A 67,652-nucleotide genomic window follows, 5' to 3' on the forward strand; every position below is an offset into this window, starting at 1 on the left:
TTAGCCTCATAAGGGTAGGATGTCTCAGTGTCAATTCCTCCATTGGCTTGGATGTACTGAAAGGCCCGCTTCACTGATCCTCCTTTGCAGCCATTGTTGCCAAAGCTGTGAGAGCAGTCCATTAACTGCTGCTCACTCAGAGACACCAGCTTTCCTGTCTTCCTGAAGTGCTGACTCTCCAGTACACCAGTCTTCAGTAAGGACGAGTCGATTTCAAACCAGGCAACAGTTTTTGTTTCCCAAAGTTGCCCAAACAACACAAAATTTTATGTACTCACTGTACTGAAGGCCCAGCAGGAGCCACATATCTTCTGATCCTTGACTTCAGTGACATATCCCTTATCCCTCCAGTCAACAGTGTCGGGCAGATCAGTACCTTCAGGCAGGCGAAAGAAGCTAGAGCCACGCTGAGGCAGAGAAGCATTAAAGGAGCCAAGGTAGCTTTGGGAAATCAGCTGTTTGTACTCTTCATGTTCCTGATAAAGAGGGAAGACATTCATGGGGGTTTTATCAAACAAAGTTGTTGTTTGGTTTTTTGTATCCTCACATGCTAATTGCATCAAAAAAGACAGATAACAACTGAATTGGTGAAGGGTAAAATCTGAATGATCTCTTTTTTGTACACATACCATGTCAGCAAAGTGGGTCATCCCAAGGTGGTAGGATTTCAAACCCTGGTCTGCCAAGATGTTGTGCACTAGCACATGTTTGCGGTTGTTGAGCCAGATCTGCTTCCGGTGAGCCTCCTCTGACTCAGAGTCATATGACTTTTCTGCAAGTTGGAAAAGGAAATTATGAGAAACAGAACAATTTTTTGATTCGCTAACATATTTCCTTTGATTTGAATCTTATAAACTTTTACATAACTGGATGAGGCAAGTTTGAGGTTTGGACAGTGTCTTAAAGAACACAAAACATGATCAGAAGCTTCTGAAAAAACACAAAAACAAAAGAGGAGAGAAAGTGTCTGCTGTCTCACCAAACTTGAGTTTCCAGGCGCGAAACTCCAGATCTTCCAGAGAGATGCTGGCACAGCTGGCTACAGCCAGAACAGCAGAAACAACAAGCAGCAACTTCATCTTGACTGAACACAAAGAAACGGATCCTTTGTGACTTGTAGGAAACCACATCAGTTTTAAAATGCTTTCTGTCACTTTAAATGGATGTTGGATGTCACTTCCAAAGTACGACAGTAACATCTCTCTCTTTTGCAAATTAATAATTCTTTGTTTTTCTTTGTTTTTTTTCATCATTATATTACTGAAAAGTGCATTTACACACTCGCCTATGTGTCTAATTACGTGCTGTAGCTACTTACCTGTCTCAGTGTCCGTGGTTGATATAGGTCTGCGTCAGAGAGAACGTCTTATATAGCAGACCACTAGTATGACTGCAGTATTCCAGTCAGGTCAGGACAGGAGTAAAGTAAAGAAAGCGAAAGAATGTTAAGTACTGAAATAGAAAAAGGTGGAGGTGTCAGGGTCCCTCAGTCCTCCTTGGCTTCTCCCCTATGATTGGGTCTTCTGTCTGTCTTTTCCCATTTTTTCCTCTGTCTGTGTTCGTTTGTGTGTCTCTGTGTTTGGAAACTAAATCCAGGATATCACTTACAAAACAAAACCCACCTCACTCACTCTGTTGGATAACCCCACCAAAGCTATCAGTTTCTATGATTTGAAGCCCCCATCACCCTGTTGGTCCATGGTCACCCTTGGTTACGACCCAACAATCCGCACATCAACTGAGAAACAAACTGAGTCTGGATGGAGGCTGTCTTTCCATAAGAACTGTTTAAAATCCACTCTCCCTTCAGATTCTACAGCCCCTGAACCAAACCCACCTGAAAACGCAGGTGGGTTTGGTTCAGGGTTCCAAACTGTTTATCATGATTTGGCTGAAGTTTTCAGAAAGGATCTCACTCTGTCTCTTCCTCCACATCTGTCTGTCACTTGATGAGAATTAGGCAGGGGGTTAGTGGAAGATGGCCTTCAATACCCATCACAGACACTTCAAACACCTGGTAATGCCCTTTGGACTAACTAACACACCTGCTGTTTTTCAGGCCCTAGTTAATGACGTTGTCTGGCATTTCATAAATTGTTTCATGTTTGTCTACCTGGATAACATCTTATTTTTCTCACGATCTCTCTCAGAACATAAAATCACTTAAGGTTTGTCCTGCAGCAGCTGCACAAGAAGTTGTTTCTAAAAGGCAAATTTTATGTTGACAGTGTATCTTTGCTGGGCTACAGGAAAGATACATTGTTGGGCTACCAAAGGGACATCTCAAACCAGGCCCAGCAAAGGTGCAAGCAGTCATGGACTGGCCATTGCCTGAGAACTGCAGATGTTGCAACGTTTCCTTGGTTTTGCTAACTTTACTGGGACTTCAGTAAAGTTGCCATGCCTCTAACCCAACTTGCCAAATCACAGTTCCAGTGAACCCCAGCAGCTCAGTCGTCCTTCGACTTTCTCAAACAACACTTCACTTCTGCTCCCATCCTTTCTCAACCAAACCTCTCACAACAGTGGATGTGGATGCATTAGATTCTGGAGTGGGAGCCATCTTTTTCTCTTGTCGTCTATTCCCTGCGGAGCAAAATTATGACGTTAGATCTGGATCTGAAACTCTTGCATACCTTGAAACGGCGAATGGGCTTTGTTTTTTACCCTCTTGAATTTTCCTGCAACGTACAGGCCAAGCTCTTTAAACAAGCTAGTCCACTGTGTAAACCTGAATTCTGTGTGTAGAGACCAGTTTTCCTTTTTTTAAAACTGGTATCTATTTGCTGATTTGGTCATAATTTTATTATTTTTTTAAATGTAGTATTGTAGTCTCAAATGGTTTATTGTTTTTTATTAAATAATATGCAAAAATACAGATTACACATATTTGACTTGATGGTGGAAACTGGATTGGCAGTCTGTCCAACAAAAAAAACACATAAATGCAAATTTATGATTGAAACAAAAATGTCATCCATGACAGGTCTACAGGGAAAATGGGGACCCTTCAGCTTTATTCTTTTGGGAACACAAAAGTCTGCAGAAAACTATAAATGTATCCCACACACGCTTAACATTTCTCTGTTGATACTGGATGATACTGACCATAGTTTCTAATGCTAAAAACCACTTCATGGGTAATAAGCTACACACTACCAACACAACGTAACAAACACAATTACAATTTTTACATCTTAGTATAAAGCATTCTTTTTATTTATTTAACATGCATTTGATGTCTTTATGACGTTATTCCGTTAAGCACCAATGCAGGAAAAGAGTGCTTCTTGACACCATAAATCAAATGATGTTTGGTTACATAACTTGGTTAAAAACATTCATATACATTTTGGTCAAAGCAGAAGGAAGCAATGAAGATGAGTTTCTTCTGAAATCTTCAGACCAAAGATATTGGAATTACTTTGGAATTAGCAATTCCACACTGGTTGGTTGTTCCTGCTTATCTTAATGTTTCCTTTCTCTCCCCATTCAAGGCCCCAACTACAGACTTGGTTTGATAAGTGAGACACTCTGGAAAATATGTTCTTACTCCAGGACGTATCTCAGAAACTAAGAAACTTTTACACCACACAAATTATATTTTTTCATCTCTGTTCACAAGTTTCTGGATTTCTTTTTTGTAAGACTAAGACTGAACTTTTTTTTTTCTTTTTTTGCATTTCTGGAAAAGTTCACATTCTCTGTGTCTCAGTGTCAGTTAGCACTATTCCTTCAGTCAATACTGTTGGTTAGATCAGTACCTTCAGGTAGGCAAAGATAGGTCGAGCCTCAGCGAGGCAGAGAAGCATTGAAGGAGACGCGCAACCCAGGGAAACCAGCTGTTTGCACTCTTCATGTTCCTGGTAAACAGGGAAAAATTATGGGGATTTTATCCAAAAGTTGGACCCTGGTCTGCCAAGATGTTTTGCTCTAGTGCAAACTTGCGGTTGTTGAGCCAGACCTGTTTCTAGTGAACCTCCTCTGACCTAGATCATAGTCATATGACTTTTCTACCAATTGGAAAAGGAGATTATGAGAAAAACAGAAAAAAGAAATTAATCTTTTTTTTTTATCTGCTAACATGTTTCCTTTTATTTTAGTCTTAGAAACTTTTACACAAGTAAACACATGGGTGAGCATTTCTTTGTTTGAGTTTGAGGCTTGGACAGCATCTTTAAGAACATAAAACATGATCAGAAGCGTCTGACAAAAATCGAAAATAAAAGAGAAGAAAGAGAGTCTGCTGTCTCACCAAACTTGAGTTTCCAAGCGTGAAGCTCCAGATCTTTCAGAGAGATGCTGGCACAGCAGGTTACAGCAGAACAGCAGAAAAAACAAGCAGCAACTTCATATTGACTGAGAAGAAGCAGAAAAAGACAGAGGCATAGCCAGCTTCTCTACACTTTCATGGCAGGATTTGACAATATTCAAAAGAGGTAGTCACAGAATGTTTGGCTTTTCCACCTCCCACGGGGGGCTAGATGGTCAGGTGCAGAAAAGTTCATGACAGTCAGTCAGACAGATAATTTTCTTTGGTTTCAAGTAATTTTTGCAAATCTCAGTTCCATAAAATCCTTATCTTCAGTTTAGTTTAATCTAAGCAGCATATTTATTTAGTATTTAAAATCAAATCTGCATTATGTCTGGGACAACACTGGATACATTTACACATGGAGACATATTTCACTACCAGGCCTGCAGGTCTGCAGAGAGGCTGGGGGTACTGCTCCAGCTATAGTAGCCATCTGTCCCTAAGACCTCCAGGCTGGTTGAAACCCCTGAGGATGTGTTGATGCTCCTGTCAGGAGACAGACACACGCTCTACTTTTAAGATTAGGCTTTTGCTGCTACAACTACACATGTTTCTTTTCCAAATATTTATTTATAAGTGACTTATGTATGTATGTATGTATGTATATATATGTATATATTGTACTATTCTTAGTTAGCGTATTGTCTGTCTTGTCTTAATGTTGGTTTAAAATGGAGCACTGTAACAAAAAATAATTTCCCCCAGGGATCAATAAAGTATTCTGATTCTGATTCTGATTAAACATTCATTTTTGAGAAACCATATAGTTATGGCTCGATCAGGTGACCCTGAATCCTCCCTTAGTTATGCTGCAATAGGCATAGGCTGCTGGGGGACTCCCATGATGCATTGAGTTTTTCCTTTTCAGTCACCTTTCTCACTCACTATGTGTTGATAGACCTCTCTGCATTGAATTGTGCTTGTTATTAATCTCTGTCTCTCTTCCACAGCATGTCTTTTATCCTGTCTTCCTTCTCTCACCCCAACTGGTGGCAGCAGATGGCCCCGCCCCTCCCTGAGCCTGGCTCTGCCGGAGGTTTCTTCCTGTTAAAAGGGAGTTTTTCCTTCCCACTGTCGCCAAAGTGCTTGCTCATAGGGGTCATATGATTGGTGGGTTTTTTCTCTGTATCTATTATTGTAGGGTCTGCCTTACAATATAAAGAACATTGAGGCAACTGTTTCCAATTGAATTGGACTGAATTGATTTGAATGACTTTTAATGACCATGGTACCTGTTGAGGATTATAGTTCTCGTTAATTCTCATTAATTGTGCAAATGCTCAGAAAATAAAACAAGATTGGCACATTAATGCACTTTCAAACCCTTTTAAAAGTACCCATCTTGCTTCAGGTGGGGCATCCTCTGCCATTCTAGAATCAGCAGTTAGAAAGCGTTCAGTGAAGCTTCCTGCTTTCAGGATGACAGCTGCTCCAAGTTTGTCAGCCAGCTGGTGCAGGTGTTGAGCCATGCTTTTCCTCACTGTGGCACAGTGATGACTGAGAAAGGACAATATTAGACACACAACTCTGGGTACTGTATCGCTAGTTAAACAGAGTTAATCAGAATCCAAACATGGATGCAGTTTTCCACCTTGGCTAAAAGCGCCAGATTGATCTCCTCATGAATAAAGTCACAGGAAGTCTGCGCAAGCTTCAGCAGTAGAGTTTGGCCTGTTTGAAAATATTCAGTGTTGAAAATTATATATACAGATTGCATGTATATAAATAATATTTTCTGTTATTACAAAAATACCAGAAATGTCAAAATTAAAGGTAGCTTATTATCCGTAACTATGATTTTTAATAAACAAATTCCATCATAATTAATACACACGGTGAATTTCATAAGTATAGAAGACCTCCTGTGACGTTTGTTATTTTTCAAGAAAGGTCATAATCATTGTGTTATAAACCTGTTCTAACTATCATTTGCTTTATTTTGGGTTTTGATTAGCTTAAAAAAGTGTTTGGTTACACTATCTATGAAGTTTTGAGGTCACCAAAGAATTTATTCTGTTTGTCTCCATCAGCTGAAGAAACTGGAAAAATGTGATGTTTGTCACACAAATTTTAAGCTAGCTAAATGCTGAGAGATATTCTTACCTTAAAATAATTGTTATTTTAATAATGGAGTGGAGATCAGTATGTATGTCTCAATAATAACCATACAAATTCTGTAAGTAATGCGATATCAAATGTCTCAACAAACTGAACCTGGGAAACATTGGCTTTATTCATTGGAGAACACAAAAGTCTCCAGAAAACTAGAAACGCATCCCATGGGTGCTGAACGTTTCTGCCTGGATGATGGATTGATCGACAGAGCACAGTTTCATAGCTTATTTATTTATTTATTTTTACATGTATTTGCTGTAGTTATACATTTATTCCATCAAACACCTTTGCAGGCAAAGAGAGCTTCTTAACACCACAAATAAAATTATGTTTAGTTAAAAACAACTTGCTTAAAAACACTGAAATAAATTCTGGGCAAACCAGATTTTCTGTAAAATCAGAAGGAAAAACTGAGGATGGGTTTCTTCCGATCTTCAGACCAGAGGGTAGCTTGCTTGAGAAGCAATCCCACACTGGTTGGATTTGTTCCTGCTCATCTTAATGTATCCCTTGTCTCCCCATCTGTGACCCCAGCTGTAGAAAAAAAAGAAATTACACAGTTTAACAACATTTAGCAGCTAAAAATTAATAGTGTTCACACTAACAGTCCAAAAGCATGTGGAGAAATAATGATCTGCATAAATAAGATGCCTTTACATATTTTTGTATCAGCACTCAGTGAATGTTAGAAGTAGTGAAGTGCATGAATTAAAATATGAGCATCACATGGGAGTAAATACCTGTTCTTGATCAGCCAGTAGTCATGTCCATTTTCTGTACCATAACCCACAGCCAGCACACCATGGTCCAACACTGTCTTGCTGCAGTCGGGGTCATTGTACACTCCTGCAAATACATGTCAATCAGACTGAACAAAAGAACAAATGAAGCATTTCACATTTCTTTTCCAATTTAAAAATGTTTCTCTGCACTTTGCAAATATTTTTTCAATGTCTGCACCTGATTGGTAGAATTGGAATGAATGACGAGAAGCATCAATGCCAACAGATATCGGTCCGATAGTGGCCACAGCTTTCTTCAGGGTTTCTTCATTACTGGGTTTGACATGAACATAGCCAGTGCATTTGGCACCAATACCATCAGGCTTGTAACGGCATCGTTGACCCTAATACAGAGAACATATGCTATTATAAGTTTTTACTGTTGTGACACATTTATATAGCAAACAGAGAGTTTGCCAAAATACTGTGATGTTAAAAATAGATTTTGAAAGAAGTTAATAAAGTAGCTCATGCTGTGAGTTTTACAGGGCTTGGAGCTACCATATGTTTTGGCAGTACTGTACAGCCTTTCATGCATGGCCATTATTAACACCACTGTCTGAATGAGCTGATTTGCATTTATAATTCTGATATTTATGATGTGATGATATTCAGGTGATAAAGACCTGACTGCATATATTCAAGGTTCGTGATTTAAATCACAGAAGAAACAGGTGCGTGTGTGTGTGTGTTTGATATATTGCTATTTATTTACCTTAGCCTTATAGGGGTAGGATGTCTCAGTGTCAATTCCTCCATTGGATTGGATGTACTGAAGGGCCCGCTTCACTGATCCTCCTTTGCAGCCATTGTTGCCAAAGCTGTGAGAGCAGTCCATTAACTGCTGCTCACTCAGAGACTCCAGCTTTCCTGTCTTCCTGAAGTGCTGACCCTCCAGTACACCAGTCTGCAGTAAGGATGATTCAGCTTCAAACCAGACAACAGTTTTTGTTTCCCAAAGAACACAAAATCAAAATTTTATGTACTCACTGTACTGAAGGCCCAGCAGGAGCCACACTGCTTCTGATCCTTGACTTCAGTGACATATCCCTTATCCCTCCAGTCAACAGTGTCGGGCAGATCAGTACCTTCAGGCAGGCCAAGAAAGGTAGAGCCACGCTGAGGCAGAGAAGCATTGAAGGTGTGAAGGCAACCCTGGGAAACCAGCTGTTTGTACTCTTCATGTTCCTGGTAAAAAGCAGCAAAGTTCATGGTTTTTATGCAAAAATATGGGGGGTTTTTTTGCATCCTCACATACTGATTATATTGAAAAATATTGATGACAACTTAAATGGTTAATTGATCAAATCTAAATGATATGTCTTTTTCTGCACATACCATATCGGCAAAGTGTGTCATCCCAAGACGGTAGGATTTCAAACCCTGGTCTGCCAAGATGTTGTGCATTAGCACAAATTTGCGGTTGTTGAGCCAGACTTGCTTCCTTTGAGCCTCATCTAACTCAGAGTCATATGACTTTTCTACCAATTGGAAAAGGAAATCATGGGGGGGGAAAAAACAAAAGAAAGTTAATAATTTTGTATTTTAAACCCGCTAACATATTTCCTTTATTTCCAGTTTTATAATCTTTAGCACAAGTAAAAACACAGGTGAGCTCATCTTTCTTTCTAAATTTGAGGTTTGTACAGTATCTTAAAAAACATAAAACTTGATCAGAAGCTTCTGACAAAAAGAAAAAATGAAAGAGGAGAGAAAGAGTCTGCTGTCTCACCAAATTTCAGTTTCCAAGCGTGAAACTCCAGATCTTCCAGAGAGATGCTGGCACAGCTGGATACAGCCAGAACAGCAGAAACAACAAGCAGCAACTTCATCTTGACTGAACACAAACAGAAAAGAAAGAAATCCTTTGTGACTTACAGGAAACTTATGTTTCTGATGAAAACGGATTTTTTTTTTTATTCTTTCTTGGTAATACATGTTTTAAAATGCTTTCGTCATAATATTACATGCCACTTTCATTTGACAATATCCACTTTGTCCCATTTTATTTGGGAGTTTCTATGTTACCTCCTCCAGAAATGTTTTTCTGAAATTAATATTTTTTTTTCATCATAATAACTGAAAAGTGTATTTACACTTTTACAACTAAACTACATGTTTAGTTATCTGTGTTGTAGTTACTTACCTGTCTCAGTGTCCGTATCTGTTGTGCAGAGTGTACTATAATCACCTGTGGTTGATATAGGTCTGCGTCAGAGAGGAGTTCTTATATAGTGGGCTACTAGCATGACTGCAGTATTCCAGGTCAGCACAGGTATTTGTAAAGAAAGTGAAACAACATGAAGCGGTGGAACAGAAAAAGGTGGAGCTGTACATTAACAGTCTGTTACAGTCTCAGTCTACATTAACTCGGGCATCCAGGACACTGTAGTTTAAAATGAAGGCAACAACTTTTTGGCTAACAAAACCAAACAAAAGAACCAAACATAAAGCAAAAAGAAATGCAATTGCCTTCATTTCAAGAGTTTACAGAAGATCACATGACATCACTCACTTAAGGAAACATTTTATTTATGCTCACTCAGCAATAACAAGGAGCGCAACAGTCATGAATGATCTCTTCTGTAATTTGTTACAGATATTGACAAGTTTCAAAAGAGGTTGTCAAAGAATTTTTGGCTTTTCCACCTCTCACCATTGTTGAATGGAAGTTAGATGATAAGGTGGAGGAGCCTTCATGACAGTCAGCATTCATTATTCTTCTTTGCTCTCAAGTAGTTTTTGCAAATCTCAGTCCCAGACTCTAAAGTATTAATTCGTATTTGAGAGAAAGATCAACTAAGTTTATTTGACATTTACAAGCCAGAAGCCATAGAAACAATTATTATCTGAGACCCCGTGTCAAGAACAATTTGTTTTGAATTATTTAGCCAGCTGGAAGTATTTTATGTCAGACAAAATATAAATTACATGTGACATATTGCCACAGGTCTCATGTTATCTATAAAAGCTCAGCTTGTCTTTAAACCATATTCTCAGCCAACTTGATGTGTCTGAAAAACTACGAGTAAAATAAAGCAAGTTATTCATAACATTACAACACCTTTCACATATTTTGAGGAGATTACAATTTATTGTCAAACACAACGGGATGGGAAGTTAATCTAGTTCATTAAACACAATTAATCTGAAACCTCGAATACTTCTATGACCTCCTTAATCCCACTGGCACGTCTTCCGTGGAGGAAGCAGAGTCAGGGGACGAGGGAGACGATTCATCTATCTCTGGGGGTGAGGTCACTGAGGTAGTTAAACAATTCCTTGTTGGCAGAGCCCCTGGGGTGGATGAGGTTTGGCCTGAGTTCCTGACCGCTCTGGATGTTGTAGGGCTGTCTTGATTGACACGCTTCAACAATGCTGCGTGGAGATTAGGGGCAGTACCTCTGCCCCTGGTGGTTCCCATCTTTAAGAAAAGGGACCGGAGGGTGTGTTCCAACTATAGGGGGATCACGCTCCTCAGCCTCCCTGGGAAAGTCTATGCCAGTGTGCTGAAAATGAGAATCTGTCTGTTAGCAAAACAATACAGTTTTCATCCTGGTCATGGAACACCAGACCAGTTCTTTATCCTCTCGAGGATACTTGAGGGTGCATGGGAGTTTGCCCAACCAGTCTACATGTGCTTTGTGGACTTGGAGAAGGCATTCGACCATGTTTCTCAGAGTGTCCTGTGGGAGGTGCTTCAGGAGTATGGGCCATTCGATCCTTATAAAACCGTTGCAGGAGCTTGGTCTGCATAGCCAGCAATAAGTCAGACTTGTTTCCAATAGGTGCCCTTTGTCACCGATCCTGTTTGTAATTTTTATGGATATAATTTCTATGCGTAGCCAAGTGGCGGAAGGCTTTCACATGGGTGGTCTCCAAATCTCATCTCTGCTTTTTGCAGATGATGTGGATCTGTTGGGTTCAACAGGTATTTTGGGGTCTTGTTCATGAGTGACAGGAGAAGGGAGCGGGAGATTGACAGACATATTGGTGCTGTGGCTGCAGTGATGCGGACGCTGTACCAGTCTGTTGTGGTGAAGAGACAGCCGAGTGTAAAAGCAAACTTTTTTCACCAGTCGAATTACGTCCCTTACCTCACCTATGGTCACAAGCTGTGGGTAGTGACCGAAAGAATGAAATCATGGATACAAGCGGCAGAAATGGGCTTCCTCCGAAGGGTGGCTGGCTACTCCCTTAGAGATAGTGGAGTTTGGTGAAATCTCCCAACATTAACCTTCCCATGGAGGCTGAGGAGAGTGATGGAAAGATAGATGTAGCACATCCTCAGGCACCACTGCTTCCCACTTAGAAGCATGCCAAGCCAACTCTACAACATCCTGAGTCTTTAGCAATTCTTTCCCCTACTCATTCGCTTAACAATTTTCCAGAGTCACTTTGAGACTATCGCTCGAGTCACGTTCCACTTGGCAGCTGCCTCCATTCAGACTCAGTTTATCCATTCTCCCTCAGAATGCTGTTGAAGATTTGCTGGGGGTGGGAGTTGAAGATCTATCAGACCAGGGCTTCTTCCAGACACTCCCAGGGCACCCAAAAGGTCCAGCATCCTCCCACGCCATCTGATCCAGCTCATAACCAAGTAACGATTAGTTGGCAGCACACCACCTCTCTTCTCCTGAGTGTCCAGAACATAAGGTGTATCTGATAATACAATTACAAAGCTGATCAACCTGTGGTTGTCTTGGTGTCACTTGTGGGCATCTGAATGTGGTGTTTGTTATGGAAAACTGTCATAGGCACTGAAATCTAATAAACAGACTGCTATTCGGGTTTACATCAGGTAGGCTGATCCATAACCATAGAAGGGCCTACCTTTAATGGCTTGTTTTAATTAAGTAGGAGCGTCATTATGGTATTTTATAATGCTATTTCCTCAGGCAGAATAACATTTCCCAAAATGCATAACTAACCTCACCTGGTCCAACAATAACAGATAGAGTTACTTAGTGAGAGTTGTTAAGCTTTGAACTGAAAGTGGAATAACTCTTAGTTGACAATAATATGAGCTTCTGTCACATAATTTAGGGAGAGTGTTGCTGCTGTTTCGCTCTCTCCGGCTTTTTTTCTGAATGATGCAAACAAAAAAAAACTTTCATTTCACAGTTGCCAGGGCCCCTCTTAGGTGGTGACTTCCACTTCCCCCACTACAACCACTGATAACAAATGTGAGAAACAGCTTCTTCTCTGAAACTGTCAGACTTAAACTCTGCCAAACTTTTCCTCGAACAAATACAGACATGCCAGGGACTCACTATGTGCAATAACAATTTCCTGGTAACAAACCCTTGTTGTGTGCAATAAAGATCTATATCAGTACACAGGTTTTTGCACACCAACAACCATTGCACTTCAAATTGTTCATGTGTTATTTATATCTTTTTTCCTTATCTCGCTACAGTTAGGTGGGGATATGTGTCTTCTCTTGTGTTGCGTTTTGTTTTGATTTTTACATTTTTATTTTATTTTATTTATGATTTTGTTCTCAATATGTTGATAATATATAATATATATTATAATAATTATAATCTAGTATAATATATAATAATAATTTTACCTATAAAGTAAATTAAGGAATTACAAAAAAGCTTTCCATTTCCATTTTATGAAATGTCACTTATCAGTTATAAGATTAGATTATTTAAAAAAAAAAAAACTCATCAAATCTCCATCACATTTCTTTTTGCGCTTTGAAAAATAAAGCAACACGTTTGATGAACAACCTCTAGCGCCCTCTTGTGACGCGCCCTTGTATTGCCATTAAGATTGCACTATAAACTGCAGAATGTGACCATTTTGTTATTTGTTTCTAAGGCTATTTCACCACAGTGGCAAGTTCGCATTATTCAGCTATAACTGAGCCAAGCCAAATCTTCATGCTGCTTACAACTGCATGTGTCTTCTCTCTTTTCCATTTTTTTCTGGGATAATTCAGTGTTCTCTCTCTGACTTTGATGCATTTTCTCTCCCTGACTTATTCTCTGGCGAATATTTGAATTTAATCACTTTTAAACATGTAGATAAATCTCTTTACCTTCAGAGTTTTATATGACATTTCAAGTGGAAGCAGGATTGTTCAACAGGAGAAGTCCATCTGCTTTACGACAAACTATTCCACTGTGTAAAACTGAATTGTGTGTGCAGCTGAACTACATGGTGTGCAGACCACAAACTGCAGTTTGTGCTTTTTTGCTTTTTGTTTTTGTTTTTGGGTTGTTGTTGTTTTTTTTCTTTGGGGGGGGGGGGGGGGGGGGGGTGTTCCATGACAGCCCTACTAACCAACACTGACCTGTCCAGGATTTTCATCAAAATTTTGAAAAACACAAAATTGTTCCACTTCACTTTATTTAAAAGGCTTTTTACAATTTGAAAAACATAAATTCTGCAACCAGTCATAAGATTATTGGGTATAAAAAGAGCATTTTAGAAAGACAGAGTTTCTCAGAGGTAACAATAGACAAAATCTGTAAATGGTCTGGCACCTGTTTATTTGTCTGACTTGTTGAAACCCCACGTCCCCACTCGTTCCCTTCAGTCAGCTGAGCAGTTGCTGTTTTCGGTCCCAAAGTCACGGCTGAAACTTAGAGGAGACCGAGCGTTCTCTGTTGCCGCGCCGATGCTTTGGAATAACCTTCCTCTCCATATTAGACAGGCTACATCAGTGCCAGTTTTTAAGTCTTTATTAAAAACCTATTTTTATTCCCTGGCTTTTAACTCTGTAGGTAACTGATATTTTTTATTGTTTTTTAATTTTATTGCTATGTCTGGTTTTATTACTATGTGCATATTAGTATTGTACAGCACTTTGGTCTACCAGGTGTGTTTTTAAAGTGCTATATAAATAAATAAATGATGATGATGATGAAAGGTTGATCAATATGCAAAAATGTACAATTTGTGGAAAATTACAGAAAATTGTAAAGACTCATCATCAAAAGATCTGGAATCTGGAGAAATATTTTAGAAGTGTTTTAGAATCTGATCAAGTAAAATAAAATCTGAGATGTCAACTCCTGATTTATTCTTTCAGATTACAGAAAATAAAACTAAATTGAATTGAATCAACTTTTAAATTTGTCAGGGTGACCCAGTGTTTTGAGTTTTGTACTCTTATCCTACAACGCTGCTGCAGGATTGCTCTCCCCCCGCTTCAGGACACCTACACCAGGAGATGCCGGACTAGAGCAGCGCAGATACTGAAGGACCCGTCCCATCCTGGCAACAAACTGTTCCAACTTCTGCAATCTGGTAGAAGGTTCCGCATCTTCCGGGCAAGGACAGAGAGACTCAAGAGGAGCTTCTATCCCCAAGCCATCCGGGCCCTAAACACACACACCCGCCCTCTCACATCATCTATAATTGACTGAGACAGGACTCTCTTCCAGACACTAAACCAAGGCACAATGTACATTCCAAATTCCTTTAATTTTAAATATGTTTATATTGTCTATCCTGTAAAATAGTCAGATGTCTATTCATATTAATGTACAGAATTCACCTGCTTGCTGCTACTACTGCACATCCACCCAATGTATATACTATATATATATATATAGTGTTCTTCCTCTACCCCCCCCCCCCCCCCCCCCCCAGAATTCACCTGCTTGCTGCTATTACTGCACATTCACCCAATGTATATACTATATATATATATATAATGTTCTTCCTCTACCCCCCCCCCCCCAATTTTTGCACATGTCGAGGAGCGTGTCAGGCTACATTGACAAATAAAGAACCTTGAACCTTGAACCTTATTGAGCTTCGATGTCATCATGGTTGACTGCTAGTGTTTTGGTTTCTGTTCTCTACTTCTCGCTTTCTAGTTCCTTTTTGTCTTGTGATTGCTAGTTCTTAGGTTTTGGTTCCTGTGCCCGTCATGTTTAGTGTAGGTTAGCAGTTTCTTACTCTTGTCCCTGTGCTCTGTGTTCCCTCTGTTCACTGTGTAGTCCTTGCTGCTGTGCCTGTCATGTGCTTCCTGTTTTATTTTGATAGTGTAACTGTGTTTTAACCTGTTCCCCTCCCTCTCATTGTCCTGCTTGCATTTTATGCCCTGTGTTTGTCTCTGTCTCTGGTCGCGTTGTGCCCTCACTGTGCTGAGTTTTCTCCCTTCGTGTTCCTGTCTTATTTCTAGTGCATAGTTCCTGGTTGTCCTGGTTCATGTTTCTTAGTTTTTAGTTTGAGTTCACTTTAGTCCTAGTTTTTATGTTTGAGGTTTTGGTTTGTTTTTTTGTGAGTTTATTTTATGTAAAGTTTTCCCGGTAATAAACCTGTTGCTTTAAATTATTCCATCTCCTAGTCCTGGGTTTGGGTCCTACAACCTGGCGGCCACACCACACAGCATGACAAAATTTGTGTTCCACTCCAGATACAAATCACAACTGTTTCAGAATATTATTATTCACTTGAAAGACCCATTGCTAGCTGATTTTTTTTTTTCTGGAACCCGTTTTCTGATTTGGTAATTATTTTAAAAAATGTAAAAAAAAATACAATCTATCAATCTGTGCTGACAGTCTATAGTCTGAAAGTGTCCAAAATGTCTCCAGAAAGCTAAAAATTTACCCACAGGTGCTGAACATTTCTGCCTGGATGATAGATTGATCAACAGACCACAGTCTCACAGTTGATTTATTTTTGCATGTATTTACAGTATTTATACATTTATTAGCACAATTGCAGGAAAAGAGAGCTTCTTAACACCACAAATAAAATTTACATAACCCAGTTAAAAACACTGAAATAAATTTCTGTCAAATCAGAAGGAAAAACTGAGGTTGGGTTTCTTCCCACCTCTTCAGACCAGAGGATAGCTTGCTTTAGAAGCAATCCCACACTGGTTGGATTTGTTCCTGCTCATCTTTATGTATCCTTTCTCCCCCCATCCAAGGCCGAAGCTACAGGAAAGAACAAATGAGCAACATTTAGCAACAAAAAATGAATAGCGTCCACACTAGACATAAGGACCTGCTTAAACAATATGCATTTTACATGTGTGTGTGTGTGTGTGTGTGTGTGTGTGTGTGTGTGTGTGTGTGTGTGTGTGTGTGTGTGTGTGTGTGTGTGTGTGTGTGTGTGTATCAGCACTCACTCTTAGAAAGAGTGAACTGCATGAATTCAAATATGAGCATCACATGTGGGTATTTACCTGTTCTTGACCAGCCAGTAGTCATGTCCATTTTCTGTACCATAACCCACAGCCAGCATAGCATGGCTGTACCATGAGGTTATACATGAAGGCTCGTCATACACTCCTAGAAATATATGTCAGTTAGACAAATGAAGCACTTCACATTTGATCGTATTCGATTTAAAGGTTTCATGACATTTTTTTCAGTGTGTGCACCTGATTGGTAGAACTGAAACGACTCATGAGAAGCATCCACGGCAATAGATATCGGTCCAATGGTGGCCACAGCCTCCTTCAGAGCATCTTCATTCGGACTTACATCAACATAGCCGGTACACGTGGCACCAACAGTTTCAGGGTTGTAATGGCAATTTCCTTCCTAATACAGAAAAAAAGATGCTATAATTTATTGTGTTAGTCATAATTATATTCACAAAAAGAGCATTTAGAAAACACCGTGATCTTAAAGATGTGTTTTGAAAGAAGTCAGTAAAGTAGCTAATGCTGTGGGCTTCATGTGTTTTGGAAGTACACAACTTCATACACTTTCATGATTAATAACACTGTCTGAATGAGCTGATTTACACTTCTACTTCTTATATTATTATTATGATTGTCAGGTAATGGTAATTATTTTTTCATAATGCTTACCTCAGCCTCATAAGGGTAGGACTCCTCAGTGTCAATTCCTCCAGTTGCTTGGATGTACTTGAAGGCATAGTCCATCCAGCCTCCATTGCAGCCATGGTTGCCAAAGCTCTGAGAGCAGTCGACCAACTGCTGCTTACTCAGAGACACCAGCTTTCCTGTCTTCCTGAAGTTCTGACCCTCCAGTGCACCAATCTGCAATAAGGATGAGTCTATTTGAACCCAGACAATAGTTGAACAAACTTCCTATTTTACAGGATTAAAGAACACTGGGGCTTATGTACTCACTGCACTGAAGGCCCAGCAGGAGCCACACTGCATCTGATTCTGGACATCAGTGACATATCCCTTATCCCTCCAGTCAACAGTGTCAGGTAGATCAGTACCTTCAGGTAGCCGAAGGAAGGTAGAGCCGCGGTGATGCAGAGAAGTATTGAAGGAGCCAAAGCAGCCCCGGGAAACCAGTCGTCTGTACTCTTCATTTTCCTGGTCAAGAGGGACCAAATTTATCAGTTTTTAGTTCAAAAGTTTGTTTTTTGTTTCTGTTTTTTTAACCTTAAAATTACAACTAAAAGTATTCATGACACATGTTTTTCTGCATATACCATGTCAGCAAAGTGGGTCATCCCAAGTCGGTAGGACTTCAAACCCTGGTCTGCCAAAATGTTGTGCACTAGAACATGTTTGCGGTTGTTGAGCCAGATTTGTTTCCGGTGAGCCTCCTCTGACTCAGAGTCATATGACTTTTCTGCATAGTGGAAAAGGAAATTATGAGAAACAGAATAATAGAAAATCCATTAATGAATTTTAGGGAAAATGCGTATTTCCCTTTGTTTCCACAGTTTTCCAAGTTTGAGGCTTGTACAGTATCTTAATGTCAGCAGAACACAATTAAAAAACAAAAGGTTTACATCAAAGAGGAGAGGCTTGTACAGTATTTAAAAAGCACAGAAAGGGATCAACAGCAATAAAAAGACTAAAAGAGTCTGCTGTCTCACCAAACTTGAGTTTCCAGGCATGAAACTCCAGATCTTCCAGAGAGATGCTGGCACAGCTGGATACAGCCAGAACAGCAGCAACAACAAGCAGCAACTTCATCTTGACTGAACACAAGCAGAAAAAGACAGAAATCCTTTGTGACTTACAGGAAACCACACAGGCAGTTTCGATTTTGTTTTAATGACAGCTTTAAAACGCACTCTTTCGTAATGTTGTATGTCACTTTCATAGCGTCACATTTTTCTTCGACTATTTGTTTCACATTTCCCACGAGTTCTTTCCCAAATTAATGATTCTCTGCTTTTTTTCATTAACACATTGCTGAAAAGTGTATTCATAATTGTCTACATGTCTAGTTAACTCTACTGTAGCTACTTACCTGTACCGCCTGACTCAGTCTGACTGATAACCACCTGTGGCTGATAAACGACTGTGCCAGAGGGAGCTTGTTTATTTAGCCGACTATAATATGACTGCAGTACTCCAGTCAGATCAGGACAGCACGGAAAGAAAAAGTGTCAAGCACTGAAGTACAAAAGGGTGGAGCTAAACATTGAGAGTGAAAATAATTTTCCAAAGAGGAAGTCACAGAGTGTTTGGCTTTCCCCCACAGTGTTAACTGGAAGTTACACAGTCATGTGGATGAACCTTCATGACAGTCAGAATTCTTTGGGGTTTTTTCTCTCAAGTAGCTTTTGCAAATTTCTGAAGTGTGTTTGGGATCACTGAAAAAACACTCAAACTTAAATATGTCGTACTGTGTTTCCCTCTCCTGCAGGTCTACTTACAAAAACCATCCTGTTACTTGCTAAAAGCCACAGAAGCAGTCAGTATGTGTCCACATTTCAAACTTTTTGAACAACATAAAATGTTCATTTTGAATTGTTTAAGCCAACTGTATTATGTCTTGTGGTATATATAAAGACACTGAGTTCTTATACATAATAGGTATAAAAACTCAGCTTGTCTTTGAGAAATATTTTTAATTGATTTGTCTGAAAAACTACAAATAAAATAAAGCAACTCAAACAAGCAAGTGGACAGATACTGAATCTACTACATGAAGCACAGTTGTAAATCAAGTTGTTTAATTAACAAGTCGCAACCTGACTTTGACCTTAGATTTGTTTTTGTGAGCAGAAATTCCTTCCTCAGGTGTATGACTCGTGATTATTTCCCATCATCACAAACCGGTTCAGGCAGTCTGACATCAGTCCCAGAGGTTACTTCTGCTGATTTCTTTCTGTTAGGCAACTGTTGGTATACAGCAACACTAGCTGAATGATTTGATTTTCATCTCCAACTGCTATTAGGCAAGATAACAATAGTCATTTGTTATGAAGACCTGTAGAGTCAAAGATTATGATCTGGGATTTTTCTGCACATATCAAATGACCTACGTCATCTGGCGACATAACTCTTTGTCAATGACTTGTCAAATATCAAATGTTTCTTAAACTCATTGAATTAAAGGTAAAAGTCTGCACTTCAGTCGCATTTTGAGTGTTTGATTTAAAATGATATGGATGGACAAAACCAGATGAATTGTGCGTCTGTCCAACAAATTACGTGTATGTGACATTACTCTGACATAGAGTTTGCTTCATCTGTGTAGAGAATCTGTTCTTAGTCTTCTTCTTTCTCAGGTTTCTGATGCCTGAGGTGTTTACTAAGCACACAGTCAGTGTACATCTCATGGATCTTTGTTGTTTCATCCTGGACAGTGTATCTGACACTCACCAATGCTCAGCCACCTTTCTTCTGTTTAGGAGCTTCCTTGTCCTCACATCTGTGGCTTCTATCTCCTCCTTTGGCCAGGTGATTACTGTAGAGGGTATCTGACAACTGGCAGGGCGTAGGTTTTGATCACCCAGATCTTGTTCTACCCATTCAGTTGACTGACTAATAATAGCAACTTCTTTGTGGTTCCCGTTCCCGTTCCAGGTATTTCTAGCTATTCTCAGTGTCTGGATTTTTGCCTTCTGGCAGTGGATCTCGTCAATTCTGATTACTTTCCATCTCTCTACAACCTCACATTAACCCCTAACTGTACAAATTTTCTTGTTTATGTGTGCAAAATTAGCCTCTGTAATGTAGGCAACAGATAGAGCTGTTTTTTGTTTTTAATTCCCCCTCTTTTTCTGTGTTTGTATTCTACATAATTGATATAACCTGAGTACATTCATTAGAATCAAAATATGGAATGAAATAACATTTATATTTCCTTGCACTAATATCATTTTACTGCATCAATTGAACCAACTGCAGCAGCACAATTCTCTTTTATTACATAAAAAAATACTCAAAAGATATACTTTTTGCTTTCTTATTTTGAATAAGTTTCAGAACCTGTAAAGAAGTTAAATCAGTACTTCAGCTTTTACCAGTATTTTTTAACAGAAGTATCCGTACTTCTGCCTAATGGTGAAAACAGCATTGGCAGTTGTGGTGGGGCATGGTCCGTGACATGGCTGCGGGGGAGGCTGACATACCTGAGGTCAATCAGCTCATCACGCCTCCCCTATATTAAACATGTCGGGACCTGAGGTTGTTGTTGTGTGTAGGACGCAGCTGAAAAGCTGTGAAAAAGACATGAGTTGAAGAAACGACAACTGAATAAAGAAGCGTGCTGGAAAGTGCAAGTATGTGGTCGGGTCCGTCATTCCTCTCACAATAGTCTATCTAACTAAAAACCATGATTGCAAATCCTATCAGGATTGATCTCTGACTTGTGCTAACTTTTGTTACAAAAAGGAATGGATGAAGGTGCATTACTCAGCCTTTTTGCAAGCTACTGCTTTATTACAGGGCACAAATACAAAATAAAACAAATACATTATATTTCTCATGGTGGCTGTACAGGAAAAGCCAGGGACGGATCACCAGTCAACTTTTTTCTTTGGGGAACACAGAAGTATAAAAAAAAAATAGAAATCCCACTGGTGCTGGCATAGTGGACTGATCAACAGACCAAAGTTTAAATGCTAAAAAATACTTCTTGGTTATTAAGCCATACACTACCAACACAGTGAAATAAACACAATTACTTTTATTAAATGTCAATGTGAAACAATTTGTTTATTTATTTATTTATTTATGTTTCATGTATTTGCAGTCTTTATGATGTTATTTAATTAAACACTAATGCAACAAAAAGAGAGCCTGTTGACACCGTAAACAAAATGACATTTAGTTACGTAACTTGGCAAAAAAATAAAAATAAAATAAAGTAAAAATGAGGATGAGTTTCTTCCGACCTCTTCAGACCAGAGGGTAGCTTGCTGCACTAGCAATCCCACACTGGTTGGATTTGTTCCTGCTCATCTTAATGTATCCTTTCTCCCCCCATCCAACACCAGCACTACAGGAAGAAAGAAATTAAAAACATTTAACAGCTAAAAATGGGCTGTGTTCACACTAATAGTTCAATAACATGTAGAGACATGATGATCCGATTGTTAAGCCATAAAAAAGATGTCTTTATATATCTGTGTATCAAATATAAATTTAAATATAAGTAGGTATTTACCTGTTCTTGACCAGCCAATAGTCAAGTCCATTTTCAGTACCATAACCCACAGCCAGCACAGCATGGTCCAACATTGTGCTGCTGCAGTCGGGCTCATCATAAACACCTGCAAACACATGCCAATTAGACTGACAGGTGTAAAGAACAAAACTATTCCCATTTATTTTTTAATTTGAAGATAATTTTCTTGATACTTTCAATTGTGTTTCAATGTCTGTACCTGATTCATAGAACTGAAAAGATGGATGAAAAGCATCAATTGCCACAGATATTGGTCCGATGGTAGCCACAGCTTCTTTCAGGGTTTCTTCATTAGCTGGTTGCACATCAACATAGCCAGTGCATGTAGCACCAGTAGATTTAGGATTGTAACGGCATTTTCCATCCTAATACGGAGAAAGATGTTAAAATTTCTTGCATTGATTGCAACATATTAGCAAACACAGTATATAAAAAATACTGTGATGTTGAAAATGGATTTATAAAGAAGTCAGTAAAGCAGCCAATACTGTCGGGTTTATGCGACTTGAACCTACAGTATGTTTTGGAAGTACTGTAAACTGCTTCAAGCACTTTCATGCTTGATAACACTGTCTAAACGAGCCGATTTGCACCCCTGATTCATATATTTATCAATAATAATAATGAAGCTTATGCGTATGTTCTATAAGGAAGATCTGTAGTCACACATCTGTCTACTTCCCAGGTGTTGGCATCTAATCTAAGCTTTGCATCACTTCCACTCTCACTTCTGCTGTCAAGCTTATTGTGACATGACTGGTCCGGTCCAATCATATTTCTACCAGCCTTCTTCACTCCGCATACTGTAAATTTCACTGGCATCTGTCGTTTTACTTTGCAGATGCCTTCATGCACCACACCTTCTCCACATGACCACCTCTCACTCATCACTGGCTTCATTCAAGCCTCCATCTTCATCGCCACCACCAATGTCTAGATTCCAAGGGGTGTCCTGTTCTAATCCCTATCACCGCTACGATTCTGGTCTGCTTTGATGGGCCATCAGAGTCTAACAGCCAAATAACTGAATTCTGTATATCAATAAATGATGTTCAGTTCCGTCTAATAATCTTTCCTTATTGAAATAATAATAATAACTTTATTTATTTATTCAGTTTTCAAAACACAGATTTACAAAGGGCTTCACAGTTCAAATAAAAGGTGCACGTTGAAGACAAGTGTGCGTGTTAAAACATACAGACACATAAACAGTCACATGGTCAGTCATACCGACAGACCTTCATTCCTACATACACATATACATACTTGTATTGATTCAAACTATGGCCAAAATTGAAGGGGAATGGATTAAGGAAACACTAACCAATAGAAATGAGTTTTCAGCATTCGCTTCAAACAAATAACCAACCTAATTGATTGAGGAAGGCTGGTCCAGAATTTGGGCAGTAAAACCTCAAAAGCACAATCACCTCTCCAGAGCGAGGGAGGTTAGACAATCAGAGAGGCTGGCTGCATTGATAAGGTGCTAGAAGCTCAGCTAAATACACAGGAGCCTGTCCACGTAGAGCCTTTTATGTTAATAACAGAATTTTAAAGTGGATTCTGAATTTTACTTGAAGCCAGTGAAGGGATGCAAGGATAGGTGTAATATGTTACTGACAGCTAGTTTTAGTTGGCAGCCTTGCAGCTGTGTTCTTAACTAATTGGAGACTAGTTAAGGAGGACTGAGAAATGCATGTGAAAAGTGTTAAAGTTGTAAATTAGAGTGCATACTAAAAGTTCAAAATGATTGACTGGCAGTAAAGGTTGGAGTTTCACAATATTTTTCAGATGAAGGAAACAAAACTGGGTAACCTTTTAGATATGAGTTTTGAAATTCAAGTGATGATCAAAAGTGACACCGAGGGTTTTAGCAGATGATTTGAAATGTTTGGCAAGGGGGCTAATGTACTGACTATCGTCCTTAGTGGGCTGAGCACTAGAACCTCAGTTTCAGGACTGAGATATTAGGATATTTGAATATCCTAATTAGTTAGGGCACAGAAAAATCCATTGTGGGAGGAGGGGCTACTGAGGTTGTTGGGCTTGACAGAAAAATATGTGTCATCTGCATAGAAGTGAATGAAGATTCCTTTAAAACCATTGTTTAGCTGGCCCAGGGGTAACATATATAAAGAAGCACTGGGGCAGGTGCAGATGAGGACATGCATTGATTTATATGAATTCTGAATTATCTGTTTGATAAGTATGATGAAAACCATTTGAGAGCAGTACCAGAGATGACAACGCATTTGTGGAGGCTGCTAATAAGGGTAGCATGTTCAACAGTATCAAAAGCTGTTGAGCAGGACATTTATCTGAATGTATTAGAATATCATCAGTAATTTTCACTAAAGCTATTAAGCTATAAGATCGTGAAGGACCTCAGCCATCCCAACAACAGACTGTTCTCTCTGCTGAGGTCAGGAAAGCGATTCCGCTCCCTGAAGACCAACACAGAGAGACTGAGGAGGAGCTTCTTCCCGCAGGCGATACGGTCTCTCAATCACACCACCACACAGTACTGACCCACACATATGGTTCTTACACACACACTGGACTTTCTGGACATTGTTTTTGCACACATTGTTTTTTTGCACAACACTGGTCACTATATTCTTCATTTCCGGTTAATACTTGTACAGCTGCTGTTATTGTGTATATATTTATTTATATTTAGATTTCTTCATACATTCTTATATAGTTCTATATTGTGTATTTTGTTGTACAGTTATTTTATTTTCAACTTTAATTTATATATTTTATCTTATTCCTTCCCAGTTAAATTTACCCTTCATTCTAATTTGTGTTGTACAGTTATTTCATTTTTAACCTTAATTTATATTTTATTCCTTCTTAGTTAAATTTACCCTTTTTAATTTTTCATATTTATTTCCTACCTTATTCATAGCCTTTTCCTTTTTTGTTTTCTTTAGGTCACGAGCAGTTGTCCAAGCATTTCACTACATATCGTACTGTGTATGACTGTGTACGTGACAAATAAAATTTGAATTTGAATTTGAATTTAAGCTGATGATAGTGAGATGGCAAAGTGCTGAGGCTTGTATAAATTCAAAGATCATGATTTAAAAGGAATCAGGTGTGACATGTTTTTGACATATTGCAGTCTATTTACCTCAGCCTCATAAGGGTAGGACTCCTCAGTGTCAATCCCTCCAGCTGCTTGGATGTACTGGAAAGCAGAATCCATCAGGCCTCCATTGCAGCCATAGTTGCCAAACTCTCCAGAGCAGTCGACCAACTGCTGCTTACTCAGAGACACCAGCTTTCCTGTTTTCCTGAAGTGCTGACCCTCCAGTGAGCCAGTCTGAAAAAACAAAAAGAGTGAGTTTGAAACCAGACCACAGCCGAGCAAAGTTTGCCATTGTACAAAAATAAAGAACAGAAAGTTATTTCTACTTACTGCACTGAAGGCCCAGCAGGAGCCACATTGCATTTGATTCTCGACATCGGTGACATATCCCTTATCTCTCCAGTCAACAGTGTCGGGTAGATCAGTACCTTCACGTAGTCGGAAGAAGGTAGAGCCGCGGCGAGGTAGAGAAGAATTGAAAGAGTGAAGGCAGCCCCGGGAAACCAGTCGTTTGTACTCTTCATTTTCCTGAGAAGAGGAACAGAGTTCATGGGGTTTTTATTTAAAAGTTTCTATGCATTCTTACATGCATATATGCATTACAAAAAAAAGTCTTTGTGAAATTGTAAATGGTGAGGAGTAAAATCTGAATGACACGTCTTTTTTTGCACATACCATATCAGCAAATTGGGTCATCCCAAGGCGGTAGGACTTCAAACCCTGGTCTGCCAAGATGTTGTGCACTAGCACATGTTTGCGGTTGTTGAGCCAGATCTGCTTCCTTTGAGCCTCATCTGATTCAGAGTCATATGACTTATCTACCAGTTGGAAAAGGAAATAGTGAAAACAGAACAAAAGAAAATACATTGGTAATGAATGTAAGAAATAATCTGCTACGAAATTTCCCTTTTTACACAATTTTAACATATTAGGGTGAGCTCACATTTCTTTCCAAGTCTTCCCAAGGATCAACAGAAACAAAAAGACTAAAAGAGTCTGCTGTCTCACCAAACTTGAGTTTCCAGGCGTGAAACTCCAGATCTTCCAGAGAGATGCTGGCACAGCTGGATACAGCCAGAACAGCAGCAACAACAAGCAGCAACTTCATCTTGACTGAACACAAGCAGAAAAAGACACAGATGTTTTTCAGTTTTAAAATGTTTTCTATCATAATATCTTCTGTCACTTTCATAGAATCACAGTATCTACTCTGCCCATTTTCTTTGAGTTTTGTATTTCACCTTCCAATTCTTCCTCAAATGAATGATTCTCAGGTTTTTTTCCATCAGCATGTTACTGAAAAGTGTATTTACACTCATCTATGTGTCTATCAGTGCTGTAGCTGCTTACCTGTCTCAGTGTCCGCTATAGACGAACCACTTGTGACTGATGTACGTCTGTGTCAGAGACGAGTTCCTCTATAGCTGACTACAGTTATAACTGCTGTATTCCAGTCAAGTCAGGACAGAAGTGTGCAAACAAAGCAAAAGAATGTAATGCACTGAAACATAAAAAGGTGGAGCTTAGCATTAAGAGTCAACACAATTTGTTTGGCAGTGTTCCAAAGAGGAAGTGTGACTTTTTTACCCGCCCCCACAGTTGTTCACTGGAGGTTCACTGGTTGAGTAACATTCATGAAAGTCAGCATTTAGTCTTCTTTGGTCTTCAATAGTTTTTGCAAATCTCTTAGCTGTGTTTGGAATTATGGAAAAAAACAGTCCCAGACCTAAATTTTGCTGTTTCTCTCTCCTGCTGGTCTATGTACAAACAATATTTTCACTCAGTTGCTAAAAAGCCATATAAGCAGCCAATATCTGAGTCCACATTTCAGACTTCTTTAACAACAAAAATGATTTTGAAGTATTTAAGGCAGCTGAAAGTAGTCCAGGATGAAATGTGTTAGCTTGTCATTGAGCAATATTCTCAGCCATCTTCGAGTGTCTGAAAATCAATGAATAAGATAAAGTAAAACAAAGCAAGCAAATCCCCTCTCACAAATTTATAGTTAAACACAAGGGTATGTAAACAGAATCTACAACATGGAACACAATTAATCTGCAATCTTAATAATAAAGTTGTTTATTTAACAAACCAGATAAGGCCAGGTGGTTGACTGGAGCTCATAGAGAAAAATCTAAAGAACTGAAGCAGATAAATGTGTAACTATACTTTTAAGTGTCTGTGTAGATTCTCAGTTATCCAGGTGTTGGTAGTATTGATCTCTTGAAATGAATTGTCAGAATTGAGGAAGGGTGATCTGGTGGAGGAATATTGATATCAGTCAGCATTTCTTATGAGAGAAATATGTGAGGTTTTCAAATATTACAGGCAACTGTTGTTGTTTTGATGGCACTTTTATTTTTTGTGTTACATGCTGTTGAAATGTCAATTCAATGAGTAACCACACTTCAAAACCAAGCACTCCTTGAGCTGGTCCAAAGGTCTGTAGTGAAGAAGCGGAGAGCTGGAGCTCGGCACTCCCTGGTGTTTCATTTTTCCTGTGAGATCTGAACTGTTTCAAAAAGTCTACGCACCTTCATGTAGCGGGTGGCTAAACCTTTTTAACATGTATGTATCGCACCACACTGTAGACTACCCTAGATGTATAGGAAAAGGCTATATGCTGGCCAAAAACATTCCCTCAGTCAGTTCTCCTTTTTGCAGAACTGCAATCATCAGTACTCAGCAGCGATGTGGCAGTGTCATGGTGTGGCTGAAAGCGAAAGGTGACAAATGCAAATACACTACCCCACTGCAAAATCTCCAGTGTTCAATTGACACTAGAAAAGTGTTTTTATGTGTCCACTCTTTTGAGTGTTAAATTAACACTGACAGTGTTATATTTTAACAGTAACTTAGTCAGTGTTAAAGATTAACAGTGACTAACGTTAGCAGTGTTGATTTTCTAACACTGAAAAATTACTAGCATTTTTATTTATTTTCCAATTGACCACTGGAGATTTTGCAGTTCACTAGCACGCAGATACTAGACGCGTCACACCACTCTGGACTCGAGCAGCAAGGTCAAGTTCACTAAATTAATAAACTTGAGTTGTTATAATGCTTATAAAACTTTAGCTCTATATCAAGGTTTATTTAACTTGTACATTCTTTTCTCTGTCCTTAACTTCATTTAATTAATGAATCTGAGATAAACTCCAGACTAAGAAAGAGTCCAGTCCGTTAGTCGAACCTCTGCTACAGGAGGAACAATACAGTTCTCGTCCTGGTCATGGAACACCGGACCAGCTCTTTATCCTCTTAAGGATACTTGCAGGTGCATGGGAGTTTGCCCAACCAAGTCTACATGTGCTTTTTGGACTCGAAGGCATTCGACCATGTCCCTCGGAGTGTCCTGTGGGAGGTGCTTCAGGAGTATGGGGTGTCTTGCCCATTGCTACGGGCCATTCGATTCTTGTACAACCATTGCAGGAGCTTGGTCCACATAGCTGACAATAAGTCAGACTCGTTTCCGGTGGGTGAGGGAGTCTGCCAGGGCTTCCCTTTGTCACCGATCCTGTTTGTAATTTTTATGGACTTTCTAGGCCTAGCCAAGTGGCGGAAGGCTTTCACTTGGGTGGTCTCAGAATCTCATCTCTGCTTTTTGCAGATGATGTGGATCTGTTGGCTTCAACAGGCGATGGCCTCCAGCTCGCACTGGGACAGTTCACAGAGTGTGAAGAGGTGGGAATGAGAATCAGCACCTCCATGTCTGAGGCCATGGTCCTCAGCCAGAAAAGGGTGGAGTGCCCACTCTGGGTCAGGGACGAGTTCCTGCTCCAAGTGGAGGAGTTTAAGTATATTGGGGTCTTGTTCACGAGTGACGGGAAAAGGGAGTGTAATAGAAAATTTTATTATTTACATTTAAAGTATTAAAGTGCTTATGCATATGCTTAGTTGTGACATTGTAGCTGACTGTTCAGTGAAAGTTTCTAAAACTAAATGAACTTATTTCAGCCACAGCAGCTGGAGAAGACAACTCCCTTTACAGGCACTAATAATGCCAAGGGTACAAAACAGCATACCTATTGTTCCATTAGGTTTCATAGCGAGGCTCGTGATGTGTGTGGTATGATCGGTTTGTAACTTCCTCCCTCTTCCTTGGAATGCATAAAGGAGTGAGAGCACCACTTGTGGTCAGCCAAGTAGCTTAGAGTCTGCAGAAGTTTTTTTTTACACACACAGTGAAAATGTGTTCATAATCGAGTTGGCGCTCCGTATTTTGAGGGTAAAGAGCTTCGTTCAAGCGTTACTGTCTGGATTGATATATTGCCGGATGACGTAGAGTGCAGAGGGGTTTTTTTTGCAGCATGCTTACACATACACATGATGATGATGATGATGATGATAATAATAATAATAATAAGAAGAAGAAGAAGAAGAAGAATACATTTTATTTAAAAGCACCCAGACAAGCTGGAGGAGGTGGAAGGGGAAAGGGAGGTCTGGGCTCCCTTTCCCCTGCTGCCCCTGCGACCCGGCCCCGGATAAGCGGAAGAAGACGGCTGGATGGATGGAGATACATTTTCACCAACTACAGAATGCCCAAGAAAGTAAAGCTGTTTCTGAAAAGATAAAGCAAGAAATGTTATTTAAAATAAAAAAAGATCAAAACAAGACCAAAGACAGGAGAAACCAGAGAGGAGAATGTAATTTTTTGCTTCTAAACACTATGGATGCAGCCTGTATAAAGGGGATGATCTGATTGTTATGGTTTTCTCTCTAAGTCCACGGGATGTTTACTGATTTGGCTATTTGGAAGTATATAAATATATCTGAATTAACTTGAACAGTATGTTACAGAACAGTGTGAGTGCAATGAAGGCCCACCAGGAGCCACACTGTTTCTGAGGAGGAGCTGGTGCTGTGGTGTCCATGAGCTGATGCTGGATGGCATGTGATCAGTTGGTTAGCTGAGCTGTATGCTAGATTAAGGCTACCAGACTTCACACACTTTCTGTATGATTTAAAATTGTGTGGCGGGACAAAAAAAAAATCCCACTGAGGTTGAATATCTCTGTCTGGATAAACCACTGAATGGTTACAAAGCCAAACACCCCCAACAAAGAGAAACGCACAAACAAATGTTTAAATCACTGTGAAATATTTTAGTTATTTATATTTATTTACAATTTTATATACCTTTCTATTAAACATAAACCAGGGCAAAGGGTGACTCTTTACCCTGAAAAAAAAAAAGAAATAATAAAAATAAAATTAATGTTGATTACATGCCACTGATCTCCGCCTCACTGAGGAAACCTGCAAATGTAATCAATCAGTCAATAAACTGTGGGATGCACAAATATTTTTATATTAATCTGTGCACATGATCATAGGTTTGATATGTTTAAAAGGAATTGTTAATGAAATTGTTAAAAAAAAAAATCTTAGTAGAGCTAGAAAGAAAAAGTAGTTTAAGTTTCTTCTGACCTCTTCAGACCAGAGGGTAGCTTGCTGCAGTAGCAATCCCACACTGGTTGGATTTGTTCCTGCTCATCTTAATGTATCCCTTGTCTCCCCATTCAAGACCCCAGCTGCAGAAAGAAACAAATTAATAAACATTTAGCAGATTAATATGTAACTGAATGAAGAGACATATTAATCTACATGTATAAGATGCCTTTATTCAGTTGTGTATCAGCCCTCAGTAACTATTAGAAGAAGTCAAGAACATGAATTAAAATATGAGCATCACATGAAATCATTTACCTGTTCTTGACCAGCCAGTAGTCATTTCCGTCCTCAGTACCATAACCCACAGCCAGCACACCATGGTCCAACTCTGAGCTGCTGCACTGGGGCTCATTGTACACTCCTAGAAATACATATAATTTAGACTGAGAGGTTTAAAAATCAATAAGCAAATCTTCACATTTCTTTCTCTATATAACATTTTTATTTGGCTCTTTCAAAACAGTGTTTTACCTGATTCGTAGAGCTGAAATGACATCTGAGAAGCATCAATGCCCACAGAAACGGGTCCGATGGTGGCCACAGCTTCCTTCAGGGCGTCTTCATCGCCTTGACTCACATCAGTATAGCCGGTGGATGTGGCTCCAATATTATCAGGATTATAACGGCATTTTCCATTCTAGTCGAGAAAAAAATATGCAAATTATTCACTCACACATTTTCCAAGTATATTGCAAAGATATAAGAGATCAGAGCATTTACCAAGTACTATAGTTTTAAATATAGATTTAAAACTAGTCAATAAACTGGACTTGAACAGATTTGCTGAGCCACTAGATAGATAGTGTTTTTCCACAAGGTGGCAGTAAAGTACACCAGTTGTTTGCAAGTCTATCATGAATAATTGTCTTTTCATCTCCAACTCTGTCATTTGTCAAGATAATGACAGTCAAGTGATGAACAATAACATTATAACATTATAATAAGCACATTATTCTCCACTCTTTTATTACCTCGGCCTCATAAGGGTAGGACTCCTCAGTGTCAATCCCTCCATTTGCTTGGATGTACTGGAAGGCGTAGTCCATCAGCCCTCCCATGCAGCCCATGTTGCCATAGTCTCCCGAGCAGTCGACCAGCTGCTGCTCGCTCAGAGACACCAGCTTTCCTGTCTTCCTGAAGTGCTGACCCTCCAGTGAGCCAGTCTGCAACAAGCGTCAGTCAGTTTGAAGCCAACAGTCGAGCAAAGTTTCCTGCTTTACAATAATAGAGAAGACTACGTTATATGTACTCACTGCACTGAAGGCCCAGCAGGAGCCACACTGCTTCTGATCCTTGACATCAGTGACATATCCCTTATCTCTCCAGTCAACAGTGTCGGGCAGATCAGTACCTTCAGGTAGTGTGAAGAAGGTAGAGCCACGGCGAGGCAGAGAAGCATTGAAGGAGTGAAGGCAGCCCTGGGAAATCACTCGCTTGTACTCTTCATTTTCCTGATGAAGAAGAACATAATTCTGGGCTTATTGGGTTGTTATCCAAAATGCTATTCTCTGTGTCGTTCTCTGCTAATTGCAGTGAAAAATGCTGATGACCTACACATAAAAACCTAAACAGACATACAAACATACCATGTCAGCAAAGTAGGTCATGCCGAGGCGGTAGGACTTCAAACCCTGGTCTGCCAAGATGTTGTGTACAAGCACAAATTTGCGGTTGTTGAGCCAGATCTGCCTCCGGTGAGCCTCCTCTGATGGAGAGTGGTAGGATCTTTCTGCCATTTTGAAAAAACAATTGTCAGAAAGAGAATGAAGGAACCAGGATGAATCCTTAAATATTAACAATCTAATTTCCAGTAAGAGATTTTCCTTTATTCTAGTCTTATAATGTTTTACAAGCATGTGAGCGTGAGCAAGGCCAAATTTAAGGGTTCCTTTAAGACCACGAAACATGATGAATATCATTTGACAAAAAGCTCAAACAAATAGGAGAGGAAGAGTCTGCTGTCTCACCAAACTTGAGTTTCCAGGCATGAAACTCCAGATCTTCCAGAGAGATGCTGGCACAGCTGGCCACAGCCAGAACAGCAGCAACAACAAGCAGCAACTTCATCTTGACTGGACACAAGCAGAAAAAGACACAGATCCTGTGTGGTGTGCAGAAAACCAGACAGATTGTTTCTGATGCCTGTCACATCAGCTTTAAAATACTCTCTATCGTGATGTTGGATGTCACTTCCACACTACCACAGTATCCGCTCTACGTCCTGGTTTCTTTAACTTTCTGTTTCATCTCTCCTTTCTATTCTTTCTCAAATGAATGACTCTTTCATCATTCTGTCACTAAAAAGTGTAGTCTGTGTGTGCAGTAGTCTGTGCTGTAGCTACTCACCTGGCTCGATGTCAGTGTACGTGCTGAAGACTGAGGTAGAAGCACCTGTGGGTGTTGTAGAGCTGTCTGAGGAGTTCTTATATAGCCAGCTACAGTTATGACTACAGTATTCCAGTCAGGTGGCTGTCAGCAGGTCACAAAAAATATGGCACATGAAAGTCAATCATTGAAACAGACAAAGGTGGAGTTATACATTAAGAGGAGGATCGCACGATGACACTGTTTTGAGGAAATATTTTAGTCAACCTCAGCAAAAACACCGAATGTTACTGTCATGAATCCTGTTTACTGCTTTTTTCTTTGGTTTTATGGGTGTTTTTGAGGGCATGATCAGTTTTGGTTTAGTCATATGGATTCACGTTCAACAAACACCATATGTCTGTATGTGTTATTGTAATCTGTTTCCCACCACAAAGAGATGGGAAGTCTCCAAAACGAACAACAGCAGAACAAAAACAAAGCAGACGTACAGAAACAACACAGCGTGTGTGCTAATGTGTCATCCACCTGCGAGCTGAAACCTTAAGAAGAAACAGATTACATCATTCTGGAAAATATGCAAAGTCCTCATAGAGGTGCTTTTATTTCTTGAAATTGTAGGTGGCACCTCAGCTAACACCCACTCAGTGAATGTTGTTTAATGAGTTACATGAATGATCAGGATTTATTTGAAGTGTTACCCCATCTTTTTTCTTCTTTAAGAAACTGAAATGATGTATTGTCTTCATATGTACGCATATAACCTCTCTCAGACTGATTAAAGTCTCTAAATTTTCCCACAAATATGGATTTTCTGTCCCCTTTTTAACTCATGATTTTTTCCTCATCACCCCATACCAGTAGAGGCAGTCTGACATCACTGACTGAGTGTAGTTCTGTTGAAGATTTCTTCCTGATAACAGGTAGGCATCCAGGCAACTGCTGGCACACAGCTGAAAGAGTTTATTTGCATTTCCAACTTTGCTATTTAGGGAAATAACAATAGTCAGTTGTTACAAAGACCTGTAAAGTCAAAGATTGTGATTGGGGATTTTTCTCTATGGATGGATGGATGAGATAAACTTTTTTGGTTATTTGGAAGTACATAAATATATCTGAATTAACTTGAACAGTATGTTACAGAACAGTGTGAGTGCACTGAAGGCCCACCAGGAGCCACACTGTTTCTGAGGAGGAGCTGGTGCTGTGGTGTCCATGAGCTGATGTTGGATGGCATGTGATCAGTTGGTTAGCTGAGCTGTTTGCTAGATTAAGGCTACCAGACTTCACACACTACCTAAAAATTCTTCCTTGCTTGCTTACACTTCATTACTGAGTTCCTATACGTTTACATTTGCCAGTCAAATCATCTTTCACTTTTGCATCTTTATTTTTTAGTGCTTTTGATGAATGATTCAGACTCACAACCTTTCAAAAGGCACAAAATACTAAAAATAAAAACAGTAAAACTGTAAATGGAAACATTAAGCAAGAAATGTTACTTTAAAAAAATAAGTTCAAACACAGAGGAAACCACAACGGAGACATTTCTCTACAAAATGAAGTTCCCACTTCTGAAACTTCTTGCCCACAGCTGTTATTTTTCACCTTAGGTTTGCGAGCCAAATGTCAAAGAAGCAGCCAGTATGTGAGGGTGCATCTCATTCCACATTTCAGACTTTTCTAGTTCGTTTTGAATTAATTAGCCCAGCTTAAAGTAATTTATGTCAGCTGAAGCTCAGCTAATGTGGCCAAAGAACCATGAATAAAATTAAGCAAGAATCAGTATAACATTAAACGCCCCTTTCACATATTTTGAGAAAATCATAATTGATTGTAAAACACATAAGTTCTGAGTGAGGTGAAGCAAACAGACGCTACTTTTCTGTAATCTTTAGAAAAAATACAAATACATAATTTGAGATAATGATCAAGTATTCTTTCTGTCAGGTACATAACTTCATCCAGATAAGTTGTTGTTTGCTTGTTTGTTTGTTTTTTAACTGGTATACTACATGCTTATTTGTTTGTTTTTTATAGAAATTCATAAAGTCTACCAAACTAAACTTCTGTCTATAAACTGTTGGACAAAGACACAATTTCTATAGATTTGCTGCTGCACATCACCGCAATAACTTTTAAATCAGCCATATTTCAGCTTTAATTCGGTGGTTTGGCAAAGATTTTAATTAACGTAAGCACCTGTTAATTAAATTTTAATTACGTGTTTATGAATTAGCTGCATCAAACTGGCTGAAAGTATTAGCTATATTTATACATAGACCTTATTTACAAACATTCATTCTGTTTAGGAATAAACTAAGTCATAAATGCAGCCTAAAGATCAGACGATCTGTCTGACTTTGTTTGTTCCATCATTTGCACCAACATCTCTTTAGGTCCTATCTTGAAATTACAATGAAAGGTTTAAAAAAAACAAGGCCGCACTTGCCACAAAACAAAACTGTTTGTCACTGACTTCTCTAATTACATTTGAGGCTCTAATGAAGAACTATAAAAATGACTATAATAAAGTAAAATGTTTGTTAAACCTGCCGAATGTCATGGTCCTGGGCCATGTGGCCCCAGTATTCTTAGTTTTCATGTATTTTTGTATTTTGTTCTTTATTTAGGCCATGCTTCCTGGGTTGATCTGTTACGTTGTTCCTTATGTGTTTTCCCTTCGTGACTCTTACCCCCTGTGTGCCCCTCTGTGTATTTATGAGCCCTCGTCTCTCTTTGTGCTTTATTCTATGTTTTCCCCAGCCCGTTATGTCTGCGTTCTCCCCGTGCTCTCTCTCCTCCTGTTTGAACCTCTGTGTACTTCCTGCTTTACTTTGCCCATCTCCCATCAGTGTTACGTTCACTCCTGCCGTGTCTTGTTATGATTATCAGTGTCACCTGTGTTCCCCGTGTGCATCCACTTCCCCTGATCTTCCCTCATGTGTATTTAGTCTCTGTGTTTCGTACAGTCTGTGTCGCGTCGTCTGTGTTCTCACCCCCATGTTTTCACGATCAGTCTTTTGTGATCATCTTCGTCTCAGAGTTCTCTTAGTTTGTCACAGTATTAGTTTTCCCAGTTTAGTTATAGTTTAGCCACGCTATCCCTGCTGTGTTTGTATTCCTGGTCTTCAGTCATATTAAAGGCTCGCTTTCTGTTAAACTCACTCCCGTCTACTCACTTGTGTACGCTCCTGGGTCCATTACACACACCACCGCACGACCTGCCTCTGCAGACCGTGACACTGAACTAAAGTTGAAGGTCTGCACTTCAGTCGCATCTGAACTGTATGATTTAAAATTGTGTGGCGGGACAAAAAATCCCACTGAGGTTGAATATCTCTGTCTGGATAAACCACTGAATGGTTACAAAGCCAAACACCCCCAACAAAGAGAAACGCACAAACAAATGTTTAAATCACTGTGAAATATTTTATTTATTTATATTTATTTACAATTTTTATATAAGTTTCTATTAAACATAAACCAGGGCAAAGGGTGACTCTTTACCCTGAAAAAAAAAATGAAATAATAAAAATAAAATTAATGTTGATTACATGCCACTGATCTCCGCCTCACTGAGGAAACCTGCAAATGTAATCAATCAGTCAATAAACTGTGGGATGCACAAATATTTTTATATTAATCTGTGCACATGATCATAGGTTTGATATGTTTAAAAGGAATTGTTAATGAAATTGTTAAAAAAAAAAAAAATCTTAGTAGAGCTAGAAAGAAAAAGTAGTTTAAGTTTCTTCTGACCTCTTCAGACCAGAGGGTAGCTTGCTGCAGTAGCAATCCCACACTGGTTGGATTTGTTCCTGCTCATCTTAATGTATCCCTTGTCTCCCCATTCAAGACCCCAGCTGCAGAAAGAAACAAATTAATAAACATTTAGCAGATATAATATGTAACCGAATGTAGCGACGTAATAATCTACATGTATTACCTCTCAGTAACTATTAGAACGAGCATCAATCAAGTTATTTACCTGTTCTTGACCAGCCAGTAGTCATTTCCGTCCTCAGTACCATAACCCACAGCCAGCACACCATGGTCCAACTGTAAGCTGCTGCACTGGGGCTCATTGTACACTCCTAGAAATACATATCATTTAGACTGAGAGGTTTAAAAATAAATAAATAAATCTTCACATTTCTTTCTCTATATAAGATTTTTATTTGGCTCTTTCAACACAGTGTTTTACCTGATTCGTAGAATTGGAATGACATCTGAGAAGCATCAATGGCTACAGAAACGGGTCCGATGGTGGCCACAGCCTCTTTCAGGGCGTCTTCATCGCCTTTAGTCACATCAGTATAGCCGGTGGATGTGGCTCCAATATTATCAGGATTATAACGGCATTTTCCATCCTAGTCGAGAGAAAATTATCTACTGACACATTTTGCAAGTCGCTATTGTAAAAATATAAGAGATGAGAGCATTTACCAAGCGCTATAATTTTAAAGATAAATATAAAAGTAGTCAATAAATTGACCTTGATCAGATTTGCGTCACTAGATATATTTTTTCCACAAGGTGGCAGTAAAGTACACCAGTTGTTTGCAAGTCTATCATGAATAATTGTCTTTTCATCTCCAACTCTGTCATTTGTCAAGATAATGACAGTCAAGTGATGAACAATAACATTATAACATTATAATAAGCACATTATTCTCCACTCTTTTATTACCTCGGCCTCATAAGGGTAGGACTCCTCAGTGTCAATCCCTCCATTTGCTTGGATGTACTGGAAGGCGGAGTCCATCCAGCCTCCACCGCAGCCCTCATTGCCATAGTCTCCCGAGCAGTCGACCAGCTGCTGCTCGCTCAGAGACACCAGCTTTCCTGTCTTCCTGAAGTGCTGACCCTCCAGTGAGCCAGTCTGCAACAAGCGTCAGTCAGTTTGAAGCCAACAGTCGAGCAAAGTTTCCTGCTTTACAATAATAGAGAAGACTACGTTATATGTACTCACTGCACTGAAGGCCCAGCAGGAGCCACACTGCTTCTGATCCTTGACATCAGTGACATATCCCTTATCCCTCCAGTCAACAGTGTCGGGCAGATCAGTACCTTCAGGTAGTGTGAAGAAGGTAGAGCCACGGCGAGGCAGAGAAGCATTGAAGGAGTGAAGGCAGCCCTGGGAAATCACTCGCTTGTACTCTTCATTTTCCTGATGAAGAAGAACATAATTCTGGGCTTATTGGGTTGTTATCCAAAATGCTATTCTCTGTGTCATTCTCTGCTAATTGCAGTGAAAAATGCTGATGACCTACACATAAAAACTTAAACAGACATACAAACATACCATGTCAGCAAAGTAGGTCATGCCGAGGCGGTAGGACTTCAAACCCTGGTCTGCCAAGATGTTGTGTACAAGCACAAATTTGCGGTTGTTGAGCCAGATCTGCCTCCGGTGAGCCTCCTCTGATGGAGAGTGGTAGGATCTTTCTGCCATTTTGAAAAAACAATTGTCAGAAAGAGAATGAAGGAACCAGGATGAATCCTTAAATATTAACAATCTAATTTCCAGTAAGAGATTTTCCTTTATTCTAGTCTTATAATGTTTTACAAGCATGTGAGCGTGAGCAAGGCCAAATTTAAGGGTTCCTTTAAGACCACGAAACATGATGAATATCATTTGACAAAAAGCTCAAACAAATAGGAGAGGAAGAGTCTGCTGTCTCACCAAACTTGAGTTTCCAGGCATGAAACTCCAGATCTTCCAGAGAGATGCTGGCACAGCTGGCCACAGCCAGAACAGCAGCAACAACAAGCAGCAACTTCATCTTGACTGGACACAAGCAGAAAAAGACACAGATCCTGTGTGGTGTGCAGAAAACCAGACAGATTGTTTCTGATGCCTGTCACATCAGCTTTAAAATACTCTCTATCGTGATGTTGGATGTAACTTCCACACTACCACAGTATCCGCTCTACGTCCTGGTTTCTTTAACTTTCTGTTTCATCTCTCCTTTCTATTCTTTCTCAAATGAATGACTCTTTCATCATTCTGTCACTAAAAAGTGTAGTCTGTGTGTGCAGTTGTCTGTGCTGTAGCTACTCACCTGGCTCGATGTCAGTGTATGTGCTGAAGACTGAGGTAGAAGCACCTGTGGGTGTTGTAGAGCTGTCTGAGGAGTTCTTATATAGCCAGCTACAGTTATGACTACAGTATTCCAGTCAGGTGGCTGTCAGCAGGTCACAAAAAATATGGCACATGAAAGTCAATCATTGAAACAGACAAAGGTGGAGTTATACATTAAGAGGAGGATCGCACGATGACACTGTTTTGAGGAAATATTTTAGTCAACCTCAGCAAAAACACTGAACATTACTGTCATGAATCCTGTTTACTGCTTTTTTCTTTGGTTTTTAGGTTTTTTTGAGGGCATGATCAGTTTTGGTTTAGTCATATGGATTCACGTTCAACAAACACCATATGTCTGTATGTGTTATTGTTATGTGTTTTCCCCTGTAATCTGTTTCCCACCACAAAGAGATGGGAAGTCTCCAAAACGAACAACAGCAGAAAAAACAAACAAACAAAAACAAAGCAGACATACAGAAACAACACAGCGTGTGTGCTAATGTGTCATCCACCTGCGAGCTGAAACCTTAAGAAGAAACAGATTACATCATTCTGGAAAATATGCAAAATCCTCATAGAGGTGCTTTTATTTCTTGAAATTGTAGGTGGCACCTCAGCTAACACCCACTCAGTGAATGTTGTTTAATGAGTTACATGAATGATCAGGATGTATTTGAAGTGTTACCCCATCTTTTTTCTTCTTTAAGAAACTGAAATGATGTATTGTCTTCATATGTACGCATATAACCTCTCGTAGACTGATTAAAGTCTCTAAATTTTCCCACAAATATGGAATTTTTGTCCCCTTTTGTCTGAAAGTTTTCTTAAGGTTTTGAGCTACGGTGCAAACAAGCACACAGCCACACACAACTTCCGATAAACTCTATTCTGAGTTTGATATTGTTTGATTTATGATTCATGCGGGTTTCCACTGACAGTTATTCAACACTTCCTTTCTGTTTCCACAAACACATCCTGTTTTTAAGCTTGACTGTAAGGCCTGATTTTCTGGGCAAATCCCACCCATCTTTATCAGTGCAAATACAAAAATGTGCATTTTGTCTTTAAATTCTTCCCTGTAAGTAAGATATCAGCCTTTTTTTTTACTGGCAATTTATCTTCTGTAACTGACGTCTGTCTGTCTGGCTGACTAGTGGTCACAAGGCTTTCAGTGTTACGATAGCCATAAAGAAGATGTGGAGTGGGTGGGAAACTAAGAACTAAGCAAAAGGTTTACAGATTTCAAGGAACTCTTATTTTAGTTTATGTCATGCATCTGACATCCCAACTGAAAGCACAGATATCAGTATTTTGTACACAAGATTGGGGTTATTTCTGTCAGAAAAGTGCAAATAGTTTGAATTCTAATACCTCTGGATCAATAAAAAAAAAACAATATGCTGTTTTCTTTCTATGATAGAAATGCATAACTATTGCTACAGTGTAGCTTTGCAGTAGTATTATAATGCTTTATATATTTTCAGCAGTGGCTAATGTAAGGCATGAGAGGACAGTTCATTAGTGGTAGAAGAACACAGTTTTTGTTTCGTTTTTGTTTGTTTTTTCACTTAAGTGAAAGTAATACTACTCTGTAAAATATATTTAAAATTAAAGCCTGAAAGTCAAAATCCTCTAAAGTGAAAAAACCTATAATGTGTGAAAAAAAACAACTACAGCTGTTAGTATGGGAACCAGACAAATGTGTAGAGTCATGAAAACTATTCACAATAGACGATCGTAGACAAACATGAAGATTGTAATAGATAATAAAGTTATCTTTTTATTATTATTTTTTATTATTAGGAAGGTTGATTTTATTGATTTTATGTGTTTAATTATTTTATTATAATAAATAAATGTCATTATTTTTTTTCCTGGGGGGTGGCATGTCTCCCAGCTAGATAAATTAATCTCACATAGTATTAAAATGATTTGTTTTTATTGTGAAGTCCAGCAGAAGTGGTCAGGTGCAGCATAGCGTGGATGCATAACAAGTAACAGGTTCACCGTGAGTCAGCACAACAGCAATTACGAGGGTGGAAGTTCACAAATCAAAGTTTGCACATTTTTGTCTGCTTGTTTCGGGAAAAATGTGGAAGTAAAGCATGTGAACATGTTATGGTAAATGGGTCTAGGGACTTATCTGGAAAAATTAAAAGTGAAGAAAAAAAGTTTTGTGTGTGTTTTGTGATTTCTGCTACCACTTGTTTATACTACATCACATGTGTTTCTTGCTTCATTTTTATTTGTCTCCTTTAGCTTGCACATGATGATTGTATCAGTTAGATATTAAAAGTTAAAACAGCAGGAAAGTCACATGTTTAAGAAATTCAGATGAGTAAAGCACAAAACTCAAGTTTACTGTGTTTTACACTCAGTAATCAGGTTATAAGATTCCAGTTTATTTAAAGCAGGGAGGATGACAGTTGATCACTGAGTGAATCATATGATTATTAAAATAAAAGTTGAAGATTTGGATCACAAACATGTAGTAAATCTGTATTTGTATATAATGTGCCATTTGACTCTAGAACCTGTATCATGTGACTACCACCAATGAGCCATCATATGACTATTGTTTTGAATCTGGGTCAGCATAGGGTTTGTCTTATTATAAACTCTTACTGAAACCAATGCATAGTGCAAGTGAGGCAATCAGTGGTTCTCAGAAAGTGCTCAGTAATGTTGGCCACTAACCTTTGCTCCCATATGTTGAGATGTTGTCCTGAACATGTTGTTCTCAAATTTCTGTGCCATGTTTTTTACACATGATTATGTATTATTTTTTATTAACAGACAGTCTGTGCACATTTATGAAAATGTCTTTTCAGTGTAATGATTATATAGCTGGAGCAAATGCAAGGGGGTTTTTTTTGCATTGGGCTCGTTAGTAGCTATTGATAAAGCTATATATAATCAACCAAGTAATCAACAGTGACCTCTGTACTAAGAGATAATACTGGTCAAATAGTTATAAAAAATGAGCTAAAGTAGTTCTTGGTTTTGACAGTTGATCTGACAGGTGCTCTCCAGTAGTCACGGATAAATATGCAAAGCAATTTATTCGCTCAAAGAAGAAGCTCATGCTATTTTTTAATTCTTAATTTTGTGTTTTCATAGCTAGTTTTAGTTAGTGTTGCTGTAAAAGCGCCATAAACTGTGTCTTGGCTGCATTACAGCAGCTCAACCTGTTGTAAGTGTGCCCCGTAAAACCTTTATTTGTTGTTGGCTTTGCAGTGCTATAAACACACCAGGAGATGTCACTATTTCATTTGGAATATTTCAGTTTACTAACAAACATGGAAACCACCAAACCAAATCCACTTTCTGTTAGTAATAAAACTAACGAATCAGTAATTAATCAAATTAAGCTACAACTTTAAAATTAAAATTGATTTAACCTAATCTTGGTGTTATCCATAGTGAGTCAATTTATGCCTTCCTCATACAAACTACACTTGAATGTGCTGCTTCACATTATGTGGGATTTATTGACAGCCATGTACTGTAATGTGACAATATCTGTGGCTGCACACTTACTATGGATTAGATCCTGGAGGGTAAAAAAAAAAGAGGCTAGTGCCAGCAACAATACTAGCATGAAAAGGCTGTAAGGTGGTTGGAATGGGAAGCTGACAGGAAAGCTATCCCTGGTAAACTCTTTTAATTTTATTACTCTACATGTTTCCTCAGATTAAAGCCAATCACATAGTTGGCTGCTCTCTTAAGGGGGCGAGGGGTCACACATAACAGCCACTAAATTGTGACGGTGGCCAAGACTGGCATACCTTAGGGCATAATCTGATTATCAGATCAATAACACAGCAACATTTGGTGCATAGCTGGGATGGCTTGCTTCTTCTCTGGTTACACGTGGCTGGCATTTGCCACTCATTCCCACTTTATAGGTGACAAAGTGTGAATGCAAGCAGGAATTCAAATGGAAGGCCTTTTAAATAAGACGAGGTGCACAGCGTAACCTTGATCACATCTGGCTCTGCTACTGTATCTGGGAATCAGACAGCTATGAAAATGTCAGGGCACCCAACAAGTGTGGAAAATTAGTGTCAAGCTCTCTAAGTTTGTGCAGCTTCCCCGCTTGAAAGGGATTGATGCATCTACCACAGGTGTTTAACTGGGTTTCACTCAATGACCAGGCAGATCTTTTGTTTTCCTTTTCTTTAATCTTCTTTTCGGCCACAGTCAGCCATAGGTGAAAAACCTTTAAATACAAACCAAAAAACCAAAATACAAATTATGTTTGTTATCACACATCTGCAAATATTGTAAACAATCCCAAACACATTTTCTTTTTTAAACACATCAATGCAGTGCGCAAGCTTTGTAGTACAATATTTACTTGAGTATTTTTAAATGCTCAAATTATGTAATTCACTAGCAATTGTACATACACCTTGAGAAATACTGCTTTCTATTAAAGTGCTAAATTAAATAATCAATCTGCATTAGAACTTGAGCAATAACAATAGTATTTATAACCAGCTTCTCTTAACCATATGCAAGCATTAACAGTCTTCCATATGCAGACCAACAATAAACAATGGTGCCGCTCGTAAACAGGCGACCAACTCACGGCACAGTGCTAATGCTACGTAAGCTAGCGGCAGCCGCGATTCTTTAGCAACTCGCTTCAAAGTCTTTTACCATAGTCAGCAACCATTCCCTTACCGGCTGCCTCCCTGGCTTTGTAGATACTTCAGTTCCACACAATATTCATGTTGGCAACAACTTATTGAAAGAATTATGCTGGGCTTTTCCCGAAAGTGGCAACTTCCTGTTGCTCCCCAGTTCGCCTTCTTTTTCCTTCCCGACAGAAACCCAGACACAAGATTAGTTCCGCCCTCCAGTCTGTCACGTTTACTTTTTTTCCTCAGGGCTCTCCACCTCCTACTCGGTTTGACTTGACACCTCCCACTCGATCTTCCCTTGGAACACAGGAGATCGCCAAGTTCACAAGCAAACCGCAGTTTAACTCATCCCATTTAAGCATGACACTGACGACTTGGTCCCATTTTGCTCCTCCACAGGTAACAGAACAACTAGACGTCTGACGTCTCTATGAAGGATGGTAGCTTGAGCCACTGGAGTCGCTCCTCTTGAACTAGAGCTTAAGTCCTCCGCCCTCAAGGACTTAGCCACAGAACCACTGTAACTTGGGCATACCCGGACATTGACGTCCCTCACAATACCCTTTTTGTCTGGATTAGTGCTGACAACTATGCCCATTTTGAAGTGCCCTCTCAGCGCATTCTGATCACTTAACCAGACGACATCTCCAACAGTGACATTTCTGTGTGCAGTGTGCCACTTGCTCCTTACAAACAAATTAGGGCCAGCAAGTTGGCTCCAGGACCTCCAAAACTTGCTCACTTCTGCCTGGATTGCTTGAAGTCTCTTATAGGGGTAAACGGAAAAGTCAAACATCTTGAAGTCCCCACTTTGAGATGCTCGACCAAGCAAAAGACTGTTGGGTGTGACGTAATGAATGCAACCTTCCCGACTCTGTACTCTGGCATCAATCGGGCGCTCATTTGCAAGGTTAGCTGCCACATGAAGAGCTGTCTGGAACTCACTGTAACTTAGCCCAGACTCCCTTCCAAGACTCTGGAGTGCTCTCTTCACAATGCGCACAGCAGCCTCAGCAGCTCCATTTCTATGTGGGGAATCAGCCGGATTTACTTTCCACATCCACTCTGTTCCATTCTTTGCTGCAGTCTCCTCCAAGACAAACTTATTCTGACTTTCCAAGAATCCGTAAAGTTCCTTCAAGACAGACTTTGCTCCTACGAAATTAGTACCTGGGTCTGACCAGATCTTTCTTGGATGTCCTCTAATTGCTGTAAATCTCTGGTAAGCCATTAAGAAGCCTTCAGTCGACAAGGAATTTACTAACTCCGTGTGAATCGCTCTGCTGGCCATACAACAGAATACAACCCCCCAAACCTTTATCATGACTCTTTTCTTGATGTCATCCTTCACTTGGTAGGGTCCAAAGAGATCCACTGTTGTGAACTCAAAAGGTAAAGCAGGTTGAGTTCTTTCCGGAGGTAAGTCGCCCATTATTTGCCGGCAACTCTGTGCTTTTGCTTTCCGGCAAACCACACAACCATCCACAACTTTTTGAGCAATCCTTCTCCCTCTTATGACCCACGCTTTCTTCCTCATTCTGAGCAGGGTCCCAGCAACTCCCTCATGACTCTCATTGTGGGCCTCCCGAGCCAACAGTGTAGAGATCCAAGCATCATAAGCCAAGATGGGAACACTAACCTGGTCTTTCTTAAAAGCTTGCACTCGGCCGCCACAAACAAAGAGCCCAGAGCTTGGGTCTTTGTATACAACCAGTCTATCTGTAGTAGTGCTTGGGAAGACAGCGCTGTCTTGTGCTGCAAGGAAGATGTCTCTTAGGGCATCTTCACCTTCCTTCACCGAAATTACTCCTACCAACGGGACTGCCTCCCACTTTGGGTCATTAGCAGCTGGATGTCCCCCAAGAAACTTTCTAGCTGCTCTCCAAGTCCAAGCAACTGATCTAACTAATCGAGTTAGGTCACTGAACCGCTTGACATCTACAAGGTTCTTGATGACTGACCCCGCAGGTGGCCTTCGCTGCTCTCCCTGGGCCTCAGCAGCCCGACTTCGCTTTTCTTCTTGCCCTTTTATCTCGGCCCTTGTCAAGGCAGCGACAAACGCCTTTCTTTGCAGCTTATTGACGTTTTCTTTGGCAGTGGTGGCTAACTCTTTAGCTGACCTGACTGGCCACTCGCACACCGGCAAACTCAAGAACTTTGGACCATTTTGCCATTCTGAGTCTTCATCTAGATCCCTGGGACTAGCTCCTCTTGTGACTACATCCGCAATGTTCTGAGGGCCAGGAACCCACCACCAATCTTGAATCCTTGTGCTGCTCTGTATTTCTCCAATCCTATTTGCAAAAAAGGTCTGGTACCCATAGCTCTCCCGCTGTATTGCCCCAATGACGGTTTGGCTATCGACAAAGTGATACCACCTCTCAACCTGAATCCGGCTTTGCGCCTCAAAGTATTTCTTTAGGCGTGAGCCAAACACTGCCCCACACAGCTCTGCTTTGACAACATCCCCTTTGTGGTCCAATGGTGTTAACTTAGCTTTGGACTCCACCAACCTGATGATTGGGCCCTGATCTGAATTCCACCTTAAGTACAACACTGCCCCATAGGCTTGCTCACTTCCATCGGAGAAAGTAATTGCCCAGGGTTCTTCGGTGAAGCACGGGGGAGTTAGCGCCCTTGCAAATGTGACTTTGCTGAGCTGGGCATACTCCTCAAAAAGCCTAATGGCGTCCTCCCTCAGGGCATCTGAGAGCGCCATATCCCAAGTGTCCTTGACCAAGCAGCTTTCTACTTTTGTCTCTTGGAATGCCCTGCGAACTAAGATTGCTCCTTTTTGCTTTGCAGGAGTGACCAAACCGACTGGGTCATACAACCCTGACACTTGGCTGAGAAGCTCTCTTCGCGTCAGTGGGTTTGGCGTGTGGGTCTTAATCTGCTCCTGGGCAAGGTCTTGGCCAACTCGCATCTTTTTCTTCCTCTTGGAGAAGTTGATTGCTACCATGACATGAAGCTTGTCTTCTTCCACTATGTAACCCAGACCAAGAGCTTTGCTTTCTTCGTCACGCATTTGGTTTGGTAGGACAATGGTTTTCATTCTTGTTTTCTCACCCTCGTCATTGCGCTTCCTCCTCCCACTTTGACCAGACAAGACCCAAGGTTTCAGCTCAAATCCTCCAGCCTTTAGGATCTGCTCAATGTTCTCCGTAATGACTTTTAGTTGGTTCATGTCATTGTGAGAGGTAAGGATGTCGTCGACATAGCTGTCTTGCTGGAGTACACGACGTTCCTCCTTGAGGTGGGAAAAGGTAGAAAGGCTGGCAGTTTCACGCATTGCCAGCTGTGCAATGCATCCTGCCGGTTTATCTCCAATGTTCACCCTTGTGATGGCATATTCCTCTAGCTCGTCATCCTCAGAGTCCCGCCAGAGGAACCTATGCAGATGCATCTCTTTGTCTTCTAACCAAACTGAATTGTACATCTTTTTTATGTCACCAAGGGCTCCGTACACTCCGCCCCTGAATCTGAGGAGAACTGCTCGAATCTGGTTGAGGACATCTGGACCCTTTATTAGCAGGTCGTTCAAGCTCACACCTCTAAACCTCTGGCTGCTATTCCACACAAGCCTCACTGGAGTTGTAACAGAGTGGGGATTCGGAGCAATGAGGTGGCTCACGTACCACACTGGCCCATCCCAGTTACTGATCATGTCCTTGGACAACTTGACTGCGGCTCCACGCTCCACCATGTCATGCACCTGAGCGGCATAAGCAGCTTTCCATTCAGGCTCCTTGGCCAATTGTTTCTCTGTCCGGAGGAATGTGCTCTCAACTCCTTTTTTGTTATCTGGTAAGGATACTGGATCTTCAGCCCAAGGGTATCTGGTATGCCAGTGTGGCTCGTCGCTGTGGCCATCACCCGTGACATAGGTGAGTCCTTCTCTTATTATTTCAAGCTCTCTCTCCTCGGCCAGTGTCATTTCTTTCCCACCTGGCTGGCAATTTCCGCAACGACAACCCCCACACTTTGGCTCACATGCAGCACCAATACTATCCCACTTCCACCACTCTAAGAATCCTCGACTGGTGGTTGAGGTACTTGACCTCTGAAGCTTAGCAGGAACATGCTTCCTTGTTGAAGACTGGTCCGAGGCCTCGCCAATGAGCTCCTCATACTTGACAGCTGCTGCTCTCATTGACCTGGCAAAGTGTGTCTTGGACATGTGGGCAGAGACAGTAAGCTCCTCGAAGAGCTCAGGGTGAGTTCCCCCAACTGTCTTTCCAAGTGGCCCATCCCATAACACAAGGTCACCGATGACTCTGCTCCTCTGAGGCGCTAGCCGACCTTCTTTATGACTTATAAGCAGATGAATGTCTTTCGGTCTTACAAGATCGTTGAGTGGTATATCCGGAAAGAACCTTTGTAGCTGACTCGGTGTGACATGTTTGTGGACTTCTGCTATGCTGTCGAGTCCATAGCAGACCAGTTGGTGTGACCTAAGGGTGCCTCTAGGCGTTCTGACTCGGATCTTTAAAAGATACCGCCTTGTTCTCACGTGCGTTTTCATTGCCCCTACTCCATGAACAACCAGAGTGATTTCTTCACTTCTTAGGTTAAGACTGCTTGCAGCCCTGTGGGTTATATAGTTGGTGTCAGAAGCCAGGTCAATTAATGTCCCAATCTTTTGCCCAGCATTAGCTGTGACCTCAAGGAGCATCATGATTACTGGCAGCTCTCGAAGCCCACCTTCAAATAGGAGGCTTGGCTGCTCCTTGGTGGTGCTGCATGTCCTAGATGCAGTGTTTGAAAACACATCCCTGCATTCTCTTGCCAGTTCAGGTGACAGTTTTCTGAGGAACTCCTCCTGATCCTCTGTACATTTCCTGCTGACCTTTCCTCCCTCTGGATCAGATCTATTTTGCTTCCCTGCTGCACTTCCCTTCCTCACCTCAGCATTAGGGCATAGGTAGTAATGGTGCTCCGCAGCGTGTGCTTCTTTGCAGCCTGGGTTTTTGCACAGATAAGTGGGTTTGCAGTATGACCCTTTGTCATGAACGTCGAGACAACTCCAGCATGCGCCTAGTTTCTTAATTGCGGCCTTCTTTTCTGCAAGCTTTAATGTCTTAAATTGCCTGCAGAAGTAGAGTTTCTTTTTATGCTTTCCATCACCGCAGACCACACACCCTTCATCACTACCTGATTTGGTGAATTTGGTTCTGGAATGTTTCAGCTCCACTCTTTCTCGCTTACTTGGCTCTTCCTCTCTCAGATGATCAAGCTGTTCATATATGGTTTCTTGCTCTTTGAGGAATTCCAGAAGACTATCAAATCGTTTTTCTGGGGTGACCGTGTTTCTACTGTCAGCAACATAAATAAGCCACTCCTTTTTGAGTGTTTCCGGAAGTTTACTTTCAATTGACTTTGTCACCAGTGGGTTTTTTATGGCCCCCGTGTCACCAAGGTCAACCAGGTCTTGAAGTGCCTTCTCCACAGCTTGAATTAATTCCACTATTTTTCTTGGCTGGTGGCTCTTGACAGCTGGCATTCTCTGTAACTCCTCCACTATTTCAATAGCAATTGATGTTTGATTGCCGAACCGATTCTCCAAAACACGAAAGATGTCGTCTGCAGTGTTGTAAGTGGTGAGTCGAAGTTCTCTCGTTATTTTCTCATCCACACTATCAAGTAGCTGAAACTTTTTGATCTCTTTCGAACCAGATGGCTCCGCCTGCCCCTGAAGAACCTCCCATTCCTTCTTCCATCTGTGGAAGTCTCGTTTATTTCCAAGAAACTTAGGAAGTGCTGTTGGTTTCAGCTTGATGATTGGCATGGGGCAGCTGGAGGTAACTGGCAATGATGACAGGTGATCAGCATCCTCCTTTATTCTCATCTCCAGAAAGTCAGCTTTTCTGGAAACCAGCCTGGGGACGCAGAGTTCCAGCTTCTGTATATTGCTTTGAAGATCTCTCCGAATACCTGATGGGATCCAATGCTTCCACTTGCTATACCTCTCCTTTGCCACTCCCACCAGTTCTTTCAGGTGGCCAAGAACGAAATCATACACTTCATAATTACCGTCAGGCGTAATGGCAGCAACATGTTCACACTCAGCCTCTGCTGCCTGTAGTGCTGTGGACAATTCTGCACTTCCAAAGTTGGCCCAGAGAGCCTCTCTGACTAGGGTTTTTATTTCCTTCAGTTTTAACTCACATTCACTTGCAGTCTTTGCTAAGTCGGCTCTCTGCTGTTCTGTCAGCACAGCTGCTTCACTTGTGTCAGGCTTTGCCTCTAGCTCTGTAATGAAACCGGCCTCTAGATCATCATTGGCCTCCATGACTTTCTCTGCTTCCATCGTCAGTCTATTGAAACTGTCTTTGAGTTCTTCTTCAGTCATATCCTCATGCGTCCTCGTAATGCTATTAACCAGACGAGAGAATGATCTCTTGGCTGTTGCCCTCACTCCTTTGAGTTGTTCAACTGACTTTCCAGCAGCTTGGTCTGCCATTTTTGTGTGCTCAGGCTTGAACTGGGGTTTATTTACTAATGGGAATGGCACATGCAACTTGAGGGATTCTCCGAATTTCCTCTTTGCACTAATTATTCCCTTATCCCAGGACTCCAGGTCATTTTTCCCAGATTTGATTTCCCGGTTTTTCACTGTCAAGCTCTCTAAGTTTGTGCAGCTTCCCCGCTTGAAAGGGATTGATGCATCTACCACAGGTGTTTAACTGGGTTTCACTCAATGACCAGGCAGATCTTTTGTTTTCCTTTTCTTTAATCTTCTTTTCGGCCACAGTCAGCCATAGGTGAAAAACCTTTAAATACAAACCAAAAAACCAAAATACAAATTATGTTTGTTATCACACATCTGCAAATATTGTAAACAATCCCAAACACATTTTCTTTTTTAAACACATCAATGCAGTGCGCAAGCTTTGTAGTACAATATTTACTTGAGTATTTTTAAATGCTCAAATTATGTAATTCACTAGCAATTGTACATACACCTTGAGAAATACTGCTTTCTATTAAAGTGCTAAATTAAATAATCAATCTGCATTAGAACTTGAGCAATAACAATAGTATTTATAACCAGCTTCTCTTAACCATATGCAAGCATTAACAGTCTTCCATATGCAGACCAACAATAAACAATGGTGCCGCTCGTAAACAGGCGACCAACTCACGGCACAGTGCTAATGCTACGTAAGCTAGCGGCAGCCGCGATTCTTTAGCAACTCGCTTCAAAGTCTTTTACCATAGTCAGCAACCATTCCCTTACCGGCTGCCTCCCTGGCTTTGTAGATACTTCAGTTCCACACAATATTCATGTTGGCAACAACTTATTGAAAGAATTATGCTGGGCTTTTCCCGAAAGTGGCAACTTCCTGTTGCTCCCCAGTTCGCCTTCTTTTTCCTTCCCGACAGAAACCCAGACACAAGATTAGTTCCGCCCTCCAGTCTGTCACGTTTACTTTTTTTCCTCAGGGCTCTCCACCTCCTACTCGGTTTGACTTGACAATTAGAAACAGACCGAAAAGCCCTCATCACAGATATGTTACCTGACACCTGGAGTCTTCCCATGGAGCCAAATTTCTTCAGGCTAATATTAGTATTTATTATCTAGAAATATTACTCTCTTATATTCATGTTGCTAACATCGTTCAAGGTAAACATTTATGAGATGTGACAATGAACCATAAAAATATTTATTGACATCACATTCTTGGACACGAAAAAATGAGCACACCGAAAAAATAATCCCACAAATATTAAGAAAGCCAAAATTCAAAATTTCCACGAATGACAGAGAACAAAAGGACTAAAATGGAACAGCATCAAATTGAAAGTTCAGTTTTACCTGATAGTTCTGAGCAAACAAATCGTGGTAGATGCGAGAGATATTCTCCACATAAGATAGATGATAGATCTGGTATGGTCAGCTTTATCACCGCTTTTAAAATATATGTATATATATATATATATAAAGCACAATCAGCTTGACACAAAAAAATTCAGAACACTGGCCAACCTAATATTTTAGAAATGCACATAAACACCAATAAATATAAACACTTTATTTCAGAGAGCAGTATTATATAATAACAAACACAAAAGGCCTCATGATAACAGTCACAGAGCTTAAACTGCCATAATTGCTGCTCTTGTTTATCACTGAATGTTGCATTTGTGAAATGCAGATAAGTGGATAATGAAAACCACTGTACCAACACAGAGCATGAGACAGAGATAACCAGGGACATTGGAGGAAATCCCTACTCTCTGCTATTCATCCCTCTGTCCCTCCATTCATCCTTCCATCTCTCTGTCCTCTGCAAAAAAAAAAAAAAAGAAGTCTGTTGTGATCCTGTCTTTCTCAGTCCAAACAGGTCACTGTGGCTCCCACCTTGCCAAGGTCTGTGCAGTGACAGCAGAGGGAGACCAAAAGAGCTGAGAAAAAGAGAGCAACAGCACAGATTACAGACAGTTCGGACACTCTCCCTCTCTCGCTCCCTCTTTCGCTTTGCTTTATCTCCATGGTGCACACATGTCGACCTGGAGCAAGGCTGTATACTGGCAGGGGAGGCTAGAAACAGAGTGAAGGGGGTGGGTAGATGGGGATGCAAAGTGTGTATGGTGGAGGGGGGCGGGGGATAAAGGGACCTGCTGCGACAATAGCAAAGTAGGTCCAGGGACTAATTGGATCTGGTAATGGCTGGTCACTGTGACTGAAGGGCTCGTTAGAACCAGTAGAGCTCCTTGCCTTTCTTGTGCTGCTGGAGACCTGAGGGGGAAAAAAAGAAAAGGATACAATGAGGAGGACAATGGTGAACACAGAACACAGGTTGTCATGGAGTCTACTTGTGCCAAACATCCTGTTTTTGTGGGGTGGCGGGGCTCCTGTGATGATTATGATGTGTTGTGTGCATTTGTGAGTGTGTCTGCATGCGTGGGAGTGTCTATAATGGTGACTGAGTTATTTAACTTCCTGAGCGTATATATGTTTGCATCTGATCATTTGTTTTCATATATAGAGCATTACAGGGGCTGAAAGCTGGTATAGCAGTGTGCAACAGAGTGTGGGTGTTTGTGTAAATGGTTATTTGACTGTATATTATTCATGAATCTTTGATATTTTAAAGTCAGGATTGCTTGGTGTGTTGTGTTGCTAAATTTAAAGGGATGAAAGTTCAATCTTGCACTAAAACTGCACTGTACCATCCAAAAGCCTCACATGGTTGAGTGGTTACCTGCATCCATGTTGAGGGCCAGGGTCTGGCTGACATCTCCTGGGGGGAGCAAACTGGGCCATGAGGTAGCGGGCTCCAGCTTGCTCACTTCATAGTGGCTTGGCAAGGTGGGAAGATGTGGTGGCCTCACGGTAGGCATGAGTAGGGGCCCATAGTGGGGCTCCAAAGCCGAAGGTGAATAAAGTTCATGGAGAGGCCGTGGGGGGCCGTAGGCTTGGGCCTGAGGATATCCCCAGCTTTCTGGTGGGTGAGGGTGGGAGTGTGGATGAGCGTGTGGATGAGGATGAGCGTGTGGGTGCTGCAGGCTGGGGTGTAGCCCTGATGCGTACGGGTCCATGGAATAGGAAGGTGCACCGGTCTCACAGTGGGAGCGACTCTGAGGCGAGGAGTAGTTACTGTCCCAGAAGGATGGGGGGAAGCTTCGTCTACTGCTAGGCGATGGGGTATCTAATAAGGGAAGAGGTGGGAGAGAAGAGGTAGGAGGAGGCACAACAGTCAAACTTCGGCCAAGTCATGAACTGTTGCACAACTGCGTAGTGAATTGAATTGATTTATAGAAGCAAATGGAAAGGCTGGAGCTGTGCAGGAGGAGCAACACATACTAAAACATAGATGTCACTCACATGACTGCTACACCCTCTGGCCCAGATATCTTCCCCATTGGATCATACTGTCACACCGTCCTAGCCCCAACAAGACACAGAAATAAACACAACCACCTTCGAGCAGACAGAGGGGAGTGAGCGCTAAAGAGAAACGTAGAAAGCGCGATGTCCCTATACCCTGGAATTCTATATAAGGCAGGCGCTCTGACCTGGAACGAGCCCAAGACTCACAGGGTCTTAAATCACTTGCTGTGGTGACATCTCTCACTCTCCTGTCAGCTCACTACTTTTGAAAGTCTCACAACACACTCAAGCCGACACAGACACACACACACACTCAAAAAGCAATTCTAGCCCCGTTCTAGCACCCGCCAACCCTCTCTTCTGTCTCCTGCACCCCCACCTGTTGTTTTCTCTGCTCCCCCACCCTCCTCGCCCTTGACAGAATGTCAGCAAGCCATTATATGTTTTTAGCAGTATAATTTTCCCATGGGATAGTTATATGAAAAAAAATGCCCTATGCATCCCCCCAAGAGGCAGCGTTTCCCACTGCCCATATCACAATGACCGCAACTTATATAAATCTGACTGGCAGGTGGGCAACTGACTGAGCAACCATTGTGGGGCAAGAGCTGGAGCAAGAGACAGAATGGCAGCCATGGAGACGTTTGAAGGGGATACCGCAGCGAGGCTGTGCGCTTACGGTCATGTATAAACATAGCATCTGTTGTGAGGCAGGGAGCGTGCACTGGTGCTGAAATGAAGACGTCCGACTCAACAAGGAAAGAGACTAAAACCGACAGAGCAACAGAGTGAGTAGACGCTTTAGGCCCTACATGGATATCCAAGGGATATCGTCAAGCTGGCAGCAAAAAAGAACACTGGCATCTTTAAAATATTCATTTCGACATTTTTGTTTACTTTACATCCTGGTGCAATCAGATTTAAAATTGTAAAAAGAGGAAAGGAACATCTTTACTTAACACTAATTTGAGCTTTTATAGGATTCTCTGGATGATAGTTATGGATTATCTGTACTTGGTATTAACATAAGCCACAATAAACTCATAAATCCATAGCGTTTCGTGGAGATAAAGTTGCCAAAACATACTGCAATCACAGAGTCATATTTAGACCCGGGAGGCAGATATTAGAAATCTGACTATAGCTAGGTCTGATTTTGGGATTTTCACAGACAAAACCAACAATGCACGCTGACTCTCTTGTGTCTTTTTTAAACCTTTTAGCCTGGAAGAGTCAAAGTAGACCCATTTGACTTCCAACTGCGCCTAACCTTCCTGACCCGATGCCCCGACCTTTCCAGGGACAACTTTTTGAACAAATGAGCCCTTCAACTGACCAAATTACCTGTGTGACACTCTGCTGCGCTCCCTGTCAGTTCAGCATGTGTGGCCTCAAAATCTCATGCAATATATCTCAACTGTGACAAATATGCCACCTGTGCTTCCCTAAATACATGGGAGGAGAAGGATTTAGTTAGGAGAAACCCAACAATCGTCATGTAAACACGCCTAGAATAAATTAGTCTATTAAAGATTTGATAAAATTGATTGGTGTTGCTTTATTTTTGTGCATATACTGCACAAATTTGATTTTTATAAATACATCTTGAAATCTTTTGTTTTTTGTTTTCAGTTTCTTTAAGAACACCAAACATTCACTATGACTTTGTATTGCTGGTACAAGGACCTTTATTTGAGTCAAATAATCTTTCTGCATGCGCAATGAAATTTACCTGTTCCCTGATGTTCTGGTGCTCGACGTTTGCCCTCACCATCCATATAGGAGCTGAGGGCTCTGGAGAAGTGCTCATCCACAACGCTGCTGATGTCTCCCTGGTAGTAGGTGAAGAGGACACAGCGAGAAGTCAGGTATTCTGCCTCGGGAGCTTCCTGCTTCTCTTTGGGGCCTTCTTCTGGTCTTGAAGCCGCAGGAGTATAGGAGGAAGAAGAGCTGGATGAAGCAGAGGAGGAAGTTGATCCTCCAGTGCCTGGGCCCCCAGACATCCCCTCGGGGCCGTTGGGAGTGTCCATAAAATCCCGGCAATGAGATGAAGTGCAATTTAGACCTGTGGCAGCCTGGCGCGGTGTTAGAGGGCAGGGAGAGGAAGAACAGGGAGAGAGTTGAAACAGGTGTTGCAGAAGACAGTTCTGGAGCTGACTATGAGACATTTTGACACGATGCTCTTCTTTGTATGAGGCAGCACTGGTATGTGTAATCTGTGTGTGCGTGCGAGCTGCTGTGCGCTAATTAGTGGGTGCAGAGTGACTTCTGTGCTTGGTGTGACATGTACAGATATAAAGAAAAAATCTCAATAAATCAAACTAATTCTTAAATCACAAACTTAAACAAATAAATAACTTTTTGAATCGGGTTGTTTGCTTTTACGCACAAGCTGCATAAATTAGCATATCTGTTAACTAGCACAACAGGCTCCAATACTTGAGATGAGAGTTATCACAAGAACGTTTCCACATGTGCTCATTTCTTACCTGGAAGTTACTGATAAAAGCGGGAGCAGTCGGTGCGTACGATGCGTAATGTCCATAGGCTGGGTACATAACATCCAAACAGCTCATGGTAAATGAGCGATGTCTTCAATGCTCTGTTGAAACCGACCTTAGTGAGAGAGAGAGCGTCAACATTCCGTTTATGTCGGAGAGAAATGAGCTTCTTAGTCGCCGATCAGTGCACAAAAGCCCGTTCCAGGCTCGGCATAGTCACTCCAGGAGGAGCGCACCTCTCCGCTTTCATTGCGTGCGCCACACAGCTGCGGTACCAAAATGTGGTGAGGTTTATGGAGCAAGCATGAGGGTGTCCTGTCCTGTACATCTTTGTGTCAACCCCTCCCACCTTTACCAGCTCTCAACACCCCACATCACCGACATTAAGACTCCCACTGGCATAACATCTATAACAGATCGCTTTCGAGCAAATTTGACACACTACTGAAATTAACTGCCTGATGGGTGTAATCGTGTAAAAGCTCATTTAAAACATATAGGCGTAAATTATGTCAATATTTGTGAATATAAAATTGAAAGAGTGGGCAAGAGTGTATTCTAGAAAAGCTGTAAGCACACAGTAAATCATTATGACTCCAGACCATCGTAATCCTGGTGTAGAAAAAAAAGGGTTAAATAGAATGTCATCTAGTTACACAAATAGATTTGGATGAAGTCACTGAGCTTTATAACTGGCCACACAACAATGAGCACATGATACACGTGGTTCAGCGACTTTTTATTCGTCTCCATGTACTTTGGATACTTAAAAACTTTGTGTTCAGTCCAGGTCGAAAGTGTATCCATGGTCTTAAAACAGCTATCGGTTGCCAAGTAAACCCTCAAGTCATTTGAAGTATTTAGTGGGTTCCGAGAATGACACATAGGTGTCAACTATAGGTTGCATACACTGGTCATACCAGCATAAAGGAGAAAGGGACTCTGCACAAATCTATGACAAATTATCACCTATCAGAAGTGCAAATAAAAAGATATTTTCACACACACTAACACAAACAGTGACAATCACAAGCACCACAGAAACACGGATTTCAAAACAACAACCATTCAATGTGAAGAACACTTTTTCCAATAGTGCAGCCTCTTTTGCTTGTTTTAAGTGTTTACGGGTGCCTGATGTTTAGGCATGCCAGTCTTTTTGACAGGCACTTCAGAATGCCTGGGAGAATAGTGTGGAAAGTTCGCAGAATTCCATGGACGAGTGTCAGATGAGGTGGAATGTCTCTGATGTATGCTAGTGGACGAGCTCCTCTGGAAGTTACATCGTTCCTTTGCTGCGTTCTCTAGATGCAGAACATGACCAACATCTTGCTATGCATACATCATACATACTGTGAATAACTGGTAGCAGGTTATTGGCATGCTAGTTAATCAAGTATGCTCTCAAATAGCAGTGGATATGCTTAAATATGTAAGTTTTCTCTTTTTCTATCAGCTTTTAATCATTATTATTTCAAAGCTGTGTGATATAATTCTCTATAATGCGCGGCACAGCATTGTATATAATCCCAAGACAGCAACAGAATCTCACTTTCTAAGCCACGTAAGTATTTTAATAACCTTATTTGGGCATTAGCCCTGCTTCCAGTGCATTGCCCTTGCAGTAAGTTGTGGAATAAGGGCTACCAGATCCATGTGCATGCAGGGTAATGTAATGCAGGACGCCACAGGAGTCAAGGAGAAAGAGAGTGATGCAATGCTAGAAAGCTCACTGTTACACCAGCGTGATCAACAGCTGCAGCTGACGGAAGGGAAGGGAGGCCACTATTAGTATTAATGGCCATGACTAAATTTCTCTGTCTCTGTAACTCTTTCTGTCTCTGCTCCCCCCACCCCTCCACTTGTCTTCCCTAGTGATACACACACCTTATCTCTATTTAATCACCCTGTCTTCCCCAGCCATAGCCAACCCCTGTGCACATTTGCGATTGCGTGTATAAGAGAGTGCTGCTGAGTGTGTGTGTGCACACATACATGTGGCCACATTTGTCATCAAGTGACCAAACTAGGAAGACAGCGAGAGAGACAGTCAGCCTGCAAGAACATGGCATTGGTCCCAAAGTCCAAAATTTAGTCAGCTGCTTCATTTGTTTTTGTCAGTGATATTTAATAGTGTATGCCAAACTCTATGCATGGGAAGAACAGTGTGCACACATCTTTAATTTATCTTGTGTGTGTTTCTGAGGGGAAATGTGTTTGGTGGTGTCTACATTTACGTGTATAGGCTGAAAATAAACACAGGTTACATCATTCCTTGTGACCCCTCAGCACATTTAAGCCCCGCCTCTCTTAAAAGAGGTCTGACCAGGCAAAGTCTTTCATTGGCTGAGATTTGCGGGCCGGCTGAGGTAGTAATGGCAACCAGGTTTTATTTAGACCACTATTCAAATTGCAACACCACCATTAATAGTTTATACTCTGTGCTAGAAATACCTGAGAACATTAAAGAAATAATTGTGAATGCTCCGTGTACCACTGTCTTTTTAAAGATCACTGAAGTTAAACTGTCAAAAGGAATATAAAGTTTATTAAGATGTAAATGCCACTGAGGAAAATGTGATCAGTAAGCATATGGTGATGGTCTGTAAAGTGGGGCTTGCAATATGAACCTGAAACCATATAACCTACCTCCTGAAACAACAAGTCCTTTATTAAGGTCTCAGAGTGGCTTGGTCCCGAGGGGGTCGGCCCCTCAGGATTCCACTGTTGTTTATATGCTTCAGTGAGTATGTGTGCCTGTGTGTGCGCGTACGTGTGTGTGTATATGTCCAAGACAGAGATGTACAGCTGCCCCGTTGTCCAGTTCACAAACTCATCTCAGCTGTTCAAAATCATCACCAAGTGTCATCAGAAACACAGACACCCAGGCACACACACACACTCACACATGCATACATACAAAGGGCCACATATGGACAGGTCTGGCTCATTCAACCTTCTACACAAATGTTGGTGATAAATCCTCTGTGATAGAATGTGCATGTGTGCAGCTATTTTCTTCGTCAAACAACCTCCGCTTTGTCTCCGCGGACCACCAAGGCCCAAGTTTCCAGAGTTTGAATCTACAAGTTAGTTAACAAAAGTTAAGAAACATGCACAAATTTACCGTTTCAGTAGAAATCACATGCATTTGGCATTAATCGCCATTTTCCACAGCAGTGTTTACAGTGAATATAGAATGTATTTTATTTGAGGAAGTCTATGGTTTCAGGAGCCTACAAGTTAAAAAAAAAATCAATTCTGTCGCCTAAATGCATCTCAGTCTGTCAACAATTTTTTGGTCTTAAGTTGTACATTACAATTCAATGTTTACAGCAAATTTTTCTGTATTTCTTGAAATATTTAAGAAATAATTTAGAAGGTACAATAGATAATCATCATCATATTACACAACTGCCACGCCCCAAAATGATATCCATTTTCAGGTAATAACACAATCAGGGAGCTGTTGCTCCTTCCAGCACTAATTTACAAGAATTACCTTCTTGAGCAAGCAACCATGCAATAACACCAGTACTGTTGAGGGCTGGGAAAAACGCTTTCACAAATTTAAAACCAAGGTTTGATTTGCAAAGAAATCAGCAATAATGTTTTGGTTTATTTTTAGAATCAATGCTCTTAAATATGCAAAATCGCTGGTTATTTAGAAGTACACAGACAGATTTAAAAGGCTTTTTTAGAATATATTTATTAAACAGATCTGTAATACACTGACAGAAAATAAAATTTCACTATTGCTGGGGAGTCAATCATACAACAAGCAATGTGCTCCCTAGCTAAATATACTCAATTCCCACTGTATTGGAGGCTAACCTTATTAAATGGGTAGAATGTGAATTAACAGCATCCTCAGAGAGCCTGACAAGTGCTACATTGCTAACATCCTATTGCTGAGACAATTTTGCCGCCACATAACTGCATTGGTCATCGGAATGAGGCACACAAAAATACAAAATTACAAACTCGTTGAAAAGCACACACAGATATACAGTAAGGCCAAAAGAAAACATACAGACACAAGAAAGATGCACACAGGACCTCTCATCTGAGCATGTGGGATTGTCACCTTACTGCCTGACATTCCTGCTTCAGGGTGCCAGCAAGGCCTGCAGTTAGAAGGGCAATGCTGGTGGCAAGGGGGTGGGGGGGAAAGAGATGCGAGGGTGGACAGAGGGCAGAATCAGAAATTTGTCGTGTCACATGGTCAAACAGGGAAGATTTACGACAGATCAGGTTCCTCATCAGCAGCATAGTGTTGTGGCTTTAGAATGACAGGTATGGGAGTGAGATCAGACTCCGGCTTTAGTTTGTACACCCTTTCTGGCAACTGCAGCCAGTGTGACTGGCTCAAGATGGCAGTGTTGCGGATGGTAGGCATGAGTAATGCAACAGTCTTTCCTTGTGCTCGGTTTAACATCGTTCTCAGTGTTTACACGTGAATCTGAAAATGCAGACGTGCCAAATTCATAAAGAGTACATGCAGAGACTGACACAAACTTAGACAAATTAGGTCGAAAAACAACAAGACAAACTTTCAAGAGAAATTCTTGAAAAAAAAATCTCGTGCAAACATGCAAAACAGAGATTAGCAGTTATTTAATCATTTTATGTCTCTCTCTTCCTACTCTCAGAAGCTATGATTTACTCACCGGTGACATCATGGAGACCACAGCTATTTTTATTGGCTGGTAAGCAGCCAGCTCTTTGCCATGCTATGCCACCTGTCCAATCCACAGCAGTCAACAAGCCCCAGGGGAAAAAAAGTCAAGCACCCAAAAATGATTGAGAGATGAAAGGTGGAATATGAGACATGCATGCCATTCTACTGTCCTAGGCATGTTTCACAAGTCAAATGTCTTGTCACTGCTACTGGTTTGTCATCCCTATTTGCATTTGTTCTTCGTTAAGTCTGCTATATTTTCCATTCTTCAACACTTATCTGCGTTACTTCATCTCTGGAGTAATGGCTTTTACGCTGCTCTTGGACCATCGCTGACATTGTCTGAGCTGCAAAGATGGGGTTATTCCTGGCCCTGTATCGTGCCTTCTTAGGTGCAATTTAGTCACATGCCACGTACAGTAGATTGGGGTGGAGGGGGTCACCATTTCACTCAAGTGCCCTGCATGATGTTAACTATTACAAACTAAATATTACAGAGGCTAGAAGCTGGTGACATAAATGACTGTATATAATACCACATGTTTTGGAAGATTACAGTTTGTTAAAATATATTAAAAGTTGGTCTTGAGATGAAAATGACTCTGGGTCTTTGAATGAGTGGGTGTATTCTTAATAAGTTTATAAAGGATGACTTACAAGCTGAGGCAATATCAATATAGACACATTTGTAATTAGTGTCACTGAGTCTTGCATGGTCAAAATCAAACACATGATAAACACATAAAGAAAAAGTTAACTTCAAGAAAAGGATCTTCTTGTGAAATGCTTTTTATACTCGTGTAAGTGAGCAGAGTTCCTTTATAATGGAACTCATGGGAAAATAAGTGGAGGATCATTTGTGATAATTGGATTTCTTGGCCTTGCCACACACAAGAAAAAAAAAACAACTTGATTTTAAAAGTTAAATTGAAAATTCAGGATTGTGTCTAGGTGTCCATCTTGTGGAAAGAGCATGAAATAGCAAGTACTAGTGTTGGAGTATTATCCTCTGAAACAACACTAGTGGGTGATAAAGACCTAGAAAACTAAATAGTGTCTGCAAATGATGGACAACTGGATGATTTGGTTTTTGTCAGAGGAAATCAAAGTTTTGGTTTATTTAGGGAAGTTCCAAAGAGTTTCAGCTGTCTTTGCATGCCCCAAAAAATACATTCACACAGTACTCAGTACTCACAAAGTACATTCATTCATTCAGAGGCTCAGCTTACAACCAGGCAAACTAGGCAATCGCTAAGTGCCCAGGGGTCTGTGCGTCCCCAAGGACCGACAAACTTTAAAATACAGTAGTAGCAGTATGCAAAGTTTGCAATGACAATAGTGGAGCCACACTTGACTCCACTCACGCTGTTCCAAGTAGCCTGTGTGATTCAGATTACCACAAATCAATAAAACAGCAGTGTAGTTTTGTAGCGACGAAAGAAAAACAGCAGTGAGTGCAGCAGATAGCAACAATTACATACAGTCCCGATCCAAAGTTTAAGATCACATGAAAAATGGCAAAATGGCATTGTGTACTGTAGCGTTGTTCAGTTGAAAAACCCAGTCGTTACCACACAGACAAGGGTCCTCAGTCATGAGGGATGCTCTCTGCAACATCTGGACATAGCCAGCAGCCGTTTGACACCCCTGCACCTCCTGAAGCGCCATTGTTCCACTGAAGGAAAAAGCATCCCAGACCATTATGGCACCCTCTCCACTGTGCCGCGTAGAAAACATCTCAGGTGGGATCTGCAACGTTGGAAACCATCAAGGTTAAATTTTTCTCATCAGAGAATAAAACTTTCTTCCACTTTCAATGTCACATGTTTGGTGTTCTCTTGCAAAGTCCAAACAGTCAGTTTTGTGGCTTTCAAGGAGATGAGCCCTTTGAAGACATTTTTTTGTTTTTGAAGCTCTTCAGTCTCTGATGTCTGATGGTTATGGAGCTGCAGTCGGCACCAGTAACAGCCTTGATTTGGGTTGAGAATCATCCAGTGTCTTGACAGACAGGCAACTGGATCCTCCAGCTGAGTGTTGGTGAAATTTTGGGGGGTCTTCCACTTGACGTTTTTGTTCCATAACTCTCAGGATCATTTAAGAAATTCCAAATGTCTTACTGCATCCCACCTCAGCAGCAATGGCGCACGGCGAGAGATCCTGTTGATGCAGTTCAACAACCCAACCAAAAAGGGAGAGGTTTTTTTTGCCTTTGCCATCAGAAAGTCATGACAGGGTGACTATCTGACAGAAAATGACAATGAATCCACATTTTTTGCACAGATTTAGCCTTTAAAGGCATGTGGTCTTAAACTTTTGATCAGCTGTAAAACAGCCTGTTTCAGTTTAAGCGCTGTTTTCAATAAACTGCATGCTAAAAAAACATGTTTTTTCTCTCTTTTTTCACTCCCATTTCTTCTTGTTGCAAGTTGAAGCTCTACTTGGAACCTTTTTATAAGATCCAATCAAGTAAAATGTGATTTTTTGCCATTTTTTAAGTGGTCTTAAATTTTTGATTGGTACTGTACAATATTAAATAACTAAACTGCTGCCAGATTAGCCTTAACTTTTGGGTGAGAAATACTTGCTACCCACTAACGTCACAGTATTTATTTTAGTCTCTTTGACATTTAATATTATTTAGCTAAGCTAGCAGAGCAGCCAAGGGTGTCCAGCTGTGGTGGCTGTGACAGTGAGTGCGAAATTTCTTTTAATGATGTCAGATTTTTTTAAACCATAATTTTAATGAATGGTGGTTGAAGGGGCCACCTGTGAATTTTTGCCTAAGGCCACTATAGACTCTAGAATCGGCACTGCATTCATTCATACCTCCAACCTGTACAATCACAGACTTCACAAGCTTGTAGCTCACACAGCAGCTCCCCTGGGGCAGGCTGGGGGCTTCTCTGAAGAAACACGTAATTTTGCAACCTACAACATTCACTCTGGGGCAACCTTCTGCTCTACTGATTTGGAAAGCAGTGCAAAAACAGCATGAAAATGATTTAAAGGTGCAACTGTTTCAGCAGTGAATTTTGAAAATAAATTCCTGGGTAAGTAACAGTTATATAACAGATTAGTTTTTAGGATTTTTAGATTAGAAATCCTGATTTCCTGATGTGGTTTTGTTTATCAGAATCAGAATCAGAGAGACTTGATCAATCCCAGAGGAAAATTGTTGTCATAGCACCACACATTCAGCAACCATCAAGCACATATATATGAAACATAAATAACATATTTATGTTATATTGTATATTGTTATGTTGTATTCTACATCCTACAGTGGTTTTATAAGAAATTTATATCTCAAATATCTTTCAGATGTTGATGTTTTATAATGAAAATAATAGCCTCTAACATCACCCTGGCTCCTCCACACCAATGGGGGGCGCACGTTTTTTGTAAATAAATACCATCGTGGGTTGACGAGGGCCGCCCAGCCATGTTGAGGAGTCTGTCAAGCAAACTGCAGCCCGCCATTGTGTAGAACCAGGCTCTGTAGAGAGATAAGGGTGCTTGGCTGAAACGCTTCAATAGCTTGATAATTATTTTACCCTGCCGCTTTTATTTAGGAGTAAATACAGTTACACAGGCTCCGGGGGGGGAAAGACATGTCAGCCAGCAGTCTTCTTGAACAGGTAAAGAGAGGTATTTTCTGAACATTTACGGGGGCCAAATTTCTCAGCATCGCGACGGGCTAGCGAGGATAGCTTAGCTCAGAGGCAGCGGCTCCGTAGTGCAGTAGGCCTGACCACCTGCTAAAGGAACTGACTGCTGAAAATATATCTCTTCATCTATTTTTTCCCCTTCCTCTCTTCTCATAAATCAAACCTTCATGAATCACCTGGACCCAATCCAGAGACCGAAAGGCCAAGCTAATAAAGGTAAGACCAAATATTATCTAACATTGTCGACTTGGGTTTGAGAGAGTGCGAATCTTTTTATGTACCTTTCGCTTTAGAAAATCTTGCGTGCGCGAACGCGATAGCTGGCTTCCTAGCTGCTCGGGTAGAATGGGCCTCTGTGTACACGATTTAAAGGTTTTCATATAATTTATCACTTGAGTGAAACGCCTAATGATACTGTGTTTCAGGTTGGGATTTTTCAGGCTTTAAACAAAGCAATTTTAAGTGTCCTTTACATCCCAGAAATCGCACAGGTTCCCACAGGTAGCTTCAGGCTAGCTGTCTCCAGAGTGGCTAACTTTAAATGGCAGCATGATACACATGAGCATCCTTTTCCTGGTTCTACTTTTAATGCCTTTTATCACCCATAGTTGCGTGGAAAACACCTTACTGCTCAGTGTCTTTAATTATCAGACATTATGACATTTCTTTTGCAATATTAGGGCTACAGGTGCCACCCTATAGCACGCTGGCGACCTGGCTAATGTTAGCCAACTCCGTCAAGTTGAAAGGACTCTTGGCGCTCGTTAACATGGAGACGCTAGCGTGCTAATGTTAGCTGGTTGCTAGGTTAACCAAAATGACACGTCTTCCGACATGCTTTTCCTGTGTCAGAAAGGCCCTCGCGCTTTCCCATCATTATGCTGTCAGTCTATAATGTTGAATAAACACATTGAACAAATAATTTTTATTTTAATTCTCTGTCCCTTTCTCCGAAAAGCTCTGACAATCTCGTGTTTTCCAGCACATGAACATCACCTGTAACAGAGAGCGCTCTTTAACTCGCGGGGGCGGGGGGGCTCGCTCACACGCACTACTCATCTACCTGCATTTTAACATGCATTTTTTTTTTTCTCTCGAAGTGATGTCAGTATTGGTTTTATCTATTATTTTAATGTGTCTATTGCTGTGGGAATCTAAATTTCTTTAGTGCTCTTTTATGCCAGTATTTGACTACTTCCAAGTCCATTTAATTTTTCCTGGGCCTGATTCAAATAATTGAGCATACTATGTAATCTGAAGCATACTGAGCAATTATTGCTTTTTTCCCCCTTGTTCTAATTTCAGGGAGTGGTTTTGTTATGTAACGAGTGGCGTTGGTGCTGATGTTAATTGCCTGATAATGTCTAACCCATTGCATCTCTGGGGTTGCACAGGCCTGTTAACACAAGTGTTGTTTCATTTACAGTGCAAAACGGAGCTGTGACCCAAAAGGATACTTTGAATGACGATGAATTTGAGCCTTACCTGAATACTCAGGCCAGACAGGTAAATGTTTTCCCAGTGTGTGAGGTTTTTGTTTTGTTGGGTTTTTTTGTTGTTGTTTTTTTAAATCTGAATCTTTCCCTTTTTTTTTTTTTTTTAAAGTAGTCTGTTACTGGCTTATCCTTAAATGTTCTTAGTTGAACACGAATCTTTTTTGTTTTATTGCACTAAAATTCAGATAAATCTGATAAGGGTTAACTGAAATTCTGGTTTAAGGAAGTTAAAATGGTGATGTAGAGATCAGCTGATATTCTCTAGCTTGCATCCATGACAAGTTTCATGACCGTGCATATATGAATAAATATATCCTAGTTACTGTAATCTTAGCACATCTGTTAAACCCAATTTCAGCCATATTATTAATTGTAAGTGAAACTATAAAAAAAGGTTTACTTTGCACATTTTTGTGTTTTGATTACGAAGAATATTAATGTGCATCTCTTTATTCACCTTTTTTATTGCTTTAATTTTTGTTAAATGTGGTTGTTCCCTGTGCAGTAACTAACACACGTACACATGCACTGTGAAGTGGGCTGTAGAGGAAAATAATAGAGCCTGTCTTTTGGTCCACTCAGAAGAATAGCTGTCCTTATCTTCTTCCAAGACACTCTAAATGGTGGTGGGGGAACAGTTCATTGTTTAGTTCTGTTTATTTATAGATGAGTTTAAAGGAGGAATAGTGAGAGGATTGTTTACATTGTTGTCACAATCGGTGGTGAGCAGTGACAGTTCAATTACTTTACTTATTTTTACTGTGGTTTCACTCCCTGGATGAAGAACAAGTTGCGCTCATGTTAAGAGGAGTGTTCAGCTGTTAATGTTACAAAATATGTTGCTTTAATAATTAAATGCTAGGGTGCTTTTCCACAAATTTTTTTATTTATTTATTTTTCCCCATGTTGTCACTAAATCACATTTTTCTATTCCATTTAGAGCAATGCCTATACGGCCATGTCGGACTCGTACATGCCCAGCTACTACAGCCCCTCCATAGGATTTTCCTACTCCCTGAATGAGGCAGCATGGTCCACAGGTGGGGATCCTCCTATGCCTTACCTGGCCTCCTATGGACAGCTGAGCAATGGGGAACCCCACTACCTCCCGGACGCTATGTTTGGCCAACCAGGCCCCCTGGGGAGCAACCCATTTCTAGGTCAGCATGGCTTCAACTTTTTCCCCAGTGGCATCGACTTCTCAGCATGGGGTAACAACAGCTCTCAGGGACAGTCGGGGACACCGCAGAGCTCTGGCTACAGCAGCAGCTACGCCTATGCTCCCAGCTCACTTGGAGGTGCCATGATTGATGGACAGTCCCCATTTGCACCTGCTGCCAACGAGCCCCTTAACAAGGCACCTGGTATGAACAGCCTGGACCAGGGCATGGCGGGACTTAAGATAGGTGGTGCTGCTCCTGGTGGTACCGGGGACTTGGCGCCTAAAGTAGTTGGCTCTGGATTACCCGGTGGGGGTCCACTAGGCCCTGTATCATCTGTTGGACCTCCCAGCATGCCTCCTGTCTCAATTGCCCCTGCCAAGCCTGCCTCTTGGGCTGATATTGCCAGCAAACCAGCCAAACCCCAGCCCAAGCTTAAAACTAAGGGTGGCATGGCTGGTGCTAATTTGCCTCCTCCGCCCATTAAACACAACATGGACATTGGCACTTGGGACAACAAGGGCACAATGCCTAAAGCCACCACTCCTCAGCAGGTGCCCCCTATTCCCAGCAACGGGCAGCCGCCCAATCAGGCTTCCCCGCAGCCTGGAAGTACTGCTGTGGGGAATCCACAAATGCCCCTGAGCAATGGACAACTGGTTCCACCTGTTTCCCAGATGGGTCAGCATCAGCTTCCACCCACTGGGCAGCCAGGTATGGGTCAGATGCCCCAGCCTCCTCTCTCCCAGGGTGGTCCTCCTCCACCAAGCCAACAGCAACAACAATCTCAACCTACCCGCTGGGTCCCACCACGGAATAGGGCCAATGGATTTGGGGATACGAGTGGGAGTGGTACAGGCCAGTCACCTCCCTCTTCTTCAGGAGTGGGTGTGGTTCCAGGGGTCCCTTCGGAGCCTCACCCAGTTTTAGAGAAGTTGCGTATGGTCAACAACTATAACCCGAAGGACTTTGACTGGAATCCCAAGCAGGGCAGGGTGTTTATCATCAAGAGCTACTCCGAGGATGACATCCACCGCTCCATCAAGTATAACATCTGGTGCAGCACGGAGCATGGCAACAAGAGGCTTGATGCAGCTTACCGTTCACTGGGTGGTAAAGGACCACTTTATCTTCTGTT

At 40.9% G+C, this 67,652-nt stretch overlaps 10 protein-coding genes across 12 annotated transcripts in view; 1 reads left to right on the plus strand and 9 right to left on the minus strand.

The window, feature by feature from the left end:
- LOC146646919 (cathepsin L-like peptidase) overlaps positions 1-1,501 on the minus strand; it is a 2,670-nt gene extending 1,169 nt beyond the window's left edge. Inside the window, exons 1-5 of the mRNA XM_085392412.1 lie at positions 1,319-1,501; positions 980-1,084; positions 630-772; positions 279-476; positions 1-191 (exon numbers count right to left, since the gene is read on the minus strand). The exon at positions 1-191 is cut by the window's left edge and continues 1 nt beyond it. Coding sequence (XP_085248538.1) covers positions 1-191; positions 279-476; positions 630-772; positions 980-1,079 — 632 coding nt within the window. The 5' untranslated portion in view covers positions 1,080-1,084; positions 1,319-1,501. The remainder of the gene's footprint in view (positions 192-278; positions 477-629; positions 773-979; positions 1,085-1,318) is intronic.
- A 5,363-nt stretch (positions 1,502-6,864) lies between these two features.
- Positions 6,865-9,044, minus strand: LOC146646920 (procathepsin L-like). 2 transcript variants are annotated; one of them, XM_085390670.1, is made up of 7 exons: positions 8,945-9,044; positions 8,551-8,693; positions 8,203-8,400; positions 7,928-8,119; positions 7,391-7,556; positions 7,171-7,276; positions 6,865-6,964 (listed from the first exon to the last, which is right to left on the minus strand). In XM_085390670.1, the coding sequence occupies exons 1-7, from the start codon at positions 9,042-9,044 to the stop codon at positions 6,865-6,867; spliced, it is 1,005 nt and encodes a 334-aa protein (XP_085246796.1). The 2 variants fall into 2 exon arrangements, with proteins under 2 accessions (XP_085246796.1, XP_085246795.1); XM_085390669.1 differs by having other exon boundaries at positions 8,551-8,688; positions 8,937-9,044.
- A 6,802-nt stretch (positions 9,045-15,846) lies between these two features.
- LOC146646921 (cathepsin L-like peptidase) lies at positions 15,847-18,483 on the minus strand. Of its 2 annotated transcripts, none has more exons than XM_085392416.1 (8): positions 18,384-18,483; positions 18,004-18,108; positions 17,611-17,753; positions 17,294-17,491; positions 17,009-17,200; positions 16,574-16,736; positions 16,376-16,481; positions 15,847-16,124 (listed from the first exon to the last, which is right to left on the minus strand). In XM_085392416.1, exons 2-8 carry the CDS (start codon positions 18,101-18,103, stop codon positions 16,025-16,027), a joined length of 1,002 nt encoding a protein of 333 aa, XP_085248542.1. In that variant the 5' UTR covers positions 18,104-18,108; positions 18,384-18,483; the 3' UTR covers positions 15,847-16,024. The 2 variants fall into 2 exon arrangements, with proteins under 2 accessions (XP_085248542.1, XP_085248543.1); XM_085392417.1 differs by lacking the exon at positions 18,384-18,483 and adding an exon at positions 18,205-18,372.
- A 2,303-nt stretch (positions 18,484-20,786) lies between these two features.
- LOC146646922 (cathepsin L-like peptidase) lies at positions 20,787-26,131 on the minus strand. The gene is made up of 8 exons (XM_085392411.1): positions 25,999-26,131; positions 25,657-25,761; positions 25,324-25,466; positions 24,979-25,176; positions 24,691-24,882; positions 21,754-21,919; positions 21,534-21,639; positions 20,787-21,365 (listed from the first exon to the last, which is right to left on the minus strand). The coding sequence occupies exons 2-8, from the start codon at positions 25,754-25,756 to the stop codon at positions 21,266-21,268; spliced, it is 1,005 nt and encodes a 334-aa protein (XP_085248537.1). The 5' UTR covers positions 25,757-25,761; positions 25,999-26,131; the 3' UTR covers positions 20,787-21,265.
- A 3,928-nt stretch (positions 26,132-30,059) lies between these two features.
- Positions 30,060-32,657, minus strand: LOC146646923 (procathepsin L-like). The gene is made up of 8 exons (XM_085392413.1): positions 32,452-32,657; positions 32,073-32,177; positions 31,692-31,834; positions 31,359-31,556; positions 31,077-31,268; positions 30,577-30,742; positions 30,361-30,466; positions 30,060-30,185 (listed from the first exon to the last, which is right to left on the minus strand). The coding sequence occupies exons 2-8, from the start codon at positions 32,170-32,172 to the stop codon at positions 30,086-30,088; spliced, it is 1,005 nt and encodes a 334-aa protein (XP_085248539.1). The 5' UTR covers positions 32,173-32,177; positions 32,452-32,657; the 3' UTR covers positions 30,060-30,085.
- A 3,297-nt stretch (positions 32,658-35,954) lies between these two features.
- On the minus strand, positions 35,955-39,998 carry LOC146646924 (procathepsin L-like). The gene is made up of 9 exons (XM_085391302.1): positions 38,499-39,998; positions 38,120-38,224; positions 37,739-37,881; positions 37,406-37,603; positions 37,124-37,315; positions 36,638-36,803; positions 36,422-36,527; positions 36,193-36,296; positions 35,955-36,018 (listed from the first exon to the last, which is right to left on the minus strand). The coding sequence occupies exons 2-8, from the start codon at positions 38,217-38,219 to the stop codon at positions 36,197-36,199; spliced, it is 1,005 nt and encodes a 334-aa protein (XP_085247428.1). The 5' UTR covers positions 38,220-38,224; positions 38,499-39,998; the 3' UTR covers positions 35,955-36,018; positions 36,193-36,196.
- Positions 39,999-41,030: 1,032 nt separating this feature from the next.
- On the minus strand, positions 41,031-47,924 carry LOC146646925 (uncharacterized). Its single transcript, XM_085391066.1, has 2 exons — positions 43,211-47,924; positions 41,031-42,743 (listed from the first exon to the last, which is right to left on the minus strand). The coding sequence occupies exon 1, from the start codon at positions 47,846-47,848 to the stop codon at positions 43,511-43,513; it is 4,338 nt and encodes a 1,445-aa protein (XP_085247192.1). The 5' UTR covers positions 47,849-47,924; the 3' UTR covers positions 41,031-42,743; positions 43,211-43,510.
- On the minus strand, positions 47,851-51,561 carry LOC146646926 (uncharacterized). The gene is made up of 3 exons (XM_085390740.1): positions 50,411-51,561; positions 47,942-49,943; positions 47,851-47,874 (listed from the first exon to the last, which is right to left on the minus strand). Exons 2-3 carry the CDS (start codon positions 49,631-49,633, stop codon positions 47,851-47,853), a joined length of 1,716 nt encoding a protein of 571 aa, XP_085246866.1. The 5' UTR covers positions 49,634-49,943; positions 50,411-51,561.
- A 142-nt stretch (positions 51,562-51,703) lies between these two features.
- vgll2b (vestigial-like family member 2b) lies at positions 51,704-55,834 on the minus strand. Its single transcript, XM_085391067.1, has 4 exons — positions 55,498-55,834; positions 54,741-55,083; positions 52,380-52,826; positions 51,704-51,913 (listed from the first exon to the last, which is right to left on the minus strand). The coding sequence occupies exons 1-4, from the start codon at positions 55,582-55,584 to the stop codon at positions 51,870-51,872; spliced, it is 921 nt and encodes a 306-aa protein (XP_085247193.1). The 5' UTR covers positions 55,585-55,834; the 3' UTR covers positions 51,704-51,869.
- Positions 55,835-63,634: 7,800 nt separating this feature from the next.
- The window catches only part of ythdf2 (YTH N6-methyladenosine RNA binding protein F2), a 7,712-nt gene continuing 3,694 nt past the window's right edge, over positions 63,635-67,652 (plus strand). Inside the window, exons 1-4 of the mRNA XM_085391410.1 lie at positions 63,635-63,828; positions 64,050-64,074; positions 65,285-65,364; positions 66,295-67,652. The exon at positions 66,295-67,652 is cut by the window's right edge and continues 340 nt beyond it. Coding sequence (XP_085247536.1) covers positions 63,802-63,828; positions 64,050-64,074; positions 65,285-65,364; positions 66,295-67,652 — 1,490 coding nt within the window. The 5' untranslated portion in view covers positions 63,635-63,801. The remainder of the gene's footprint in view (positions 63,829-64,049; positions 64,075-65,284; positions 65,365-66,294) is intronic.

The sequence above is a fragment of the Rhamphochromis longiceps genome, linkage group LG19 (assembly GCF_057381845.1).
Source record: "Rhamphochromis longiceps isolate RC_006_pf linkage group LG19, R_longiceps_female_GT1.1, whole genome shotgun sequence".
In the NCBI taxonomy this organism is placed as follows: domain Eukaryota; kingdom Metazoa; phylum Chordata; class Actinopteri; order Cichliformes; family Cichlidae; genus Rhamphochromis; species Rhamphochromis longiceps.

Bases quoted from the DNA above. Each gene is read 5' to 3' on its own strand.
- LOC146646920 (XM_085390669.1), bottom strand. From the start codon at position 9,044: ATGAAGTTGCTGCTTGTTGTTTCTGCTGTTCTGGCTGTATCCAGCTGT. The intron at 8,401-8,550 runs GTATGTGCAGAA...GCTTTTTACCAG, and splicing joins TGACACACTTTGCCGATATG to GAACATGAAGAGTACAAACA. The intron at 6,965-7,170 runs GTATTTACTCCC...TTTTTTCTACAG, and splicing joins TACTGGCTGATCAAGAACAG to CTGGGGTCACAGATGGGGAG.
- LOC146646921 (XM_085392416.1), bottom strand. From the start codon at position 18,103: ATGAAGTTGCTGCTTGTTGTTGCTGCTGTTCTGGCTGTATCCAGCTGT. The intron at 17,754-18,003 runs GTGAGACAGCAG...TCCACTATGCAG, and splicing joins TGCCTGGAAACTCAAGTTTG to AAAAGTCATATGACTCTGAG. The intron at 16,737-17,008 runs GTAAGCATTATG...TTTCTGTATTAG, and splicing joins CCTACCCTTATGAGGCTGAG to GAAGGAAATTGCCATTACAA.
- LOC146646922 (XM_085392411.1), bottom strand. From the start codon at position 25,756: ATGAAGTTGCTGCTTGTTGTTGCTGCTGTTCTGGCTGTATCCAGCTGT. The intron at 25,177-25,323 runs GTATGTGCAAAA...TCCTCTTCTCAG, and splicing joins TGACCCAATTTGCTGATATG to GAAAATGAAGAGTACAAACG. The intron at 21,920-24,690 runs GTAAATAGACTG...TCTCCGTATTAG, and splicing joins CCTACCCTTATGAGGCTGAG to GATGGAAAATGCCGTTACAA.
- LOC146646923 (XM_085392413.1), bottom strand. From the start codon at position 32,172: ATGAAGTTGCTGCTTGTTGTTGCTGCTGTTCTGGCTGTGGCCAGCTGT. The intron at 31,269-31,358 runs GTGAGTACATAT...CGCTTGTTGCAG, and splicing joins CCTGCTGGGCCTTCAGTGCA to ACTGGCTCACTGGAGGGTCA. The intron at 30,186-30,360 runs GTAAATGATTTC...TTCTTTCTGCAG, and splicing joins TACTGGCTGGTCAAGAACAG to CTGGGGTCTTGAATGGGGAG.
- LOC146646924 (XM_085391302.1), bottom strand. From the start codon at position 38,219: ATGAAGTTGCTGCTTGTTGTTGCTGCTGTTCTGGCTGTGGCCAGCTGT. The intron at 37,604-37,738 runs GTATGTTTGTAT...CTTCTTCATCAG, and splicing joins TGACCTACTTTGCTGACATG to GAAAATGAAGAGTACAAGCG. The intron at 36,528-36,637 runs GTAAAACACTGT...ATGTATTTCTAG, and splicing joins ATTCCAATTCTACGAATCAG to GAGTGTACAATGAGCCCCAG.
- LOC146646925 (XM_085391066.1), bottom strand. From the start codon at position 47,848: ATGATGCTCCTTGAGGTCACAGCTAATGCTGGGCAAAAGATTGGGACA.
- LOC146646926 (XM_085390740.1), bottom strand. From the start codon at position 49,633: ATGGCAGACCAAGCTGCTGGAAAGTCAGTTGAACAACTCAAAGGAGTG. The intron at 47,875-47,941 runs GTGTTTTCAAAC...TCCTATTTGAAG, and splicing joins TGGCAAGAGAATGCAGGGAT to GTGGGCTTCGAGAGCTGCCA.
- vgll2b (XM_085391067.1), bottom strand. From the start codon at position 55,584: ATGAGCTGTTTGGATGTTATGTACCCAGCCTATGGACATTACGCATCG. The intron at 52,827-54,740 runs GTAAATTTCATT...TTCCCTTATTAG, and splicing joins ACCAGAACATCAGGGAACAG to ATACCCCATCGCCTAGCAGT. The intron at 51,914-52,379 runs GTAACCACTCAA...TTTCCCCCTCAG, and splicing joins GGCCCTCAACATGGATGCAG to GTCTCCAGCAGCACAAGAAA.